Source organism: Xenopus laevis, chromosome 9_10S, assembly GCF_017654675.1.
Source record: "Xenopus laevis strain J_2021 chromosome 9_10S, Xenopus_laevis_v10.1, whole genome shotgun sequence".
Classification (NCBI taxonomy): domain Eukaryota; kingdom Metazoa; phylum Chordata; class Amphibia; order Anura; family Pipidae; genus Xenopus; species Xenopus laevis.
Genome location: NC_054388.1, coordinates 53,040,816 through 53,112,904, shown reverse-complemented (window position 1 = coordinate 53,112,904; position 72,089 = coordinate 53,040,816). Strand labels below are relative to the sequence as shown.

The following is a 72,089-nucleotide window of genomic DNA, read 5'->3' as shown; positions in this document are numbered from 1 at the left end:
TATTTTTTTCCTGCAGATTGCTAGAATGATGTTTGTTCTATATTATTGTTACCTAAACATATATGTTCATTGAGGTGTTTTCAGCAAAACAAACACTTCTGAAGATATTAGAGGTTCACATATGTCTTGGAATGTGTGAAAGCTAATTACATACAGGCTGCACTAATAAATATTCCATGCAGCACTACCTTCCTGCATGCAAACATATGCTTTATGCTCTCTGGGTACCATTAGCCTCCTTCCAAAAAGCTGTCTGCTTTTCTCCCTGCAACTTGATAAATGCTAATTCGTCCACATTAGTAGCTGTTTAACTAGGGGAGCAAGGCTGGTAATTTATGAAGTCTAGATTTTTGACCATAGTTTGAGTGAGCATTGTACCAAGCAGATTCAAAGCCTCTCAACTAGATCACTAGCTGCCCTATTCTAGGAGGTCTACTGACCTTGTATATGTGATGATGCATCATTTTTGCCAACCTTGTTCCTATAGTAGTATGTCTGTAATAGATGACATGGGTGTGTGATTTTCCTTGCTTGGTGACCCCCATTCAAATTCAGTTAAGTCATTTTATATCACACACGTGATTCTCCATTTATAATTAAAATAAAAACTCATTTATGTCACTTTATAAAAGCTAAAGTGAATTTCACTATATCAATTAATATATCCAGATTCCAGAATGAAAAGGTTGGAAGTTTTTAAGGGGCCATGCAGCATGGATAGAAAATTAATGATGATAATGGGAGAGAAAAACCCTGAAATGTGTATGTTGTATAATAAAGTCTGGAAGAAGGATACAATAAGTATGGGGGTATTTTAAGGATAGTCTGTACAACAGCCACACCCTCTGATGAAGCGTCCAATGGCGCGAAACGCGTCAGGAGGGAGTGGCTGACACCTGCTATGCAGACAGGGGGGGAGACACAGCCATAGTGTCGGACTGGCCCCTCTCCATATCTCCGCCTCGGCCCCCCAGTCCAACCCTGCACTGCCATGTGGTATGTTATGCATGAACACTTTTATATTGATTGTGCATATATGAGTATGCTGATTTGTTTTTGGTGAATTTGCACAAATAAATGTTTTGAAGTGAGGTTCTGTGCGAGTTTATAATTTTTGAATTTGTCACAATTGGATTCACGCACAGGGCCAACTAACGGATAGCAATAGTCCATAACAAGTTGAGAGAATAAGACTACTGCTCACGGTGAGGGACTGAAACCTCCCTGCAGATTTCAGCAGGCTGATTTCGGCCTCATCTGGCCCTAGCCTAAAGAAGCTAAAACACAATTTTTGCTATCCTTTATTCACAAACACAGCATATATGCAGCTCCTGGGAACTGTGGGGCCCCATTATGTGATCACTACTGCTTTGTTTAGTTATGATAGCTGAGAGCTTATGGGCTTCTTTCCACCCAATGCTGCCACTTGTGCTCTCAGCCACCTTAGGGTGTAGCAGCTCTCAGGAAGCAGAACTCGAACACATTCAAATTCCAGTGGAGAAATGCCTCAGAAACCTCAGGAACCAGAACATTAACTTGCTGCGAGGGGATTTAGAGCTCTTGTCTTAACTAGTACTGGTGTTTGTAAAAGTTATGACTCCTGAGAGCACACATTCCCTCTCTGCTAGCAATGTCATTCATCAGAGAGTGAGCTCATTCTCTACAGTCTCATGCATGCTTATCAGGGATATGACTCCTGAGAGCACCGAGTCCTTTCTGCAGCACAAATGCCTATCCATCACAGTGATTATTTAGAATGTAACGCTCCCTCAGCTATAGTACTGTCACTGTCCTCACAGATATGTCTCCTTTTCTCATTCCTTTCTGCCCGTTACCCGTCTGTGATTTCTTTTCCCATCATTTAATATCACGATTGCATAATTTCTTTGGAGCTCAGAAATACCAAATCTTGCTTCAAGTTGGAGTAGGGGGGCAGAGTGGATCAGCATTTACAGCCATGCATTAACTATGCTGCAAGACCCTTCTACACACAGCTGCCCTTTGATTTTAGATGGGGGATAAGATATTATGTAAATGTATAATATCTACTACCATATTGGCAACATTAGTTGCCCTCTTCTACACACTGCCCTCCTCCACTAATTATTCCTTATATTCAGTACCCATACTAGGATTAATTAGACCAGTGACACAGAGTCTATGACGGAAAGTGTGCAAGTTACAGAAATTCTGAAAGTGGAACTGCAGTCTATCAGTTTTGTATGTATTTTCATGTGTTTATGTAATATCACATAGGTCTGCCAGGTAGCTTAATAAATATTAGAATATATATATATATGGTACCACAAATACAGTGTGATACCACATGAAATACCTCAGACAAGAACACCTTTCCCTGTCTATGTTCAGCACTGGTTCAGCCAAAAGTCACTCCCAAGCCGTCTTCAGTTTCTCAGGCAACTTGTTCGAAATGAAGGATGGGAAATTCACGGTAGAGATCTGCACCTCCTGCACATTTATGAGATGTGTTACCATGGAAACAGCCACACTTAGAGGCTATTTAGCATATACATTGCAAAAGATGCATACTTTTGGCACTGGAATCCCCTGCATGAGCCTGCGCCCAGATCAATGCTGTGACTCCTGGCATAGGCACATAAAAAAACTGATAAAAGCATAGGGGCTGATTCTCGGCCTGCATTTATCCACAGGCTGAAAGTCTGCATGGGTTGGCAGAAGCCTAGCAGTTGTTCAAAGAGTTGCAATTTGGATTGTTTGTGATGCTGAATTAGTGCTGAATTTATTTAAGCACCCGATTAGGTGAGTGTCACACTGGGGCTGAAATCACCTGCTGAAATAGGCAGGCTGTAAATCAGCCCCAACACAGGCAGTAGCATCCTCTACAATTCAAATAAGGAGCAGCTGTGTAGACTCTGGCGCGAACGCACTTGGCTGATTTTCGTAAAGAAAATTGAGTCTTTGCATTTTCATGCCATTTTCATCAACTGAGAGTATTCGTTGTGGAGCCAACACAATGGTTCCTTATGTGAACAGAAGAGGTGGCTACTGCCTGCATAGGGGCTTATTTCAGCAGGCTTATTTCAGCCCCTGTGCGGCACTGGCCTGCAACCACAGAGAGACCATTTCATTCTCCTGCCCTAAAGTATGAATTGTATGGTGATAACACTGAGGTGTATATTTTATCAAGGTAATAGTTCCCATGGGATTTCATTGGGCATTTCTGCATCTTTTAGTTGTGTGGAGCACGTATTCAAATACAGGTATGGGATCCGTTATCTGGAAACCTGTTACGGAATTACGGAAAGGCCGTCTTCCAGAGACTCCAGTTTATCAAAATAATCCAAAATTGTAAAAATGATTTCCTTTTTTCTGTAATAATAAAACAGTAGCTGGTACTTGATCCCAACTAAGATATAATTAATCCTTATTGGAGGCAAAACCAGCCTATTGGGTTTATTTAATATTTACATGATTTTCTAGTAGACTTAAGGTATGAAGATCCAAATTACTGAAACTTTCGTCAACCCGGAAAACCCCAGGTCCCGAGCATTCTGGATAACAGGTCCCATACCTTTACTACAATTAAGGTGACCATAGACATTACATCTATGCAGTGTCGGACTGGGGGGCTCAGAGCCCCCACCGCCCCCCTACTGTTAAGAGCTGCTCGAGCCACACGCATGAATGTGCGCCCAGTGCGCATGCGCGAATGGCGGCACGCATATGCAGACGGTGCTTTTTTCTACCATTCCTATATTGGAAGAGGGGACTCGCCTGGCAGGGGCCCACCAGGTTTTTCCCTGGTTTCCCGCCAGGCCAGTCCGACACTGCATCTATGAACTTTCCTGAGAATATTGGTTCCTTTTCAATACAGACATGTTGGGTGTTATTTATCAAAGGTCAAATTTTAGAGTAATGTGAATTTTTTAAAATTCTAATAAATTAGAATAAATTGTTATTCACAATTCGAATGGTATGTTACTTATGAAAAAATTAGAAAGTCTAAAATTCGATCAAACAGTCCCTACCCGAAAACTCGAATGAATTCCAATTGAGTTTTCCTCCAAAAACCTTGACTTTTGAGGGCGCTTTCATGACCAAAGATGTACTGTTTTAATAAAAAGTATTTGACAGCAATAATGAGAAATATATATAAATAAAAGAAGAATATAGGGAAATTCTGGAAAGGCAACAAGCCTTTAAAGTGTTTAGGTGGCTTATATGCTGCTGTATAGAGTGTTGTAAAGGCAAAGAAAGTGCAATTCTATTTGAATGGATGGCAGTTATAGAGTTAACAATTATTTTACCATAGCCCCTCTTGATACATAACCTTAATGTGCTCATGCCAAACACTATAATATAGAACTTACTGTAAAGGAGCCCCAGGAGGGAAATGAAAATTCTGCTGCACACAGGTAGCTTTTACAGTTGAGATAAAACCTCATCTTATATATCAAAGGTTTTCCAAGGTAACATCAAACTTTTCTTTGATTTAGAAAAATTCTATTTATTTTTTTTACCAGACATTTGACCCTTTTTCCCATCTAACTGAAGCCATTTGATTGGCAAGATATTTTCCCAGTAGCAAATAAGTGTAATGAGAAATAAGTCTCCTCTTTGACAGCATTCAAGCATCTTTTAATAGACCTTTTCTGTTTTCTTTCTTAGGTTTTTGTGAAATATTTGACAGCAATTCTTTCTCTAGAATTTGATAATGAAACAATATTTATAAAATACATTTTATTTACATTTTTAGTTTAGAAAAACAATACAAATTTGACATAAAACATAATTATGCAGAAATGGATACAGTGGGACTAGAATTAAACAGCAGCCAGTCAAGGTTATATTTTTGGGTGGACTATTCAGAATTTTAAACTGTAAACTTGAGAGAGGCATCAAATTTAGGGAAACAATTCAAAAAAGTATACAAAATGACTACCATTTGAAAGATATTCTATAATATACTAAACATTAACTTAAAGGTCACCTGTTGGCTAAATATATTCTCCCCAACCAAAGGTGTAGGCTAATAGAGCTCAAACTCCGTTGAGGGTAACAGTAGTTTGTTTGTTTCTTTAATTGTCCCCCCTCCCCCGAGGGAGGAAGCTCCCGGTGCAAACGGCCATGTCAGTCAGAGCACCTGCGCAAATGCACTTCTGATGTCATGTGCTCAATGGGGGAAATTCACTAAAGGGCGAAAATTCACCAGCGCCGGCTTCGCCACACTTTGCCAGGCGTAACTCCTCACAGACAACGCTAATTCACTAAGTTGCGAAGTTTCCTCGCCGGCATTGAACGATTGCAAAAATTGTACTAGCATTATTACGGCAGGCATAGCGAAGTTGCGCTAACATTAGATACTTTGCATACGGCGGGAAGTTAAATTTCCATGGACGTATATGTATATGCAAATACATTACACTACACAAGTCCAGGGAACCTTAATAAAAGAAAATAGAGGTGTTATATTGCCCTACACATGAGCCCACTGTATAATTTATGTGCCATATGTAAGGAAATGTAGGGGGGAAGGAGGGTACCCAAAAAAAAAGTACAATCTTTTTCAACCTATCACCCTGTAAAAAGGAAAAGTCGCCAGCGTTTTTTGGGACTTAGAAAATTTTTCAACTAAATTTTGAGGAACTCCTATCTTCTCTATTGCACTTCGCCTGGTCTGAGGTGGCGAAGGCAAGTCTGGCGAAAGAGGTAACGTTAGTAAAAACAAAAACGTAGTGAATTTGCGTAGTAACGATCATTCGCCAGAGCGAAAATACGCCTGGCGTTAGAGTGCGAAGTTGCGCTAGAGTCTATCTCCTTTGCTAGCGTAATTACGCCAGCGCCCATTAGTAAATCGGCGAAGTGCCGAAATGATGTCACACTGGCGAATTTTTGCCAGCATTAGTCACTTTGCCCTTTAGTAAATTTGCCCGCATGAGCGAATGCTACAACTAGCTCCTTATGTGCATACGCGTGTGCCCCAACATGGCTCCTCGCACCCTATTGTTACTCCTAGCCAGAGTGGGGGCTCTATTTGAAAATTCAGCCATAAGACTGCGATAAGGCGAGTTGAACAAGCCTGTCCTATATAATGTTTTTACATTTTTATTGATTCAGTCAGTGCCATTTTTTCACTTTGAGCAAACAAAGATTGTGGTTTAACTCAGCTGGCATGACCTGCGTAATGCCATCAGTAAAAATGCTGTCGTTTCTGAAATCCCTTCTTTGGATGAAATGGAGTCTATGGGAGATGAGCATTCCATAATTTGGAGCTTTCTGGATAACGGGTTTCCAGATAACAGATCACATACCTATACATAGATATAGTACAAAAATATATGTTGGACAAATATTTGATTGTAGTTAGCAGAATTTAACTAGATGATACCAGTGTTAAGTTAATTCTTAGATGATCTCTCCAGCTCTTGGTCACCTTGATTATAGTAATATCACGGCACTCTCTTTTATACTAAAGTAACCTCAAATATGGTCATAGTAAATATAGGGGAAGAAGAATATACCGGTAGTATAGGGTTTGGCATCCTATGGGAAATGAGGCAGTATTTATCAGCTGCTGGGAAGAGGCTTTTAGTAATGTTCATAAATAAGGATGCGCTCAATGGAAACATATAGTACAGCACCAAAGTAGGTCAGTAGCAAGAGTCATTAATAAACCCTAGCATTCTTCACACCTGGAATAGTTAGCATATTTATTGTGCAAGGGCTGAAGAAATACTGCTTGGAAACCTCTGCCCCAAAATGACTTTCCTACTGTGCAAATATATAATATAAACCATATGTGTAATATGTGCCAAGGCATGTGTTACACTTCTGTTAGTTACAACCCCAGTAACATATGGAAGTTTGATTTTTCAATTCTACAATATTGATGGATAAAGGTGATATAACATTACAAATATCATATGCACCATTTACATTTTGTAGGCTGTTGTGTATGTTAAATGCAAATTTAGCATGTGGCAAAAGTAACTACACCCCTACATTTATCGCCATCTTAAATACCTACAGTATAGGTAGCAGCAGGTGTAAATGATTAGAACATAGTTAAGAGAGAATCTTGTAGGAACCGGTCTAATTTAAACCTGTTAGTTTGGGCTGTTATTTATTGTTAAAGTATATAGTATCCCATTGCCTCGATTGATTTTGCCTTTAACTCTGGGAATGTATTTATATCACCAAACAATTGGACAACACTAATTCCACTGTCCAGAAAATTATCTACAATTGTAAAATGGGGTCAACTTGCCCAGGTCGCAGTAATAATGAGCACTGCACCAAATAATCTAATCATTGTATTTAAAATATCTTGTGCATGTGGGTATAAATTTAAATACAGAATCTGCCAAACTATATTGTCATACAATCCCATTGTAATAATCCAAACAATTAGAGGCCTATTCATTATGCTGTGTAATATATAGGTTATTTATCAAAGTCCGAATTTATCTACATTTTTTTGGCATTTGGAGTTTAGTAAATAACCCCCTAACTGTAATGTTGCCCTAGCAACCAATCAGACCTTTGCTTTTGTTTTCTAACTTGTAGGTGACTGTTGAAAACAAATTGCTGATTGTTATGGGCAACATCACAGGTAATGTTTTATACTGTATGAAAAATAGGCCCCTTAGTCTCACAGCTCTGAGCAACCTTTGACAGTGGTGGAAATATTATGGTATGGGGCTGCTTTGCTGCATCAGGGGCTGGGCACCATTATAGAATCATCTATGAAATCTTCATTATACCAGAAGGTGAAGTCTGTCAGCAGATTGCAGCAGGTCTGGACTGGAAGCCAAAATAGGCCCTGGCATTCCAAGTACTCAGAGGCCCAAATAGTCCTCCACCAGCCCACTAAATAGTGACTATTTCGTCTATGGGACCTTAGGCATTTGCCAGAATCCACAGATTGCCAGTCTGGGCCTGGATTGTAGCTCAACTGAAAGTGGACTTTGAAACATAACAATAGCCCTAAATATTCCAGCAAAGCCATCAAGGAATGGCTGAACAAAAAAAAATGGAAGGTTCTGGATTGAGCAGATCAAAGCTCAGATCGAAATCCTTGATGTGAGGACATTTGAAACGGACTGTAAATGCTAGATATCCCACGGACAATGCACAATTGCATTGAAAAAAATGTCGATGTCAGAGACTGACCATTATTAAGAAGCTCCTACTTGAGTTTTTTGTGCCAAAGGGGGTAATACCAGGTATTGGAGCCAAGGGGGTACTTATTTTTTTCACAGTAGAAAAGATCATATCTCAGTGCAGTGGCGTAACTCCAGAGGAGGCAGACCCTGCGGCTGCTGGGAGGGGGGGCAGGAGGTAAAGGGGGCTCTATCAGGCCCTAATGATTGAACAAACAGGACAACCTTTGGATATGTTGGGGGCCCTAAAATTAATTTGCTGTGGGGCCCAATAAAATCAAGTTACACCACTCAAGGGGTGGTTCACCTATAAGTTAACTCTTAGTATGTTATAGCATGGCTAATTCTAAGCAACTTTTCAACTGATCTGCAATTCTTCATTATTTTTTTTTTATATATATAGTTTTTAAAGCATTTTCCTTTTTCTTCTAACTCTTTCCAGGTTTCAAATGGGGGGTCACTGGCCCTATCTGTAAGGCTCTGTTATGCTATGTATTATTCTTGCTACTTTTTATTAGCCCTCTCCTATTCATATTCCAGTCTCTTATTCAAATCAATGCATGGTTGCTAGGGTAATTTGGACCTTAGTAACCAGATTGCCGAAATTGCAAACTGGAGAGCTGCTGAATAAAAAGCTAAATAACTCAAAAAAACCCAGAAATAATAAAAAATGAAAACCAATTACAAATTTTCTCAGAATATCTTTCTATGTCATACTAAAAGTTACCTCAATGGTGAACAACCCCTTTACTTTTTGGTTAACTAAATGATTGCAGTGTTAATTTTTTTTTAAATATTTTTTATTCATTTATCAACGATATACATGCTATTTTAATGTATAAGTCCATATGTTAAGCAATATTTTTTTTTCACATGGCTGTATGTATGTGGGTATATATATATATATATATATATATATATATATATATATATATATATATATATATATTCCATATGAAGAGCTCTTCTTTACCATTTAGAATTCATCTGCTCATAGTTTGTTTTACACACTTGTTTTACACTCTGCTCATCATAGATATGATATGTAATAAATAACATGACTTGTATATTTAGGGGCAGATTTATCAAGGGTCGAATTTCGAGGTGATGGGTGGTTTTTTAAACTCCAATCAACTTGAAATTAGAATAAAAAAAGACCAACCGAAATTTATTAAAAAAATTTAAAAAATCAAATTCAGATCATATTCGATCTAATTCAATTTGAAGTATTTAAAAAGAAAAAACTTTAATTTTTCAGAGTCCACCAAATGACTCCAAATAGGAGGACCCCATAGCCTTAAACAGCAATTCGGCAGGTTTTAGATGGCGAATAGTCGAAGTTGAATTTTTAAAGAGACAGTACATGATAAATTTTGATATTCAGATTTTCTTCAAATTTGAATCGAATTTGGACTATTCCCTAGTGGAAGTACAATAAATTAGCTCGAAATTTGAATTTAAAAATTAGATTTTTCAATGCGACCCTTGATAAATCTGCCCCTTAGTATGATATATGTTAAACAGTGATCTTACAGAAATTTCCCCTTATTAATCATTCAATCTGCTGCTATCACAAGCGTTTCAGTTAAATGCTTTTACCAGTTTGCATATTTGATGTGGTGAAAAGACAATAAAGCGTTACGTGCAGGTGCATCCTCCTTCTATATCACGAGTGTAAGCAGGTGATGTTTTAAAGGGGAGCCCCACCCAAATGCTGTTTTTTTTTCTTTGCAAAATGAAAGAAAATATAATACTAAGTAATTTTCAATACACGAAAATTAAGCATTTTCCAATTTGTTTAAAAGTTATTTGTAGATTTAATTGCAATTGAAAATAGCACTTATCCCTTTCTGTTCTCTGTCACTAGCTACAAATTCTGCCTATAGAGGCTTTATGTTTTAATTCCTATTTTGAATTTGCTTTTATGCTGCACCGAATCCATTAAGATCTTATGCACATCACAAGCATGACTTTTCATTTCTTTTCTTATGTATATCCAATTAGTTCTTGGCAGTACTTTGTTACTAAAGACATGAACTTTTTTTAAAAAAATTATGCATTTTAAAGCATGGAGTTGTATCCTATGCCTGCCCAAGCTTTTTTACCTCCTTCACTCTTTGCCTGTTAATTAGTATTATTATTTAAATAGTGCAGTGATCAGAACAGCCCATTTCAGATAGGGCCTATACCCATTATGACAGAATGCTGTTTTACAAGGATAGCTAGAATCTCAGCCATAAAGCAGGGCAGAACTGCTAGTTACAATGGGTATCAGATAAGATATGTGCTACTGTGACAGAATGTTCTGTTATAAAGATAGCCAGAATCTCAGCCATAAAGCAAGGCAGTACTGCTGATTACATCAGGTATCAAATAGTACTTGTGTGACAGAGTGGTCTGATAGCACATGCTTTGTAACAGCTACACTTTGAGAGCAAAATCAATAAACATGTTAAAGGAGACATATTAAGTAAAAAACAAGAATGTGCCAGTGCATTTTATTGTTTTAAATATAGAAAAAATGTGCTTAAAAATGTTGTGTTTGGGGTTTATTTATTGAAAATTTTTGCAAAAACCCTGCTAGTCCTGCTCATCTGTTTCACTTCCTGCTTCCACTCAGCACACCAACCAACAGCATACTGACCTGATAGGGAACTGAAGTCCATCATTGCTTGTGTAATTGCAGACCACTGATTGGCTACCCCTCCTACTGTGCTCCCACCTAATTTGAACTAAGACAGTGGCTGTAGCCGATCTATAGGATTCTCTAATAAAAGGACCATTTTTAAAGATATTTATTTGCAGCCCAAGAACCATTATCATATAACATTCATTATTGCCTACAATATTAGGGAGTGGGGTTCACTTAACCTATATGTCTCCTTTAAGTTTGTGTTTCCTAAACCTCCCCCCTTTTTATTTGTAAACTGGAACACAACACATCTCATATTGGTCTATCGAGATTTCATTCCACCATGTTCTGTTCTGTTATATTAAAAATTGTGTTTGGGTTGAGAGGATTAGGTTGGAGGTCATGGTGCCACAATCTATTCCAATTTCTCTAAGGTGCTTGTGACCTATAATACAATTTCATTGTTCTATTTCATCCATGGTTATCACTTATAACTTCTTCTTTGGTTACCTTGGTATCTAGTGCCCTTGTACCAGCATCTAGGGGTATTGTGGGACCCATGACATTATTAGCCAGAAAAGAAATTGGAATTTAGCATCAAAGTTATTCTCCAGAACAAAGAATGCTAAATATTCTGTTGTGTCTGCTGTCATTGCCACAAATTGTACTCCAGCCAACCGTGTCGTCTTGTATAAATACAATCTGATGCTCTATACTGATCAGATGCTACAGCCCATTTAGGATTACAGGGGAAAGGAGTGCAACAGCTGTGTGTTGAGAGGCCTGTTGCTGCAGGGTGCTAATACATCTTTCTATCCATGTATCTTCTCATGCCAAGTCTCACTGTATTGCCTTTTTTTCTTCCTGTGTTCTGTTTAGTACAATGGCTCCACATTAACTCATCAACAGTGACCCATTTAAATCCCCTCAGGGTTTCTACTAAGTTGTTGAGCAAGCAAAAGACACAGAAAGCCTCAGAAACCCTTTAACTTACTGCAGAGCTTTTATTGAAGAAGAAGAAAACAGAAAATTCCCGTACCTTGAAAATGAAGGTCATCTTGAAATATGAACCAATATTGCCAGGTTATCAGAAAGCAGGAGTATAGGAGCCAAGTAAGCCCTCTCCTATCTGCAGCTTTATTACTAACTAGATCTAACAAATAATATTAGAGTTATTGAGAAGAGAACATCTATATTAGAAAATAAGGTGAGAAGGTTATAGGATGGAAGCAATGGACTTGTGAAGGTTAAACAAGGCTGGGCTGCATTGGTCTGATCCTTTGACTCATTTCTATAAATATATCTATCTTTATATATATATATGTTTCATATAGATACTTGCCATTTGTCAGTGTCATTGAGCTGGCGTACATCTGGCGTATGTATTTTTGCATTTCTCAATAGACTACAGCCTGTAGCTTTATTCATTTCAGATAATTAGATACAATATAGTGATGCCCAGAGTCTAGATAATATAACTGCATGGAAATTGATACCTCTTAGTTTCTTCTCCATATCAGAAAATACACGCAGAAATACTGCAGCTGTACAGTATTGCACTTAAAGGGTCAGTGTATGGCAAAATAAAATAGACCCTTCAAAAAAGCATGAGCTATTAGTTGTACCCCTGTGATATGCCCCATACAGTTGCAGTGTAGGAAATAAAGGAACCATGGCATTCTGTGATAAAGAATTATCTAATTTACTTCTCTACCCCTGTTTCAGATAATAGTTACCTGGGCTATCATAACTTATGTTTAGAGGGTACTGTAGTACCTGTGGTTGATGGAACCCTGAGATGGAAATGTTTGTTTTGAAGGTTGTCAAAGAGGTGGACAGGGTTTGGGTTATCTGACTTCTAAAAAAGTTGCATTTCTTCATGTTTAGTGATGGGCGCAAATTTGCAGCGAATTTCTGCGTTTCGCCGCCGGCTAATTCGCAAATTTGCCATGAAAATGCACAGGTGACGGAATCGGCGCCCATCAAATTGTCTCCGGCGTCAAAATCGGAGTTTCGAGAATTTTTTGAAATTCGCAGCGAAGTGAAACGGAACAAATTTGCCCATCACTACTCATGTTCATATTAACTCTTTCAATTTTCTTTTTAGCTCAAAACTGCAGTCCTATCTTACTTTATGGAGGAATTCTAACTGTACAATTAAGGACTGATTTATCAAATTAAATTGTTCTTGACTTAAAAATGGCCTCCTTTTACTGACTTCTTTTCTATTTATAAAATTTTCATACCAGCTACTTTTTACTGAAAAAACGCAGGAGCTCAAAGCTGCCAAGATCCATTCATCATTGTCTTTTTTAGAATTCACAAGAATTCACAAGTTGCTTTAACCTTGAACAATCTCTCCCCCAAAAAAAGTTTTGGTGTATTCACTTTGGAGAATATTAAAATGATAAATTCTTGAGAATGAATAACGTCCAGAATTTTTGCTAGTTTAGCAACATTTCTCATTTGCAAAAAAAACAACAAGAAAAATCAAAAAGGATTTTTTGATAGAACTCCCACTTTGGCCGGGAGAAAATCATTCTGGATCAGTTATAGTTTAAATACAGATATTTTCGAAATCTGTTAACACTTGGAGCCATTATATGGGGAGAGTTTCATGTCAAAATTGAGATTTTACAAACACCCTGAGAATAGCAAATAGGAACGTGAGTGGATCTACAGATGGGATTGTGTGTTGACATTTTCTAATAGTGCAAGCACAAAAGCACAATTGGGGCTTCTTCCTCTTTCAGAACAAATGAGAGACCATCTCTGCTGCTGTGACGCTCAATTGATTGTAGTCCCATGTGGCCTGGACTACTTGAGATGTACATTGTGCCTTGGCCTGTGTACCCTGGAAAGCTCCTTGTTGCTAGAAATAAATTGATTGATGAAAGAAAAATATTATTTCCTGATTAATTATTGTAACCTTTTGGCTGCGGTCCCTGCACCTGCCTGAAACAAATCAATATATATTATTCTCTCCAGCCGCAGCTATTATCTAGGTTGCTTTGCACTTGAGGCAGTCACACACACGTATCATTTTATGGCCATTGTGTCCCTCAGGAAACATAAAAAAATCACTGCTGCAGAATGACAGAAATTGTCTCAAATAACTTTCCATTTTAGTGCAGTTGACTTATGGCAAATGTGAACCTAAAAACATGGCTACTTTGCACTTAAATGGCAAAACAGTGAGAGTATAATACATCATTCTAAGATGGCCACGTCTGGTGACTTTTTATTGGCAGATAAATTGCAGTTCATAAGTAAGATTATCACCCAAGTTGTAAAATACCAGCCAAGGCAGCAGCCAGTATTACCAATTTACCTCAATGTATTTGCCGGTAATGAATTTGTAATCATTTGAGCCTCTGCCCTTTGTCCTGCCTCCATTCAACCTCTGATCCAGCCTAATCTGCCACCCAGCTCCCACAACAAGCAGCTCAGCCTATCTAATCTCCTCCGGATTTAAGGCAGAGACACACGCTCAGATTCAGGGAGATTAGTTGCCCATGACAAATCTTCTCTTCTTTGGGGTGACTAATCTCCCTGAACTGCCTCCCGCTGGCTAGGATGTCAATTGCTGGTTGGATGGCAATCAGTGCGTTTCATTTTCTGAAGTCGCCTGAAGTTGGCTCAACGTTATGCCTCTTCATGTCACACCCCTCCCTTTTATGTCACCTCCCTGCCAACTGAGTCACAGACCCATCTCTTCATGGACCGCCCCCTTCCCCTGCTGGTAAATTGCTGGTTAGCAAGGTGGCAACCCTATGTAGAAGGCACATGAGTGGCCAATATTTCAGGAGCTTGTATGCTTTCACTCCTCATCATGGTGTGCTCTGATTTAGGGACGATCTGGTACAATTTTGTAATTATCAAAGAGATATTATGAATAGTCTCACGATATTTTCATAATTGCGATGTAAACAATGAGGAGAATTGATATTGAGAGAGTTATTGTTTATTGTTTATTGTTCACAACGCAAAGCAATATTACAATGCTGGACGTTGTATGTGACATTCCACAGATTTAGAATGTATGATATGTATGATACAACCTTGTATTTGTGGTAACGAAAATAAAGCATCTTTTGGTTAATAATTGGGATGTAAAAGTTGGAAAGACATGATATCCAACTGTGGATGAGACAGATGATCATTTTCTAATGATCTTTCAATGTGTGTGTATTTTGTAGCATGGCTCTAAAGGGCATTTTCTGTCAGGTTATGGAATATTAGACTGCAGGTAGATCTCTTAAATCAATACAACGAGGAAACATCAATGTTTTTAAACTTGGTCATATTTATTTTGATGGGTTAATCGTCCTCTAAAAACAAAGGGATTGTGCTATCCCTTGCACACTGCTAATTTAATTCATTAATCCTACAGAAAATCCTATAGGATTTACGTAGTCTTAGACACCATGGCAATATCAGGTTGGATAGTCAAAACTGTAATACATGGATTATTGTTAATAATAATCCTGTTATTTGGTTCTTTGTAAACTGATGGCACAGGGGTGTTTGCAGGTATTTCATTCACAATCATGGTGTCAAATTGCCCAAATATTTGCATCCATCTACCCAAGAGAAAATCCACTGAAAGCCCCATAACCAGGACTTTTCAGGATTCTTTTCTGAAAATGCAACATACTCACTGCCATCTCCCACTTGCCCATACCTTTTACTCCATTGTGTGGACTGGGTCAAGGAGAGGCAGATTCACTGGCGTAGAGAGTGCAGTTGCACTGTCAACACTAAAGGAGATTAATTACACTAAAACTAAAAAACCTAGAAATTCGGTCTTAAACTTTCAAAGACTGCCATCGCTAAAATGGCACTGATAAAATCTGTTACAGCTTTGCCTTACTGTTTCTGCCTGTGAAAGTGTTAAACAACTAATTGGATTTTACTTTCCCCAAAAGATGTTGGTGCTGTAAGTTATTAGTTAGCTGGGGTCTCTAGGGCAGTTGCTGGCCTTTTCCCAGAGTTGATGTAAGGTCAGCAAACAACAGCTGGGTCTGCCGCATGGTACCTAGAAAAATAGATTTCTGCTCAGGAACAGACATAAAGCCTAGCTCTAATTGCCCCATTAAGAGTCGACTTTCCCATAGACAGCCCACATTTGCTCATTGTTAGGGAAAAAAAACAGAATCTTAAATGCCAGATGCAAAAGGAAATTGACATTTTATTATTTTTATTTTTTCCCTTTGCCAAAGTTGATGCCGCAGGCTAATATATCATCTTTTTGGACTTAATGGAAGGAGCTGAACTTCATGCCCTCCTTTTAGATTTCACTGTCTTGTTCTTTTCGCATATTGCAGTCACATCTAGCCTGTCCTCAATTGCTCAACTGTGGAACAAAGCCTTACACGAGCCAGTGCAGGCTTCCGCAAATGCTTAAAGGGATACTGTCATGATTTTTATGGTGTCATTTTTATTTCTAAATTACATTGTTTACACTGCAAATAATTCACTTTACCATATAAAATGTAATTCCTGAACCAAGAAGTATATATTTTTTTTACTTGCAATATTGGTGTGTAGGCAGTCATCTCAGATCAGGCAGGCTATTGTTCCTCCTACACAATGTAACTGAAGGAGTCACAGTGGGACTTTTTACTATTGAGTGTTGTTCTCAGATCTACCAGCGAGCTGTTATTTGGTTACCCTATCATTGTTCTATTGTTTGGCTGCTGGGGGGAAAAGGGAGGGTGGTGATATCACTCCAACTTGCAGTACAGCAGTAAAGAGTGATTGAAGTTTATCAGAGCACAAGTTACATGACTGGGAGCAGCTGGGAAACTGACAATATGTCTAGTCCTGTGCCAAATTTCAAAATTAAATAGAAAAAAAAATCTGTTTGCACTTTTAAAAAATGGATTTCAATGCAGAATTCTTCTGTAGCAGCACTATCAACTGATGTTTTTTTTAAAAAAAGACCCAATGATTTCCCAAGGCAGGAAAGTAAAGGAATTGTTCAGTGTAAAAATAAAAACTGGGTAAATAGTCTGTACAAAATAAAAAATGTTCCTAATATAGTTAGGTTTTGCAGCAGCACACCATGTTTCTCCTACTTTGAAGTTGACAGATCTGCACAGCTGGTGTTCATATGCTGGACCAATTGTGCCCCAATTGAGTCCCATGCCCACGTTCTTTGTCGGGGGACCCTGAAAGTTCCTCTGCAGGGGACCCCACTCTAGTTATTCCACTTTCTTTAATCACAATATATGCGATGTGCAAAAGCAATGTAGTTACACACCTTCTTTTTTCCCCTGCATCAGTATCTCCATTACTCAGTAAGGGATGCTATTCACATGGATATTGCATTATTATACAACTATAGACTGGAGAATTGTGGGTTCACCAGGACTGCAACCAAAAGGGCCCTCCTGACAGTTACCGAGGAGTTTCATGACCATATAAAAACACGAGGCCGAAGGCCGAGTGTTTTTATACAGGTCATGGAACTCCGAGGTAACTTCTAATATCCTCATATTTTGCAACTGGGGGTACTTTATGTATTATAATACACATGTTTCAGTGAGTCATGTGACAGAAATGACATCAGAACTCACCGTTTATAACTGATGACATCAGAACTCACCGTTTATAAGGATATAATTTATAAGATATTCATGGCTTTTGTGTATTATATATGGATAGTGTTGTACTTGATACTGTAAATTGTACGGACAATTAAAGCCATTGAAGCAGTCCTTATCATATCCATAAAATAATGTTGTCCTCAATTATCACCCGATTTATAACCACATGGTTAAAAAATGTATGGCAGCTTTGTTTTTATTTTAAGCTATTATTATTTAAACTAAAATTGCACTTCTAAAACCTATATTGGTGATGTAAACTCTTTTTCCTCAACTGGGTCTGAGTGATCAAGTGACATTGTCTCAGGCTCCATTTGTTTGTCACATTTGTTGCTGGAGTTTATGAGAGTGGTATTTGTTTTGTAAAGGAATAATGAATTTGAAAGTACAACCTCTAGCCCCACACCCCTTGTGATGTCATAGACTACTAGCACAGCCCCCATTCCCTCATCACTGGTGGGATGACAGAAAGAAAGCATGGTTAGCTTCTTGGATGGTCTTTACAGCACTGTTGTGACTAAGGGAAGTCTTTGAAATACTATTGAATTAAATACTCATTTGCTTGCTTTTATTAAAACTTGGGTCACTATTAGATGGGTTTTAAAAATAGAAACTGACAATAGTCAACTGACAAAAGGTAGGCAAGAACTAATACACGTATTTAAGTACATAAGGCTGCTGTATTTAAAGTAGTGGCATAGGCAAGCCAGGAGCTTTTAGTTCTACGTCACTGGGCAGCTGAATAACATTGGAAGTGGTGCAAAATAATTGTTTGTACATTTGAAAGGAAATCATTGTATTGATGTGGCAATTACAGCACAAGAGAAGAATTAGTCCTGTTATAATCCATCATTTTCTTTGTAACCCAATTGTGAATGAAAGTAGCTTTTCAGCATCACTTTTATAAAATGTTGAACCTTCATCCTTATCTTAACAGAATTTTGTGTATAATGAGATTTCAGTTTTAGGATTAGTTTGCTAATCTTTATGAAATATGGACCCCTGCTTAATTGACCCACTAGAATTGGTTAACATTTTCCCTCTCTGATTCTCTTTTCCTTTGTAATAAAAATAAAAAAAAAGTTCATTGGTGTTACATGAACATGTTTCTGTGTCTTGAAGTCAGTGTTCTTCAGTTGGCTTCATATTGTTCATCAGAAATAAACACTATTTCCAATTACTTACTATTTCCTATTTGTGACCGTTTTAATAATATGTGTAAAGTTAAATTCTCTCTTTAACTGTTCTAAATTAATACATTAAGTTGATAAATTTCTTATCTTTGCCCCTGAGAATCCCTGAGCTTCATTAATTATGGTGGCACATGGGGAGATTAGTCAGCAAGCGACACATTTTCTCTACTGCGGGCGACTAATGGTTTTTCGAAGTTGCCTCACAAGAAAACTTTGGCCGATTTCGGAAAACGAAACAATGCATATGCCATCCCACAGGCGATTCACATTATTGCCCATGGGAAGGCATTTGGGGAGATTAGTTGCCAGCAGTAGCAAAGATTTTTTGTTTGCCGACTAAACTCCCCTTGTGCCATCACCCTAAAAGCAGCTTTTAGAATTGATACAATAGTTGCAAATGTTCCACAGATACTGCTGGTGAATGTACCAACTAATTGTATCAACTAAATGTAGCAAATTGTAACAGTTCAGATGCTCCTGGATCATTGAGCTGCCAGATTGAAACACCACAGACAGGAACATTAAACTTTAAACTTTCATTTTGGGAAAACGGTAAAATATAAAAGATGGAAAGCAATTGAAAAAAAGTCTTTGTTTATGGTGAACTACCTGCAAACAACTGAAATGAAAAAAGTGTTTGGAAGGGGAACAGGAGGTCACAATCGAAGTGAAATCTGTTGATCAGCTGGTTTCTGTTACATTTTATCAAAAGTCAGAACCACCAATAATGAGGGCTAGACACTATTTACAATAGCGATTACAATTACAAATACCTTTAAAACCACTAAAAAATTATAATATAATTAATTTGTATTGTAAACTACTACTTTGGGACAGCAAATAAGGGGCCAGATTCAATTCAGTGAGAAAAAGGTTTATCACATGATAACTCATGGGCAAGATTCAATTTGAGATGCAATTCAGTTCAGAAAAACAGACAAAATCTCACAGTTTACCACGTGAAAACTCTATTGAAGTCTATAGGGGAAAATGGAACTGAATTTAGAGAAACGTTTTTTTCTCCTCAAATTGAATCTTGTCCATGAGTTTTTATCTGATAATGAATGAGAGAACTTTTTTCTCACTAAATTGAATCTTACCCAATGTAGAAATCCAGGCCTCCTAATCTCAATAGTTATAGCCTAAGACCTCTCTCTACCCTGTGTCTTTATATTTAGCATAAAGTTCAACCATTGTCAGTGGATATATTTAGTCATGTGTGAAATTATTTGTGGAAGGGCTGTAAGGTGTGTGTGTGAATATATATATATGTATATATGGGATCCATTATCTGGAAAGCTGTTATCCAGAAAGCTTCAAATTACAGAAAGACTCCATTATAATCAAATACTCCACATTTTTTAAAAAAACATCTTTTTCTCTGTAATAATAAAACAGTACCTTGTACTTGATCCCTTCATTATTGAAAGCAAACTAGATTATTGGGTTTATTTAATGTTTACATGATTTTCAATGTAAAGGGACCGCCATGGGTTTGAATGTTGCCCGTCCTTTGCTAACTTGTATATGGAACGGTTGCTACCGATGGGGGTAGCAACATCATTTTCTACAAGCGCTATATAGACGACCTCTTGCTAATTTGGTCTGGCACAGCAGATGAGCTTTTGATTTTGTGAGGCCCTTAATACACTGGACTCCCCTATCAGACTTACAATGACTTATGACCAACAAAATATCCATTATTTGAATTTGACAATTTACAGGGAAGGGGCAGCTCTAGGCACCACACTGTATAAAAAACCCACCGATAGGAACAGTTTGATACACTCCAGTTCACACCATCCCCCACACATGCCTCGAGGGGTCCTATACTCGCAGTTCCTTAGAGTCATCAGGAACAGTACTGATCACATTAAAGCTGAACTACAACTCTCTGAATTGGCTACACAGTTCCATTCCAGTGGTTATTCTACTCACATGATAGATGAATAATTAAAGAGAGCAAAAAAGTTTACCCAGGGTGAGCTGATTGCAAAAGCAAAAGAATGAGAGACTGCAGCCAGAATAGATTTTTACCACACAATGGACCATGGAGAGCACTCAGTTCAAGAGCGCCATTGAGGATAGATGGGAAATAATTAATACTGACACTCACCTTCCTTTTCTGGATAAAAAAAGACCCCTGCTAGCGTATCCACAAAACTGGAGTGATTTACTGGTTGTAAAGGATGTACTTCCTGAACCGAAAGGAGGAAAAACGTGGTTGGACAAACCACTGAAGAAGGGATGCTTCAAATGTTTGAACTGCTTGACTTGTAATGGTATGCTACAAGGAACACATTTCACACATCCCAGGACGGGACATAAATATACTATTAACCACAGATTAACTTGCACAAATGACCATGTGGTATATATGGCGTGGTGTCCTTGTGGCTTATATTATGTTGGGAAAACTACTACCACCTATCGGGAGAGAATGAATAACCACAGAAGTGCTATAAGGTTGGCTCGATCTACCCGCAAAGCTGATCAACCGGTACCGAAACACTGGTTGAAATATAGACACACTCTTCCACAGTTTCAGCACCACGCAGGGGAGGCAATAGGGATTTACTACTAATGCAAAAAGTGTCTATGTGAATTTATAAGTTGGACACACTAGCTCCAAAGGGCTTACATGAAACTCTCCCTATGTCCCCCTTTTTTGATGCTGATGATATATATATATATATATATAGAATCTGCATCAAGCGACAGCACTCCTAGGAAATTTAACAGCACAGCAAAAGTTTGAAGCAAAAGTGGAGGTTTAATAAACCCTACGGGAAACAAAGGTTCCGGTTAGGAACCGAAACGTAGGATTCATTAAACCTTCACTTTTGCTTCAAACTTTTGCTGTGCTGTTAAATTTTCTAGGAGTGCCGTCGCTTGATGCAGATTCTATTATAATATTGGACTGGCACCCAGGTTACATTTGGACATGTGGTTGTGCGGGCTTCATGATTATGTATATATATATATATATATATATATATATATATATATATATATATATATATATATATATATATATATATATATATATATATAGAACACACACACATATATATTGATTGTGTGTATGTATGTTTATATACTGTATGTCTGTATATGTTTGTGTGTGTACAGTAGTTGTGGAGAGGTTAATATGAATGTTCATTTTTATTTTTGCCTGTGTGTATAATAAAGCACGATGATGAAAATGCTAATTTCCGCCTATTATGTATGCACGATAGTGACTTGGTAATGTTTACAGAATATTTTTAGTAAACACATTTTTTTCATCAGTAAATGTTCCCTAATGCCTCATCTGAGCCGATGTTTAGCTTTAATTGAATGTTATAAATTTTAAATTTCAAGTCATGCCAGAAGAGTGATCTCTCTTATTGACAAAACATACTAAGCTGTGCGTTTATGGGACCCTGCTTTTAAGGTTAATGTGCAGTTTAGATATTCTCCCCATTCTTCCTCTGGAATAATTACCTTCCATATATATATATATATATATATATATATTCTTTTTTTAATATATATGTATTAAGATGTTTAAAAAACACAATCTTTCCAACTTATTTTTAAACTTCCATCCCTCCCCGGCTTACAGTGTAACCGAGGAGGGGTGACTATTGAGCCTTGGGAGATGAATATGTAATTACGGAGCAGCAGATCTGATTGGCTGTTTTGCCGGAATATTCTATGCTGCATTTTCTATATTTGGATTCATCCTGTCACTTCAGATGGAAAGATAATTATTGGCATTCAGTTGCTGCTGACACAATCTCCTCCAGGTTTAGGTGCTAAATGTAGGTATTTGAGTGACATAAGGAGGTTTTTTCAGTAAGGCTCCAGAGGAGAGGATACATTGTACAAGAATAATTTAGCTGAATTATGCTAAATAGTGGAATATATTGGAATGCCTTTTTTTTTTAAATTCATACATTTTTTTTGTCCGCAGTCCTGCAGGGTATTCACCTCACATTCTGTTATATCAGCACATAGTGTATTTAGCTAGCAGGGCTGTCTTTAGTTGCGGTTGTGCCTGGGGCAAATCAGAGGCCCATTCATTAAAATATAAACTAGGGCTGTCCTGCCTATGGCCTTTTAGCTGCTCTTGGACTACAACTTCCAGCACCCCCAAGTATCTTCAACTTGTTAGTGTATGCCGGGGAGCTTCAGCAGCTGTAGATATGGCATTTGTTACTGCCACCATCTTGCTGCTGTTTGTGTTGTCCCACGTCTTCTTTCTAACCAAAACTGTTGTTCTGCAGAGCCCCACTGTGCAATGGGTAGTCCCCCAAATTAGTACTGGGAATCTGATTCACAACCCCCTCCCCCCACACACATTAAAAAAGAGAAACATTAGATTAGAATTGATGTACATTATATTAATTACTATTGCCCATTGCTGCAGGATATTTACCCTATTAGAGGGGGTCACAGACCTCCATTTTAAACAGTCTAGGGACCTCATTTTGGAGACTGGGCCACATTTATTGGCTCATATGTTTGATTCCAGCCAGGGCACTATCTGCAAGGAGTGTGTATGTTTCAGTGGGTTTCCTACAGGTACCGTACTCTGGTTCCCCTCCACCCATGCTTGACAAAGGGGTTACGCCCGAAACGTTGCATCCGCAATAAATGAGCAAGGGATTTCCCTGCTAGAAGCAACCCATGCTGTTCCAGTGTTTTCTTGCTTTTCATGTGGATCTTGAGGTAGCCAAACGCCTCCTTCACTGAGCACCTGGGATTCGATTTGATTAGGAAGGGCAGGGTGTGCTAGGGCAATTTCTTTTCTGACTCCCCTCCACCCTCCAAAACATACATAATAAGATAATACTCTCTGGGTAATAGGATCTTAGATTGTAAGCTCCACTGAGATAGGGACCAGGACTGTATTAATTTGAATGTAGGCTCTCAAGGGCTTGTACCTAGGGCAATATATTTAGGAGGTGGCTCTATGGTACATTTTAAAAAAGAAATTTAACCAGACTGATGCTGGACATTCGTTGCTAAATCTGTTGGTGGAGCTGGGGAGTTGGGAAAAACCCAAACCAACCTGCACCTGGCCCTAACCTGTCTGCTCCCAACCCAAACCCTGCCTTATTATCTGCTGTATCACCATCATTTCTATAACAGCACCCAGCTATATCAGAGGTGGGCAGGGTAGGCAGGCACAAGTATATAAATATGCAGGGGGCTGCTGGGGCATTTTGGAACAAGTTAAAGATGTGGGTGGCAAACTAGGGCAGCACCAGACCTAAATATAGCCTGGCTGCAGGGACTGATGCATGTTACATCTAATCTCTGTAATGAGCTGCGGAATGTTTCTAAACTGTAGAAATAATGGACAGTAATAACAGCACTGCTAGCCAGTGCATAGACATTTAACATTGATTGATTGCCCCTCTTCTTTTAAAAGTGCCCCCTGCTTATTCTAGTTTTAAACTCTCTCCTTCCGAAGCTCACGCTCACACGCCAGTATTGCTCCGTGAAATTAACCCATGCCAGCATCCCAGGCACAGCAGTTTCCCGACCAACATTGAAGTAAGCTGCACATGTTGCCATGGATACTCCTGGCTTTGACTGTTGATAGTTAAAATGTTTCACTCCCTTCCCCCACATTAGACAGATATTTTTAACCTTCATATTGATCTGTTCTTCTGTAATCATATCAGTGGTGAGAAATTCCACTGGTGAAGCTGGTTCATTGGATTTTAGAGGAACACACTGGGTTCCAATAGAACTAGCCTGCACTCATAATCAAGAAAGATGCATTGTTAGTAATCTGATGGGGGTAAATTGACACTAGTTCTACAGCTTGTCAACTTGGTTTAGACATAAATATATATATATATATATATATATATATATATATATATATATATATGTATAAAATCCTTTTTCAGCAGCCTATAACATACTATTATTTGGAGTATAGACCCTATATATGAGAACCTTACTGAATCCTATTAATTCCCTGATTCCCAGATACCCTGACTGTAGATGTTATTCCCCTGTCTAAATCATTCTTATTACTCGTATCACTTCACAAGTGGTCCTTTAAGGCAGAGACAGACATGGAGATTCAGGGAGATTAGTTGCTCGGCGACAAATCACTTCTTCGTGGGGCGACTGATCCCCAGAACTGCCTTCCAGCCGGCTAGAATCTAAATCACGGGCGGGATGGCACTCGGATCGCTTCGTTTTCCGAAGTCACCCTAAGTTTTCTCATGAGTAGATTCTAGCCGGCGGGAAGGCAGTTTGGGGAGATTAGTCGCCCGAAGAAGAGGCAATTTGTGACTAAATCTCCCCGAATCTCCATGTGTGTCTCTGCCCTTAAACCTGGAGATTTGATCAGTCAGGGGGATGGGAAAATCTGAACTATCTGGGAGACAATGTATTAACTGCTTGCTGACTTTAGTTAACACACAATTAACAGAATTTGCATTTCTTTACCTTTTCATGGTGCTAGTAAAGATCAACTGGTTGTTGTTGCCTTTAGAATGGCTTGTGGGTCTGCAGCCAGTATAAAAATACAGATAAATACTATAAGAAATGATTTATTTATCTCTGGGTACAGCAAATTTGGAATGGAAACCTGGCCACTCATTGGCTGTTCATCTGATTTATAGGATCCTCATTCTGTCCCAAGAGTGAGAATAAATGAATAGGACAGTTGCACCTACAGAGAAAAATGTAATATTGGCAGGTGATCCGCTATCATCTCCTACCATAAGGCTAAGGGCACACTAGGCGATAGCGCCGCGATTTGACTCGCGGCGACTTTTCGCCGCGACTTTTAATCCGCAATCGCTGTGGAAACTTTGGCGCTGGCGTCTATGGGGAATCGCGTCAAATCGACAGCGTAAAAACACACGCGGCGATCTTTTTTCTATTGTCGCGACAATAGAAAAAAGATCGCCGCGTGTGTTTTTACGCTCGCGATTCCCCATAGACGCCAGCGCCAAAGTTTCCACAGCGATTGCGGATTAAAAGTCGCGGCGAAAAGTCGCCGCGAGTCAAATCGCGGCGCTATCGCCTAGTGTGCCCTTAGCCTAAAGCTACATGTGTCTGAATTGCCTCTCGTGGCCACTTATGTTTACATTAAATTCCATCTCTTAAATTTTTGTTTTATTTGTTCTTTTTAAGATGGCCCTCCAAGCCATAACAGTAGTGTATTACTATTGGAATGAGTGGCCCCTTTTAGCTATTTTCCCTTCATTTCTGAAGTACCCATGGATTGAAGAGATGGAAAAATGGAAGCTTTGTCCAGAAGCCATTACCATTGTAGAGAACAAGACTAATGTTGGGTAAATCTACAACTTCTTTTATTTCTTAAATTGAGCTGTAGTTCTGTGACTACATATAGAAATGATCTAGAGTGAGTAATTTTGTAGGTGATATTATAGTGAGCAGCGTTCTAGAGTATATTGATTGATGTAAAACTGTAGCAGACACAGTAGGACTAGAGATGAGCTTACCTATTAATATACCTTTAGCTCTTATAGCTCCCCTCGTATCTATGATCAGCTCCTAACTATTTACCTCCACCTACAGCTGCTCTTGATCACCCCATCTCTTAATTCTTCCCTTCAATGTTCTCATTCCTAACCCGCTCATTCAATAATTCCTGTCTCTTCTTTCCTTTTTTACCCACTCTTCATATTCCCCCTCCATCTCCATATTCTTTTTTAGCACTTCCCCATACATCATGACTTTTTTGCTGTCTTGACACACAATATCATCATTTTGTTCCTTTACCTTCCATCTTTTATTCCAACTTCTTCCTCTCCCTTTGGCTCCCACCCCCCCTCTCCCATTTAATTCTCCTGTCCTCCATCTGTTATTACCTTATCATTTCTATCGGTTTCTATCTCAAGTAATTTTCCTCCTCCCTTCTATAACTCCTCTGCTCTGGAACCTATCTCTTCCCCCTCCCTCTCCATCCCCTTTCACCTTCTCCTCTCACTTTGGCTCCTGTGGGTTTTTTACTCCTCTCCAACCTTCTGTTGCTTTGTTCTTGTCTTCTCCTAGTTTCATGTATCACATATGTAGAATAATTGACCCCCTGCTGTACTATCAGCTCATGAAACCTCACACACAGTTTTCTAGTGCACAAAGGAAAACCGTATCTACATAGACAGGGTTTTCTGGAAATATCTATTGCATCTGTTAGATTATGAAGGGTATGTGCAAATCTCCCTGCAGTCCCTGCAGGCTGTGCCCCTCAATAATGTCTTTCTTGCTGAATGGAAAAATGCAAATCCCTTTGCAGTTTTATAGGCTTATTGAATGGAAAGTGCAAATTGGTTCATCAAAAAATGCCAGAATCTTGCACTAAGCACACTTGCCTTGGCACATATGCAGAACAAATTGGCATTATGATCGCATCCAATATGTCTGAACTGTACATTCTTCCTGTGTATGCCTAAGATTCAAATATACAAATAGCACTGTATTTTAAGCTAACACAGGTCCCATTAACCCAAATCAGGATAAGTATGTTAAAAACTGTAAGTTTTGAGTTGCCAACAGATGTCACTACTGAGCTAAATTCACAAGCACAGTCTGCAGTGTGTTTTTATCACAAGTGGAAGGATTGCAGTAGTGTTTTTTTTAAAAGGTTTTTATTTATGCATTTATAACATAAAACAACAATAAAACAGTACAACAGTGGTTCTACAAACGTATTACATTCTTGTGTCTGAACCTCCAATAGACCTGTATTAATCATACAGTAACAGCCTATTCATTATGGTGTTTTGCAATCTTGTAGGGGGGAGGAGGACTTGGCTTCCTGGTGGATAGTTCTTAGACTTAAGAGGGTGAGCAAGTGGTATTAGTCTATAGCTTCAACCCATATTCCCCAAACTTTATCATATTTGTGCGGGCATCCTCTTACCATATAGGTAAGTAGTATCAGTGGTAGGTTTTGAGTTTTGTTTCAAGGCGGGTCAGAGTGGAGGGAAGAGGATTGCAGGTGTCCTCCAAAGTGGACATTCTGTTTTCTGTTTCCCGGACCCGCTCTTGCATGTTCTGCATATCTTCTCGCAGCAGCAAGAGGTCTGTTTTACCTCTTCCAGCTTAGTGCACAGTGATGTCTGGCAAGCTGTAATTGTGTCTGGCAATAGTTGAGTTGTAGCTTCAGGCTGGGGTGTTGGAGGGGAGGGAGGGTTACTCAGCTCAGTATGAATTCCGGAATGCAGTAGTTTTAATAAGTGGGGAAGCTCTCAGGGAAACCCTTTCAATATACTCATTTTTTCTCTGCTAAAAGTAGTATCTAGCATGCCACTAGCAAGTCCTTATTCCAATGGACCCTATTCCATGACTTCTATTGACCTCACCCCAAGACTCTTTACCTGCCCCTTCTGTATGGCAAGTTCACAGCACAATCCATCCATTAGTAGAAATATGAAGAACTAACATATCTACCCTGGTACTCCTCACCAAGAGGAAACCACCTGACATTATTATACCAAAATGTACCCTGTCTCACCAGGAGATAAATCGAATCAGTCTTCCAAACTTGCTTAAAGTTGCCTCAAGAGGAAACGTCAAGTGATGTTTGAAAGACTGAAGTGACAAATGAGGTTTACCACCAGTGATAAATATTAGGCCGTTACCCTTACACCCCTCTCCTTAAATAGCATATGGTTGTGATTCTTAGCATTTCAGTATCTGGACAATATATAGTTTAGCAATTTTGTTCTGCATAACAATCACCTGACTATGACCGCACCAGCAGGGACAGTCTATTGGCAAGTAAGTGACTCACTCAGGGTATTAGTATTTTGTTCAACTATACAAGGTGACAGTACTCTTGGGATCGCCATATGTGCCATTGCCCATAGGCTTCTCTCACCAAGCATTTTCAGCAGCATTTGGAGTGTAAACTTCTTTATAGCTGTACATTAATTCTTCTTACTTCTGTGTAATGATCGGTAAAGAGAATTTTTATACATTCACCGCACAGCAACAACTGTTTTAAAAGGCTAATTTACTAGGTTTACTAATCAAAATGACTTTCCGTTCTATTTCCAGGAGGATGTCAGCTTGTAAAGTGACAGTCTTGGGGTATGGCCTGTTAACCACTGATGCTCAGATGCTAATAGATGCCTTATACAAACAGCACTTCAGAGTGGTTTTAGTGGATGAATCTCACTACATGAAGTCTAGAAATGCATCTCGTAGCAAATTGCTGCTGCCAATAGTCCAGAAAGCCACAAGAGAACTTCTACTCACAAGGGTTTGTCGTTTGCCCCGGACTGTCACTTCAATGTTTTCAATACATTAATTGATGTTAACAGACTGGTAAGGAAATTGACTTTACGCAGACATTTTTTTGACAATTTTTCTGATAACTCAGAAACAATGGTTTTGGCTCCTGTTCAGAATGAAAATACCACTTCAGATTCTGACTATATAGAAGTGGAAAATAATATGATGGAATTGAGTCAGCATAATATAAATTTTTCTCACTTTTCTGATTTAACAGGTCTCCAAAATCTAGAGGACCTACTATTTGAAGGAAATGTTGTAGATAAGGATCCGATAAAACATATATCTTTAGGTCTCAAACCTAATAGTACATTCTACCCTATTAATTCCAGATGTCCTTCAATGGACGTTTTTCAGGATCTAATAGAACAAGATCTGTGGAAATTGTCTAAACATAAGAATAAAAATGAGTTGACTAATTTTAGTCTTCAGGACAATAAGGTTTTGAAACAACTTTTGGATAATTCAAATATTACTATACGCCAAGCGGACAAAGGTGGGGCCGTGGTAATATTGAATACAACTGATTATATTTCTGAGGCTGTACGTCAGCTCTCAGATTCAGAAACTTATCTAAAATTGGCAAATAACCCCATTAAACGCTTCCAAACTGAACTTGCGGATCTGATTAAATTTGGAGTGTCACTGGGAGTGGTTAATTCTAAAGATGTACCTTTTTTGATCCGTAAATTTCCCATCACTCCAATATTTCATCATTTACCAAAGATCCACAAATCCATGAGTAAACCCCAAGGCAGACCAATAGTCTCTAGCATTGGTTCTTTAAATGAAGGTCTTTCAATTTGGATTGACAAATGCTTTCAGCCTATTGTGAGAAATCTAAAATCTTACCTGAAAGATACTGGTCATTTGTTATCAATCCTTGGAGGCATAACCTGGCGTAATGATTACACATGGGTTACCATGGATGTTCAATCACTATATTCGTCAATTCCACATTCTAAAGGCTTAGAATGTATCAGCCACATGCTTAATAATTCGGAATTATATTCTCAAGATTGTATATTTTTTTTGAATTTGGCTTTGGAATTTCTCATTTCACACAATTATTTCTATTTTGACGGATCTTATTACCTCCAGAGACGTGGTGCAGCAATGGGTGCTGCTTTCTCACCTTCCTATGCGAATCTCTACATGGGTTGGTGGGAAAAAATCAACGTCTTTGGGGAGAATAACTCTTTTAGCGACCGCATTGTTTGGTACGGCCGCTACATAGATGATCTAATCAGGGCCGGACTGGGAGTAAAAAGCAGCCCGGGCAAAAAAATCAAAGCAGCCCACATGTAAACACACAATGGTTTTGTACTCATCCACACATATAATGTATAATGTACCCCAAAACTCATAACAGATGGCACAAAGGCATTTCCGAGTATAATACCCCAGAACTCATAGGAAGATGGCACAAAAACAATTCCGTGTATATCAGTCCTATTTTTTTGATAGTTAAAAATCAGAATGGCTATTTAAGGGAAGAAAAGGGTGAATGGTGTCACAGTCGGAAAACAGAGGAAAAGCCAGCCAAATCCTTGCAACAGTTTTGATAAGGGAATTTTGGGGAACTGAACATAGTAAAGTAAGAAATTAAGGGGGATTTGTATCCAGCATTCATCTGCACTGATTGTTGGGGGGGAGAAAGGGAATCTGCAAATTAGGGAAGTACCATCCTGCCTTTTGGTCTGTTACACAGTTAGATCAGGTTGAAAAAAGACAAAGTCCATCACGTCCAACCCCTCCAAATGAAAACCCAGCCCCATACACACACCCCTCCCTACTGTCACATAAATGATATATACCCATATCTATACTAACTAAAGAGTTTATTATCACAATAGCCTTTGATATTATGTCTGTCCAAAAAATCATCCAAGTCCCTCTTATAGTCATTAACTGAATCAGCATCACAACATCACCCGGCAGTGCATTCCACAACCTCACTGTCCTGACTGTGATGAACCCCCTACTCTGTTCCTTTAAATGAAACTTCTTTTCTTCTAGTCTAAAGGGGTGGCCTCTGGTACGTGATTCTCTTTATGGGTAAAAAGGTCCCCTGCTATTTGTCTATAATGTCCTCTAATGTACTTGTAAAGTCTAATCATGTCCCCTCGCAAGCGCCTTTTTTCCAGAGAAAACAACCCCAACCTTGTCAGTCTCCCCTCATAATTTAACTCTTCCCTTCCTCTAACCAGTTTAGCTGCACTTAGTCTCTGCACTCTCTCCAGCTCATTTATAAAACCCCGTACCCCCCACCCCACGAAGACCCCCCTCCCTCCAGGCTAATTGCCCCCCCGGGGAAATGCCCAATACTTTATACTTACCCCTCTGCACAGATTCAGGCAGTGGACTTCACAGCATCCATCTTCCATCTTCTAGCGATTCGGCAATTTCCGTTGAATTTGGCGCATGCGCAGTTGTCCAAACCGGCAAACAGCTCCAACTGCACATGGGCCTAAAATGCGGGTCTCCCAGTCAGCTTACAGAGGACCAGAAAGATGGATGCCATGAAGTCCGCTGCCAGAATCTGCACCGAGGGGTAAGTATAAAGTATGGGACATTTCCCCCGGGGGGGGGGAGTTAGCCTGGGGGGAGGAGGGAGGGAGGTCTACGTGGGGTGGGGTGGGGGGGTACGGGGTTTTTTGCAAATGGGTTGCATTATCCTTTAAGGACTGGAGTCCAAAACTGCCGTCATACTCCAGATGAGGCCTCACCAGGGACCTATAAAGAGACATAATTATGTTTTCATCCCTTGAGTTAATGCCCTTTTTTATACAAGACAGAACTTTATTTGCTTTAGTAGCCACAGAATGACACTGCCCAGAATTAGACAACTTGTTATATACAAAGACCACTAGATCCTTCTCATTAAAGGAAACTCCCAACACCCTGCCATTTAGTGTATAACTTGCATTTATATTATTTTTGCCAAAGTACATAACCTGCATTTATCAACATTGAACCTCATTTTCCAGTTTGCTGCCCAGTTTCCCAATTTAGACAAATCACTGTGCAAAGTGGCAGCATCCTGCATGGAACCTATAGTTCTGCCCAATTCCAAAACCCACCAGCACACCCTGGCCTCTCATGCCAAAATTGGTTCGGTGCTCAGTAAAAAAAAGGGAATTGGCACCCTCAGCAATACGTGATAAAAAGAAAATTACTGGCACTCAGGACTCCATGCAAGCGGGCCAGGCACTGCGTGCTTATTAAATGAATGTTTCAGGGGGCGTACCCCTTCGTCAGTCTAACAAATGGGTACGCCCCTGAAATGTTACGTTTAATAAACACGCAAGGCATGGCCCGCTTGCATGGAGTCCTGAGTGACGGTAATTTTCTTCTTATCAATTATAATGAACTTGTCCCTATCTCAAGTGACTCTAGACAGCACAGGTGACTGTCAAGTGAGTGACCTGGGAGGACAAGCAACCCCAAGACAGCTGGGGGGGAGAAGGGGTCAGACGACCCCCCCCCCTCATGACTGGCAATACCCCCCCCCCCAAACACACACAGAACAAAACTGGCAGTTGTAGAATAAGGAAACAGAAAAGGGCAGCCATGGAAGCAGACTAATAATCCTCAGCCCAGTCTATAACACACAAATGATACATTCCATCTGAAATCCCTGTAATTCTCATGAAGAGGTCAGTCCCCCCCACTTCATTCCCTGACCCCCCATATTCCTTCTGCCAGAACTGCCCTATTACCAACATCCAGACAAATGACAAACACCACATAACACAGGCAGGGGCCTTTGCATTTCATGATAGTCCACTCACTAAAACATTTTCTGCAGCTGTGCTGTCTCCTGTACTTCTCCTAACAATCGGCTCTCAGCTGACAGGCTGCAAACAGCATACGGATCAATGTGGTGCTCACTCTGCAATCCACTGATCATGTCTGCTGTTTGTACTGCAGCCTGCTAGCCGAGAGCCGATTGTTAGGAGACGCACAGGAGACAGCACAGCTGCAGAAAACTTTGCTCCACAAAGTCAGTACTAAGGGCTGGGGGAAGGGAACTTGGTCGGTTTTCTAAAAGTGCTGAGTTACAAGTCCCCGACAATAAGATCAGGAGCGGCCCATTAATAAAAAACAGAGCGGCCCCACGGGCATTTGCCCGTTTAGACAGGTTATCAGTCCGGGCCTGGATCTAATATTTATTTGGCGTGGATCTTCTATTGAGCTTAAAATGTTTTTGGATTATTTGAATACCAATTCCTTTAATTTGACATTCACTTTGAACAAAAATCCCACAAATATTGAATTTTTGGACACCATGCTAATTGGTTCTTCTGATACAGGAAAAATTGAATCGAAAGTTTATATTAAACCCACAGCAGGGAATACTATCCTGAGGGCAGATAGTTGTCACCCTCACCATACTAAGAAAAGTATTCCATTTAGCCAATTTCTGCGTTTCAGACGAAATTGTTCATCTTTGGAATTTTATGATGAACAATCTGTTATTCTGAAAAATAAACTTATAGATAGAGGATATTCCCCAGACTTGGTAGAATTAGCCTATCAACGGGCTAGGATAAGGGAGAGACATAATCTCCTATATAAAAACAAAGAAAGAATGTCTAATGATAAAAATAATTCACTAGCCAATCACAATGATAAAACTGTGATTTATTTCAGCACACAATACAGCAGGGAATTTAATGATATTTGCAAAATTGTACGTAGACATATTCCAGTTCTGTGTAATGATCCTACTATGAAAAAAATATTACAAGAAAGTGAACTAAAAACAATCTCAAGACGATCCCCTACTTTAGGAACTAAACTTTCGCCGAGTATGGTTTCCAGTCGAGGTTTATCGGCACCTGACACCTGGCTGGCAACAAAGGGCACCTATAAATGTGGAAAATTTCCTTGTAAAACATGTTCTGTTATTTCAATCAGTACTGATTTTAAATCAAATATTACAGGAAAAATATATAATAATCGTACATATAATAATTGTTGCAGCAGTAGAGTTGTATACTTATTAGAATGTAAATGCTGTCTAAAACAATATGTTGGACGTACAATTCGCCCCCTGAAAGATAGAATTAGAGAACATCTACTTGCAATAGAAAAAGGTGATATTAAATCCCCTATTGGCAAACATTTTAAATCCTGTAGTAAACTTGGCATTCAGGACTTAGGGGTTAAAATAATTGAAAAAGTATTTACCCCCATAAGGGGAGGTGATCCACTTATGTCTCTGAATAATCGTGAAGCTTTTTGGATTCTAACTTTACACACACGTAATCCGGATGGGTTAAATACCAGATTTGATATTTCACATTTTACTTGAAGTAACTAAATGGTTAATCATAATGTTTCAACTATTTGTTTAACTTGTGAAAATTTTGTATATTGTATCCTTTGGTTTTAACAATGATTGATTTGTATTTTGATACACTATGACAGGTAACTTTTTAAACATTGGCAATTTAAATAACTTTGTAATTAAATACCTATTTTTGACCATTGGAGGTCACTATAGGGATTAGCTATTTAAACTGTTACTCTTGCTATCCTTTTCTATGCTTATGATTAAGGGCAGCTGAGCCCGAAACGCGTCAAGCAACGTGTGTTTTAAACATGGTCGAATAAAGATGATGCTTTTTAACTGACAAACCGGTGTGCGGAATCAACTTTTTCTTATCCTTACTTGCATACGGCGTGGGACGCCGAAGTTCCTGCACCTGGACCTGACAAGCACTCTTGCCGGCTTTTGAAATTTACAGCATCTGCGGTGAGTCGGAGCGGTTACTTTATATTTTGTCCGTTTGATACTCACAGGGACACCAGCTCTTGGAAGGACTGAGGAGGTAATTTGTAGTTAAGTGCACAGCCCATGGGATATGGTGCACACTTCTGTAATACAAGTAAATTGCACAGGGACCCAACTACTGCTACACAAAAGAAACATATATAGGAAAATAAACACTATGCTATGTTTTATTAGTAAATTAAAAAGTACTAAGTAATTATCTGTGGAGTTAAACAGATTGAATATTCTAAGAACCACTCATGTATTATATGGTATAATGTACACATGACCAGGGGCAGCTGGGAAATTGAAAAAATGTCTAGCCCCATGTCAGATTTCAAAATTAAATATAAAATATATAAATATAAAAAAACATGTTTTCTCATGACAGTATCCCTTTAAAGAGGAAGAAATATTTTGATCAGTAGAATCAGGCTGTAGTAGATGGTGCAGGCTTGCACGTCCAACCCCTGCACCATCTCATCTACCTCTTTCAACACCTTGCTCCAGTTAGTTCCCCACTTTCAATCTGTTTTAGGGATGCCCTGAATCCAGTTTTTGGTTCGGCCTTTTTCAACAGGATTTGGATAAACCCAAATCCTTAAAATCACATGACTTTTAATCATACAAACAAGGAAATTGCAAACTGCATTCTTTTTAACCCTTGGGTTTGGTTTTAGATTTGGCCACATCCTTCATAAAAGATTTAGGATTCAGCCGAATCCCAAACTAATGAATTTAGTGCAACATTATTCTTTATAGAATTGTTATATCTTCATACTGTGTGAGTTTGTTTTTTGAAAGATAACTTCTATTTTAAGGTTGTTTTTCTTATTATATTTTTATTCTAATGGAACAATGAAACCTTATGTTTGTATGTGTATATTTTTGTACAGCTTAACATGCAAATTAATACTCTATTCCCGAAAAAATGTTTGGAACCTGGAGAGAATATGCCAAGAAGTACTGCAACGCACACATCAAGTATAATTATTATTATAATTTGAAATTAATAAGAACGTCTGCCTGCTATTAAAATGTTTTCTAGAATGGCCTAATAACTACCCAGTATTAGTGAATTTCATTTTGCTGCTATTACAGGGGCTAATGTTGAGCTGCAGCTTTATGTCATGCAGAGATAAAATAAGCATCAGCTTCAGCCCTTTACATTCCTGCCTTCCTTTGCCAGTAAGTGGATTAATGTTCTGCAATAGAGAGAGGTAACTCATATATACTAATCCTTATTCAATGCAAATTGTACACCTTCACCATCTCCTCAAAGAAATAAGAATTTCTATAATCCAAGTGTAGTACATTTTATAATACAATATTCAAAGTGTTTATTCTTCAGCTATTATAAGGGCTGTAGTAGTCCACCCTGAAACTAAAATTCATTATATTGGGCCCATACCAGATGGACATGTGATCCTGTCACTGTATAATATTACAGCTTTGCATTGTGGCGCCCCAAGAAATTATTTCACAAATAAGTATACAGTTTACAGGTACAAGTTAATAACCAACAGTTCTCTAGGAAGGTTCACAGGGCTGGTTTCTTTTTTCTGGTTCCTGGAAGGCAGTGAAGATGAGAAGAGAGAGATATTTTGATGCAAAAATAGCATAAGGTATAGTGATACCTCAGTGCAGCCTTGTTTATTTCCAATGGTTCATATGAAGTTATCCCTGAGTTATATATTAAATAGTGTCACTGTGCAGTTATTCCTGAGTTAAATATTCACTAGTGTCACTTTTTCTTATAGTCAACACTTTGGAATATGTTGGAGTTTTATTAATACATTATTATTATTATTATTATTATTATTATTATTATTAATAATAATAATAATAATCATCTATGCTTTGTGTTCTCCATAGTTCTAGAAAATGGGTTTCTCTCTATTATGTGAATGGCCTATCAGCAGGGCTCATCTTTGCAAAGCAGGTTCCTTTTAGGGTTGAGCGCACAGGGTTTATCATTGGCCTTTTTCCACCAGCAGTTTTTATGACTGCAGAGAAAAGCCGATGTACTCCCAGAAACACAAAATTATGAATTTTTGCTATATGTGCTCGCAGGCTGACCATGTGCCTGACAGTGCACCAAGAAAATCTGCATAAAAACTGCTGGACTAGAAAAGCCTCTAGTCATCCTTGTGTGCCACTAGCCTTGAACCTAATCACCACCCAAATGGATTGCTCAATGTGAAGCTCATAAACTGATAGTTTGAAAAATAAAGATAACATAAAAACTAAAGATTAGGGGAAGAAATTATAATCCAAGGGATGTCATTTTCCAGGAATTCATTTTTCTCATTAGTTTGTATTGAGTTTTACTGTACTGCACCTTGGTGGAAAGCAATAATTAGCTCACCTACTGTAAGCATGAGTGAAAAGAAAAGGTATATGTAGAAAATACCCATGCCAAAAAAAATTCCCTTTGCAATCTTTTTTTATCATTTCTATAAATCTTAATATTTACACCAATATTAACAAGGGCTTTTACATCAATTCATGAGAGCCTGCAGACACCATAGTAAACACACAATGATTACAGGATATCTGCTTCAAAGGAAATATTTTATATTTGTTAAATGCTTAAATGTAAACCCAAAAAACTAATTTTACAAAATAAACGTGAAGGACAATAAACAACTTTCCTATAAACGTTTTAAAACGATAAGTAAATGTAGCTACTGTTAAAAAGTTGCATACAATTATATTTTCTTTCCTTGGGCAAAATATACTGATGATATCCATTTTAAGGGAAATAACTGCTAAACCACTTCAGATACACAAACTTCTAGGCCAGTGCTGTCCAACTGGTGGCCCGGGACCCCCCTTGTTTAAAATTTAATAGGTATCACTACAGAGATTAACTGGCCCCTGCATTGTTTACACCTCAAACAACTCCTGCATTATTCACACATGTAATCCCCCTTGTGACACCTCTATTGTTCACACACCTAAAGCCCTGTACTGTTCACACTTGAGACCCAGAACAAAACTGTTCACCTTGTTCACCTGTTCACACCTCATACAAACTGCTGGAGGGTCACCAGCACTGTTCATTTTAGCGTGTCCCTGATAGTTTTTTCTATATTCTGCCTCATTCATATGCTCCCTGTGTGTGCCATACTCTGTCTGCCCTATGCTGCCAGTGTGTGCTATACTCTTTCTGCCCTATACTGTCCGTGTGTGCCATACTCTGCCTGCCCTATGCTCCCTGTGTGTGCCTTAACTGTCTGCCTTATGTTACCCATGAGACCCATGAGCCTGGTAGTGTTTGTTAGCATTTGTTGTTAGGGGCCCCTAAGTATTTCATCATATGCTGGGGGACCTATGCAGGGTCAGACTGGACTCTTTGGGGCCCAGCGGGTTCCATACCTCCGGGGGCCCCGCGGTGTCAGGCATGCGCGAACGCCAGTGCATGTGTGTATACGTGCATTGCCATGCAGGCCTGCAATTTGCCTTTTTTTAAGGGTCCAGTCAAACGGGGAGCACGTCTGGGCCGGCGGGGGCCCAGTCCAACCCTGTTTATGTATATGCAGACATCAGCTAAGCCATTTCTTTCAAAATCTATTTTAATTTTTAAAAGTTATATGTAACGTTCACCGACACTCTTTTTATGCTCCCAGAAGTACCCAATGCAAGCACCTTGATGTTATTAACACTAAAGTGCACCTTTTAATCATGAAAACATTCTCTGAATAATTATGTAACACTTTAGGTTAACAGTAACACTTTTGTTAAACAGCAGCATCCTTTTGTATAAAGTCATGCAACTGGATTTATATTTTAGGTGAGGCATGTAAAACAGATTGCAAATTTACAAGGAACAGATTAGTGCTTGAAGCCTGAAGTCTGATCAAAAGTGGAATTACATCTGGCATTCAGTAGCTGCATGTGCGCATTCACGAACGCCGGCATGCATGCAAAGACGCCAGCGCGTATGCATGCATGCACGAACGCCACCACGTATACGTGTGCAGCCACACAGGCCCACAATTTGTCTTTTTTTAAGGGCCCAGTCTAATGGGGAGCATAAGGATTTAAGGGTGTGTTTTAATATGACTTACATTTTTCACATATGAGTGAATACAATGCAATGAACTCAAACCATTTGGTTTTTATGTGCGCTTCCATCGTTAACGTGGACATGGTCTTTAAATTTATTTTTATAAATCGGGTGTGGTTTAAAACAGGGAGTGGTAAACACTGGCTTCCATTATTGGTCCTCCACTAAGTAGGCCAGAAAAATTCCTGCCCTTAGTACCAAAGAAGTTGGACAGCTTGGTTCTAGGCTAATGGTGGAGATGCTATTTCTAATATCTGCATGAGCATTAGGGAACTTTGTTGCCTTGTAGAGGTGGGTTCCGTCCCAGCTAAGTTATTACATGTTAGGAGTTTGTGTGTTTTCCCTGTGGGTTTCTGCTGGGCCCATGCTCCAAAACACACAGACAAGTTAATTGGTTTCTGATAAAACTGACATCAATGAATGTGAATATGCATTTAGGGGCCTGTCATCCACCTTTCACAAGTTGTGCTGGGCAGTTTCTATTTATGCATTTATGTTAATGAGATGCAACACTGATAAGTAACCGTTGTTAGACCACCGGCTGAAATAACGCTACGTGTTCCACATAAATATTCATACAGGTTGCATGCTTTTTTTTCTAAAAGTTTACATTGACTAAAGAATTTAAAAGCAATAACTGGGGTGTTTTTTAGCTGTACTTATTAGCTTAATAATGTAATCTCTTTCACCATATCTTCCTTTTTTTTCTGTTTTCAGTTACCCTCCATGCACTTTTGTTAAAGAATGAGAAAACCGCCTGAGGACTTGTGTCTCTCACAGCAGAACAGCTCCTATAAATGTATGTAACTGGGGCTCTGCATTAAATTGAAGCTAATGCCTTGCGTTGAATATCCAAGTCACTGCCTCTCACCAGACCCTGACTTTGCTAAAAACGCAATAAAATAGTAATTAAATTCTACCGGCTCCTTCTGATGATGCTGGCCTGTTTCTTAGCCTTGCAACCAGAGATCAAAGGGGCCTTTGGGAACTTAATCTTGTGTTCAACAACACAGATAGAGCTGCTGTTTATGAAATTTATTATAAGAGGTGGAACAGCCTGCACAGAATATTAATACTACTAAGTCTTGCTTCCAAGCCAGTGAGACCTACATCAGTAGCTCCTTAGCATGCATTAGGCCCCTCCAGTGCTGAGTGTTTAACATACCTTTTGAGATATTAAGAGTTTACAAGTGTTTTTTTATGTCTTTTGGCAATAGGACTCAATGGGATTACAGAGGTGCTTTCAATGTAGATGAATTACACCAGAGTTAAAACGACATCATGATCAGGCGGTTAAAGAATAAGGTTTTAACCCAACTGCCTCCTAAAATTAGACAGTAAATCCCTTTTGATTTGCCTAAGGATGTGGCTAAGGTACGCTGCTCTTCTGAAACAACCTCTGTCTGCTTTGCCCATTGAACCAAGAAATTTAAATTTTCAATAAAAATAACCTCATTTGAGAGTTACTTATTTTTTTAACGTTGCATCAAGAAGTTGTATAATTTCTACCATTTATTGTCTAAAAGAAATGCTCTCTGTACAGATATGAGCACAATTCCTGGGTTGTCCATACAAGGGCTTTTGCTATTACAGTCCAGTTTGCAGTCGGTTCTCTTAGTTCTGGCAGATAAGGTCCCCTGCTAGCGTCTCATGATGGAATTATAAATATAAATAAATATAAATATATTGAAGCGTGTCACCAGACATGACTATAACTATGAGCTGAGCCAGTAGGAAAAAGCTGTAGTTTTTCCATTAGAGAAATACAAAGGAAGAAGAAAAAAAAACACAATTGAAGTATCCCTTTAAGAAATTAAAGCTATTATAGTGAGTAGAGCCTCATTTTAGAAGTAACTTTTAGCATAAATAGATGCATTTTGTCTTCACTTTTGTGATTTTTGAATTACTGCCTATTTCGTTTGTTCTGTAGTTTTGTTAAAGGAACAGTAACAGCAAAAAATTAAAGTGTTTTAAAGGAATGAGTAGCTAATGTAGTGTTACTTTGCACTGGTAAAACTGGTGTATTTGCTTTAGAAAAACAACTGTATCTATCTATTGTGTAGCCATGGGGGCAGCCAATCAAGCACAAGATAGACAATAGATAACAGATACGTTCTGAAGAATTCTGTTGTACACTACAAAGCTTATATGTTATCTGCTGTGTATCCTGTGCCTTTTCTCCTTTTTAGATTTGAATGGCTGCCCCCATGACTACACAGCAGCTTGTTTATATAAACTATATTAGTGATTCTGAATCCAACACACCAGTTGTACCAGTGCAGTACAACATGACATTATATTTTCATTACTTTAAAAAACTTTTTTTTTTGGTGTTACTGTTCCATTAAGGATGTTACCTAATTGCATGGGACTCTGACCCTAGCAACCATTGCAGTGGTTTTGCAGTCAGCATGAAAGAGTAATGTTGAGTCTGAATAGAACAGCACAGCAAGGCAAGTGCAGCTACAGCCCCTTCCTTTCTTTCTTAGGAATGCTTTTCTGCTGATCAGGGTTTTTTTGCCAAATGAATTCTGTTTCTGTAGCAGAAGCTTGATATCTGCACAAATGGAAGGTATAGGTGGCAAGGAAAGGATAATAATTCCTTGCTATATAACAGACAGGTTTTGTTTGTTAGCAATGAAAGGGAGATGTGTGACTGTAATATATTCAGGATAAATCACTATATTCTGAGATAAGCAAGGCAATAGGTTAAAGGAACAGTAACACCAAAAAATGAAAATGTTTTAAAGTAATGAAAAGATTATGTAGTGTTGTCCTGCACTAGTAAAATTGCTGTGTTTGCTTCAGAAACATTACTATAGTTCATATAAACAAGCAAACAAAAGGTTATATAGCACAGGTTAAATAGTGGATAACAGATAACATTATATTCTACAGAGCTTATCTGCTATATGCTGTGTAACCTGAGCCTTTTCTCCTTTAAATGGCTGCCTCCATTGCTACACAGCAGCTTTTTTATATGAACAATAGTAGTGTTTCTGAAGCAAACACAGAAGTTTTACCAGTGCAGGGCAACACTGCATTATATTTGTATTACTTTAAAACACTTTCATTGTTTGATGTTACTGTTCCTTTAAGGAAAATCAGATCCTGACCCGTAACAGCATTTCCATTGATTGGCAAGCCTCTGTGCCCTTTGTCCAGCTGCAAATGATTTGTTCCTGTTTCTTGGCAAAATAACAACGCTGGAACTCTCTATTGTCTCCCTTAATTAAATGAGCCACACAGAGAACCTTGTAACTTTGAGCAAACTTAAGGTGGCAATGTATGGGCAGATTTCCTTTTGTGATTTTATCGTGATCCGATAAAACTGTCTATTTTTTGTTACATCGATGGGGTGTGAACGATCACATCATTCCAACAAAATTGTTCCAACAGCCGATTGGACAGGTTTCAAAATTTTCAGCACAAAACAATGAAATTGGTTAATGATCGTTAAATAATCATTCAGTGCACATTGCTTTATGCAAACAAAAGAATAGATAGCCATTGGTTAATATATGTTAGATCTTGTAGCCAACATCACAAACATACAACAGTCTGCTTAACCATGGATGGGTGAATTGTTTTTTAAAACAAGTGCATAGCCAGTAGGATCATTCACAGAGCACAACAAATTCTGCCCATGTATGACAATTTATAGTGACCTGTTCTTGCTGAATTGTGCTAAGTACAGGGGAATACCGATGCTGGTATGTTTTTACTGGTATCTCTCCATACAAGCTATGAGCAAAATTAAGGGGCTGTTTCTGCCCAATTGTGCTTAGTACTAGGAAATACCTACTGTATGCTGGTATGGTCTTTAAAAATCACAGTACACACTATAATTTGTTTTCCTGTTTTATTTTCCTTTTTTGTGATTGTTTAATGTAAGTATTAAGGATTGAGGTTTACAGTTTTTTGCATTTAGTTTTGTTTTGTTTTTAAAAAATAGTACAGTATTAGTGAGCCTCTTTGCTTTTTTAGGGCCTGTACATTTTCATGCTTGCTGCCGATCCCATAGTAAATGGATATTGGTTGGCATTGGTGGGCACCTAAGCACATACTAATAATGAAATTGAGTTTAGTATTGCCACCTTTAGGCTTGCCAGAATTGACATTATCCTTGAATTCTTTATCACCTGATTTAGCCCTCCTGTAGTATCATTATCCCCATAGTTATTTGGAGCATTTTTGGTAATTATGGCAATATGGTAACACTAACACATCATCAACAAAGTCAGCATAATTATTTTCCTGTACTAAGCAATGTCCTAGTTTTACTCATAGTCTGTACAGAAAGATATTATAAAATGGTGGTACTTTAACTTTGCCTATGAGTAAGTTTCCTCGGATACAAAACACGTAAGGATCGTTTGTTTTAGATGTTTTTGAATAAAGGCTTTTAACTACATAGGTTGGCTCTTGGAGTGCGTGCTTCTTCGCTATCTATTGATTGAATTACTCCCACAGCTACGGATTTGGGGTGCTGCACCCGGGCCACCTTACATCTTCTGTGAGTTTTCACTTACATAAGATTACTGTGAATATTTATCGTATGCTATATACTGGTTACAGCTACACCCGACCACGATAGACCCAGGGTTTGGACACCTGGGTCCTACTCTGCACTGGGTGAGCCACTAATTGTATAATATACATTTGGGGATTAAGCCGCTGTTCCTCCTTGTATATTGTAGGTACTTTAACTATCTATGTATACATACAGTTCAGCAGGAACAGCCCTTGAATATACTCATTTCCTTTTTCGATACCATCAATCTAGACACCCTACGCTTCCCTTGTACTAAACATATTCCAGGCAGAAGATCTTCATAGGTATGTTCTTAGCTTGTCCAGTAAGGTACCATAAATCTGTGACTGTGTATAAATTACTTTGCACGTAAAGAAACTGAGCAGGAGAATGTGCTCATTTTGCTTATAGCCTTTACTGAGAAGCAACATAAAACTATGCCAGCATGGGTATTCTCCATACTATGCACAATGGATCGTCCAATCAACAGACCGGAAGACAAATTCATTACCTGTCTGCTCATAGCCTGTTCAGAGAGATACCATATAATTATGGCAGCATAGGTGCTGCTTTACACTTAACACATTTCAGCAGGAACAGCCCCCCAAGTTTACTCCTAGCCTGTACAAAGATATATAAGCATGGGCACTAACAGTGGCATAACTAGATGTTACTGGGCCCCACAGCAAATCAATTTTAGTGCCCCCAACATATGCAGAGGCTGTCCCATTTTACTAATATATATTGAAAATGCTTTTTAATTTGGGTATCATGGGGCCCCCTATACCTCATGGGACCACATGCAGTCCCTGGGCCGTTAGCTCAATTGTGCTGGAAAAATTAAGCTACCAATAAAACTAGGGATGCACTGAATCCACTTTTTTGGATTCGGCCGAACCCCCGAATCCTTCGTGAAAGATTCGGCCGAATACCGAACCGAATCCGAACCCTAATTTACATATGCAAATTAGGGGTGGGAAGGGGAAAACATTTTTTACTTCCTTGTTTTCTGACAAAAAGTCATGCAATTTCCCTCCCGCCCCTAATTTGCATATGCAAATTAGGATTCGGATTCGGTTCGGCTGGGCAGAAGGATTCGGCCGAATCCGAATCCTGCTGAAAAAGGCCGAATCCTGGACGAATCCCGAACCGAATCCTGGATTCGGTGCATCCCTAAATAAAACTAAATCAATGGAAGCCTATACCATTAAGAAAGAGCAAGCTTGTGCATCTTGTACTGGGATTAATATTGTATCATATTGTAACATTTATGGGAGCCCTGTATGTCACACTTGGGGTTGCCACCTTTTTTGGTAAAAAATACCGGCCTTCCGATATATTTATCTTTTTTCCCTATTAATAACATTGGGATCAACCATAATTTTTACCGGCCAGGCCGGTAAAATACCGGCCAAATGGAAACCCTAGTTACACTTGACAAATGCAAGTGTTAAATACGGGACTTCATTGCAAAATTCAGTAAGTAATGGGTGCAAATGTTCCTCCTTCCCCTCCTGCAGCTCTTTGCTCTCCTTTTTTGCGTTTTGCCCCATTTTTTATAAATCAGTCCTTGAATGTGTTGTAGTGCTTTAAACACATAGCGAGATGCACAAACATAATACATGATGCTGAAAGAGCTCTCATCCCTCTGTGTATTACAGTATATTTATAGATGAGCATAGATACTTCCATATATTGACACGTTTTCACTTACATTGTGATTGCACCTGCATCTGATTGAGCGTGGGTGTTCCACAAATACGTTATTTGGCACAGGATCCCTGTTTTTGTAATGCCAGCAGAAATGGGTTTCTTTAAATAGATGGTTATTTTTGTGGTGTCATATTTAAGAAAACCAAAAAAAAAGTATAATTACAGTGGCAGTGATAAAAGGGGCTGTCAGAATGATCCATACAATAGATATATTTTTACAGCCTCTTTTGCCCCTTGGGTACAATGCAAGTTAAACAGTGAATCACAGCTTGCATCCCTATTTAGATTATATTAAAATTCCCTGCAAACCTCCGAGAGATATTTAAAAATGAGCTTGTTCAGAACGAGTTCTATGCAGTATGATCCCTGTAACTGGATTTGCACTGCATCTCCTTTTCTCCCAAAGTGTGCTAGGGAAGTGAGTGACCTCCTGCTTGTCAGATGTCTATCTTTGGTTGGAGCACATGACTAACCCACCTTTAATTTTTGATATTTTTTCACTGTCTGTTCACTCTTTTGGGCCTTGGGAATCAAAGCCTCCCCCTTTGTGTCACTAGAAGTCGTGTGCTTCTGCAGCCCTAATGTGGGACATGATTCACACTTGTATTGATTGCAGTGTCCTCTCTCACTCCAAACCCTTTCTCAACAGCAGCATTGAGGAGTGGGAAAAACTGATGAGATGTCCAGATGCTGTGGCCACAGAATCCAGCAAGCCCTTTACTCAGATCATGGGCCGGATCACCCGAATGTTTAAATAAACTGCACTTGCCGAGGTATCTCAGTACTTTTATCCTATTATCGTTTGTTTTCAGCAGCTAATCAGAATTTCCAGAGACATAGGAAATACTTTTCTCATCACATTGACCATTGTACACGGATCCATCAGGGGACACAGGTCTATTATTTGCCATGAAAATCAATATTTTGTGTGTTACTTAAGCCATAAATTTAGACATTTAGGCACAGTCCAATAACTTACCTTGCTAAACGGGGACAGGAGTTTGGAAGTTTGCCTAGTGGAATATTTTTTTTAACAGAGAACAAAAACTTGGGCTACAACTGATATAAATATGCTTTGGGCTGCTATACTGGCCTAACGCAATCACAGAGGTAAAGAACTGTGACCCAAAAATCCCCCCATTAGCTCCTCAACTGCTGATTCTCTGCACATGCTCTTGCCCAGTGTCGGCCTGGCCCACCGGGATACCAGGAAAACTCCCAGTGGGCCCAGGTGTCAGTGAGCCCTCATGCTGATAAACATTTGGCCTATTTCATGGATTTTCCCCATTTCTATGAGAACAAAGAGGCTAAATAAATGGAATAATAGATTATAGTATGTTAAGACAAGAGACTAGGAGAATAGAGGTTGGTTGAGGAGAGGAAGCATAATAGTACTGAGAGTGGGCCCCTGGTCTAATTTTTTTGGTCTAAGGTTTTTGGGTGGGCCCCTGGTGTCCCAGTCCGACACTGCTCCTGCCTGCTGTCATGTGAACTTAGGCATCAACTCACAATATACAGTATGCAGTACATCTGATATAAAAGTCACAATAGAAGGCTAATTAATAACTAATTCAGATTAAGATTCATTCAGTATCAGTATTTTATTATTAGCCCATTAGCATCTGTTTCTAATACAGATGTAGCTCATTTTATACTTAATGGTTGCTGACAACCCCTAAGCTTAGCATGTGCAGTGTCACTGACACTCAAAAGATGGCCTAACAAGATCCAAGATGGCGAGCTACAATGAACAACATTGAATGCACAGATCATTATTATGTTATGGGGCTGCTGATCCTGTACAGTAAGTTCAGTATATAATTTGTCAGCTATATTAATTTTTAGGCTTTCATTCAGCTTTATGATCGAAAACTTTCACCTTGTTTTTGTTCACATATTAGTTAACATTACTCTTGAGAACGTTTTGATTTTTTATATCGAAGTCATATCATTTGCTGTTTTAGTTTGCTTCATACCAGCTTTTAAATCAGGGTCACTGACTCCTGCAGTCAAGAAACTATTAGGGTAGTGGCAGATGGGGAAATTAGTCTCGCATCGACAAATCTACCCTACTGGTGGCGAGTAATCTCCACGCACTGCCTTACCGACGTATAGAATATGAATCGCCAGCGGGATCACAACAAGGCAACTTCAGAAATCCGAAGCGATCCCACCGGTGATTCATATTCTTGGCGCGGGAGATTACTCACTCCCATTTAGAGGAGATTTGTCGCAGGGCGACTAAAATCCCCGTCTGCCACCACCCTAAACGCTCTTACTTTTAATCCCTTATCTTTATGTTCTAGCCCTGTGCTATTCATCTTGTATTCATTTGAACCACTGCATTGTTGCTAGACTAAATTGTACCCTGGCAGCCAGAGCGGTTGTTGCATTTCAAACTGGAGAGGTGTTGAACAAAACTATAATTAAAAAAAATTAAAAAAATCAAATTGTCCCACTGTATGAGGTAAACTACCTCTAGGACAAACTGCACATTATCAAAAGGGGTTAAGGGAGCTTACCCTAAACAGCATGGGAATTCATATTTGGATTTGGGTTACCTATAGGTCCTTACCTCAAAGGGCACCCATCACCAAAATATTGTTTTCCCAGTTGAAAGAGTGGGCTTACAGAGCTTTCACTCTGGGTAGCGGGAAACAAATAATATTTTGTGAAGAATATTGATGTTTGAAGGGCTCCTTGCACTGGGAGCACACTTGTTGTGCAGGCAGCCATGCTTGTGTGCAGGCATGCATGAAATGAGCAAGTGTGCTAGCTCACACAGTATGTTTGTTGCCCAATTCTCCCGTCATACACATGCGCATATTGAGTGATTGAGGACACTGGCTTGTTCTTCTGTGTGACCCCCACATGCCCCTGTGAGAGGGCACAGCAGTGGATATTCTGGTAAAAAAATTCTGACAAAAAGGATGGAGAACCACATGCTTATTGGGAAGAGACAGGCATTGCTGTAAAAGAATAATAGAAGCTGACTCTGCTGTTTCAAGGCGAGTTGGGAGAATTTCCTCTTTTAATCTGCTGCGACTTTATTTCCTGCTGTCAGAGGAAGTTAAATGTGTTTGATTGTTACATTGCCGCTCTTTGAAATAAGTGTAATTTTTAACTTTTTAACAAGCTGCGAACATAGGGGGAATGTTGCCTGCTTGTTAGAAAATAAAAATGTCTTGTACTTGAAAGTGGCGCTGCTTGTAATATTCATATACTGTGACACGCAGCTCTGTCACTTGTGGTTAGGAAGAAAGCTTTGCACAAAGGAATTGATCTTGAGGCCTGCTCACAGACGCCATGGATTATCCCATACATCTTCAGACCTATCAAGGTACAGAGAGACTCTACCTGCATTGTAAGAAATATTATGTGCCATCTGGACTGCGTTATTTGTGTATATTCTTAAAGACACACAACAGTTTTTTCTTTGCTTTTGTATAGCGGATTGCTTTGAATCATCAAACTTTTTAAGACTTACCTCAGCTACCTTTGTATTGGACTGGACACAGCATTCCTTATTATTTAGCATAATCCTCGACTACTGAGGCCTGTGGACTGATTCGATCAAAGTCCCCTTTTGCGGCCCAATATTTGCCCAGGACTTCCTTTAGCCCATAAAGGTTACAAATATATTCCAAGCCTATTGTATCATTCATCCATAGCCCTAGCAATATCTAGGGTGTTAAGTCTTCAGCCAAATTATTGATCAAATTAATTCCAGTAGTATCTAGTTCAGAAGTAGGCATTTTACCTAGTTATTTCCCTAACTGGCCTGAGGCTTGCCCTCTCCAGCCAATGCTTCTACAACTTGGAAACCATTGCACTATGTATAATGCTCTCCTTACCAGAAGCAACTGGGAGTATAAACTTTTCGGAAGTGTTTAGATGGCATTTGGTGCCATAGTAGAGAGATACACTTAAACCATGGCAGCATAGATATTACCCTCTACTTAACACTATTTAAAAACATTGTTAGCATTCCGTTACTTGGAAAATATTACTTCATTATTATACTGATTTTTGAGAAAATATATATTGTTTATTTAACAAACACATTTCTTATGTTACCTTAAAGGGGTGGTTCACCTTTAAGTTAACTTTTGTTATAGAATGGCTAATTCGATGCAACTTTTCAAATGGGCTTAATTTTTTATTGAGTATAGTTTTTTAATTATTCACCTTCTTCTTCTGACTCTTTCCAGCTTTCAAATAGGGGTCACTGACCCCATCTAAAAAACAAATGCTCTGTAAGGCTACAAATGTATTGTTATTACTACTTTTTATTACTCGCCTTTCTATTCAGGCCCTCTCCTATTCATATTCAATTGATGTAAATCAATGCATGGTTGTTAGGGGAATTGGGACACTTGCAACCAGATTGCTGAAATTGAAAATTGGAGAGCTGCTGAATTAAAATATAGATAATGCAAAAACCACAAATAATAAAAAATGAAAACCATTTGCAAATTGCCTCAGAATATCACTCTCTACATCATATTAAAAGTTCAGTTCAAGGTGAAAAATCCCTTTAACATAATAAATATCTGAATGAAAAGAATGAAACAAGAGGGTAAATTAGTGAAGCTGTTTGTTGGCAGTGTCTTGAGATCTACTGATCATCAGCTAAATGTCTACTTGTAGATCCCGATCTACATTGTTTGCACCCCTGTTATATTCAGATAGTGCTTCCTCTTGACTGGCCAGTTGTGGGCTAAATATGTGATTAGTAATGCCACAATGCTGAGCACTCATGATTACTAGTGTGCCACCAACAGGGCCGCCAGTACAACAAAATTTTTGGGGCTCCCTGGGCCCCGCCCACCCTCATGCCCAAGCCCCACCCCATATCCCACCCACTCCACATCACATCAAAAAATTGGTTTAATTTAAAAAAAAAAAAACATTGGTGGCAGGGGCCCCCTTACAAGTTAAAAAATAATTGGGGCCCCAAAAAAAATGTAAAAACTTTTTAAAAGTTTTTTTTTTTAAAAAAAAACATTGGTGGCAAGGGCCCCTTACAAGTTAAAAAAAATTGGGGCCCCAAAAAAAATATTAAAAATTTTTTTTAATTGTTTTTTAAAAAAACATTGGTGGCAGGGGCCTATAGAATATTAAAATAATACATTGGTGGCCAGGGGATTAAAAAAAAAAACACAAACTGGTGTTCAGTAGAATTGAACTCAAGGCTTCAGGACTTCAACTTTGCCTCCTTTCGTGACTTTGGGTCTTTTCGCCACTTCAGGACTTTGATTTTGGCTCCTTTTGTGACTTCGGGTCTTTTTGCTGCCTCAGGACTTCAATTTCGGCTGTTTTCGTGTTTTCGTGTCTTTTCGCCACTTCGGGACTTCGGCTTCCGCTGTTTGGCTTTTCGGAACTTGCGCATTCTACAACCTGAGAAATGGCCCCACAGCTCGGGCGCTCGTAAGGGGGGCCCGACTCTTTCAAAAATGCAGCACTGCCAGGCCCCCCTTCAGGCCCGGGCCCGGGACACTTTTTCCCCCTGTCCCCCCCTGATGGCGGCCCTGGCCACCAACACCAAACACAAAGGCCTTCCCTTCAACATCTCAGTACAGGGCTATGTGCAGTTACTCACTCCTAATTTATTTAAATTTAGCACATACTAATAATCCCTGATTTAAAGTAACTGTAATGTTTTCATGTAGAGCACTTTTCCCTAACATGACTTTTAATATTTCCAGTTTCAGATAGAAACAATTTAATTGTTTTTCATTTTCTAAAAAAAATTACATTTTAAATGACATATGGTTGCAAAGAGCAGTGATCCCAGGATCCACCATTTTTGCTATTAGGTTTTATTATCTTTGCTTTCATTGGGAGCTGCTGAATCAGATGAATCCATAATAAATTAAAGATTTCAAGGATTACATTTGTATCTATTAAAAAAAAAACTATAACCCATTCACAATATTCTCTCCCACTATTCCAGTGTAATTTCCAACTCAAGGCAGAGTTGTGTTTGAAGAAATTGTGTCCCATGCATCAAAGATCCTAGAAATGCATTAAAGTTTTAAAACATATTGAACACAGTGGCCCTGAAAATGTCCAGCATGGCACCATCTCTAGTACTCACTGTCAAAATGACATTCTTTAGGCACAATCCTAAATCCTCAGGCTTCTGTGGGTTTCCCTGTCAACAGGCGCAGTTCATAACTGAATGTTTACACTGTATAAGGAAGCGCAAGGAGTGTCAAGTACCTTTAATGAATGGCGTCATTTTTGCATGATCACAGCTGCGGTTGTTGTGGCTAATGAGCCCAAGTTTCTTATTTCTATTGAAATTTGTATTTGTTTAGCTGTTTACATTCACTGCTCTTTTAGTTCTACCTCCTGAAACAATGTAGCAGGAGCCAACAACCAGAGCACACATAAGGGTAAACAAATTCTGATTTCAGTAGCAGTTATATTTTCCAAATAACGGTCATGGGAATAAATGGATATCGTTAAGTTGTTTAGAATGACACTTTCTTTCAAAAAACGGTTATTTGGTGATGTTTCCCTTTAACTTATAGCTATAAAACAGGACCACCATCAGGAATCAGCATCTTACAACTAATTTAGCAGGGCAATTATTAATGCATTGGTCCCCTGGGTAAAGGGCCTCCCCATACAAGCAGAATGGGGCCCCAATGGAGAAAAATGCATGTTAACTCCCTAGTCCAGGGGTCAGCAACCTTTACTATTATAAGAGCCATTTTGTCCCCTCTTCCAGTAAAGTAAAATAGTCTGGAGATGCAAAACATAACACAGCTCATAAACTTTTAAAAGTTTTAACCTTTTTTTAATTTAGCTGTTACAACAACAGAATACAACAAACAAAAGTGTAGTGTGTATGTGTTGGCCTACTTTGAAATAAATTAAAAACTGAATAGCCCTATTAAATTCTAGTGTTCTCATCTGTTTAAAGGCGAGGACTATAGACGTCTATAGCCCTCGCACCTGCTGCAGCTGGATTCTGGAGGCTTCTCTGAGTGTGTGACCGCGGTAAGGACTGTGATAAATCATCTTCTCGGAGTGTGCTTACCGTGGTCGTACACTCAAGAAGCCGCCAGCAGGTGCGAGGGCTGTATAGACGACGTGACAGGCAAAGCCGCAAGACCGAGAGAGGATGAAGAACCGCGGGTTGCCTACCCCTGCCCTAATCCATAGTATGCATACCCCTGTCATTACCCAAAAACCACGCCAATTCACTTGACCCACAACTCCGTGACCCACAAAATCACAGTTGTATGTCTTTTGGGGCCCTCTCTGTCATGGGGTCCTTAACGACAATACCCCACTGATGTTGGTCCTGATTAAAAAGCATAAAACTCCATATGCATGCTATAGTTAGTATATTTGGCATCTCCCTTTTTTTTACTGCCATGGATTATGTTGGTGCTTTAGAAATACTGGTTAAAGTAAAGGGCACCAGTTGGGCTAAAATGTTATCTCCAACCAATGGTGCGGGCTAATAGAGCCCACACTCCGGTTGGGGGTAACAGTAGTTTTTTTGTTTTTTTTAAAAAATTGCCCCCTGCCAGTGCTAGGTAACTCGCATCAGGAGGGAGCTTTGACTGCAATGAGACCTTTGACTGACATACGAGTGGCCATGTGCAAATGTGCTACTGACGTCACGCACAGGGGCGTAACTACAGAGGAAGCAAACCCTGCGGCTGCGGGGGCCCAGAAGGTATAGAGGCCCCAAAAAATGGCAATTTCAATATATGTTGGTAGAACAGGACAACCTCTGGATATGTTGGGGGCCCTAAAAATAATTTGCTGTGGGACCCAGTAATACTGTATCTAGTTACACCACTGGTCATTTGCATAATGAGCAGATTGCGGCACTCGCTCATTATGCGCATGCATGTGCCCCAACATGGACGCTCTTACTGGGGGCTCCCTCCCGGTGTGAGTGTCCTAGCGCTGGCGGTAGCAAATTTTTTAAAAAAAATTACTGTTACCCCCAACCGGAGTGCGGACTCTATTAGTCTACACCTTTGGTTGGGGATAACATTTTTGCCCAACAAGTGTCCTTTAATAATCACCCATGTAATCCCCCAGGTATTAATTCATTTTAACTTGAGTTATGATCTAGATCTAGAACGTTCTGTACATTGCTAAGAAGTTGAAGGGGCGGGGTTTCATGAGTATTTTGGACAAAAATCCAGGGATTTAATTAAATGAAAATATCAGGAGGCTCTTATTTTATCTCTCTCTCCTGCACTATATCATTATAATTCTGCCACCTCCGGTTCTTCTACTTTTTGCACTAAAAGAAAAAAAAACACTGTAAGATTAACCCTATAACATTACTGTTATTGTGCTCGAGGGTCTCCAAAGCAGCGCAGAATCACTTCCAGCAGCCAGAGGGTTAAAGATGTCTAAAATGTCTAAAAATGGTATTTAACATTCGAGGACTAAATACATTGTTTTTTGCATATGTTTCGCGCACAGTTTTTTCCGTTATAAATTTCTTTCAAAACAACAGCTTTCTGCCAAGCCAGATGCTGTTTCTTGAGGCAAAAAGACCCCAACACCCACCAAAGGTTTATGACTCATGGTTGCCATAGAAACTGTGCTCCTTCTAATAAAGGCATGTTGTACGTTAGTAGGCAACAATGTATCTATATGAGAAGGTGTCAGGGTATCAGCACCGCGGGGAGTCACGTCCCCCCCATTACCTGGAGACAAATCATTCATAACGATCACCGTTACTATTAAAATAGTTAGTGCTGCACAACACAAGTCAGTAATTGATTGAGCCTGTGCTCGAATTCAGGATTATTGGCAACCTGTTTTTGTTTTGTTTTTTGAGGCGGCTACACAATGCACAGGAAATACCTGTATATATATATATATATATATATATATATATATATATATATATATATTTATTTATATATATATACAGTATATAATATCTCAACTGACATTCCTTTACTCCTTGTCATCTTTGTACAGATCCATCAGATATGTCAAGTAGGTTCCAAGTAGATACAAATTTTAATCATCATTGTAACAATAGGAGAAGCAGACTCTGCAACTGCATGGTGTACACTAGGGTGTAGTGATCCTACTTCTATTTTTAATGTTGAAATCTTTTATAACTAAAAAGCCATAAAATATATTTAGATTTCACACTGAGTCATGTATTACAGAAAAGGGAAACCTGTTATCCAGAAAGCTTCCAATTACGGAATGGCCGTCTCCCATAGTCTCAATTTTATCCAAATAATCAAATTTTTTTTAGAAATGATTCCTTTTTCTCTGTAATGATAAAACAGTAGCTTGTACTTGACCCAAATTAAGAAATAATTAATCCTTATTGGAAACAAAACTAGCCTATTGGATTTATTTAATGTCTACATGATTTTGTAGTAGATTTAAGGCATGAAGATGAAGAAAATGAGTATTGCCCTCCTGCAGAACTTATCCAGATACAGAGCTCTGAACCTCTCCCAGAAACTGTGCCCAGTTTCATGCACTGGGATTTAAAGTTCTTGATCAGACAAATGCTGAAATACACATAGTAGACAATATCTGGAAAGACAAATATCCTCAGGTCACAATGGGATTTATATGTCATTATACCACAATGACAGGGCTATAAGCAAGTTTGTGATGAGCCATCCTAAGACAATGGGTTAAACTAGTCACTGATCCTGTAACACATTTATAGCAGCTTCAGAATATAAAGCAATAGGAAAATAATCATACATTCAGTTCTTGATATTCCCCTGAGAGCAAAACAAAGGTATTATTATTAACATTTATTTATATAGTGCCAGAATATTTCACAGCACTGTAAAGTAAATGTGTTTATACAACTAAATCACATGAATTACATAAATAGAACATATGGAGTTACATACATCACAACCAATATGGTACAAAAGGCGAGGAAGCCCTGTGCAAAAGAGCTTACAATCAAAAGGGAAGGGAATAATACACAAGGTGTGGGAGTGGGCAAGATCAGAATTTAGTGAGTGAGAGATGTAGTACTGTATGTGGTATTGCATTTGGTAGTTAAGCAGAGTGAGGGTAGGCTTCTCTAAAGAAGTGCGTTTTAAGAGATCTTTTGAAAGCAGAAAGGTTGGGAGAAAGTCAGACAGACCGTGGGAGAGTCTTCTAGAGGAGGGGTGCAGCCCTTGCAAAGTCTTGAATGCGAGCATGTGACGAGGTAATGAGAGAAGAGTTGAGTAGCAGGTCAGTAGAGGAGCATAGTAAGCGGTTGGGTGAGTATATAGAAATAAGATCAGAGATGTAGGGTGGGGCAGAGTTATGAAGTGCTTTGAATGTCAGGGTCATTAATTTGAATTTTATTCTGAAAGGTAGTGGGAGTCAGTGCAGGGATTGACAGAATGGCGAGGCAGAGGAGGAGCGGTTGCTGAGGTATATGAGCCTCGCAGCAGTGTTCATTATGGACTGGAGAGGTGACAGTCTCTGGCAGGGAAGGCCAATTAAAAGAGAGTTACAGTAGTCTAGACGTGATATGACGAGAGAGTGAATAAGAATTTTGGCAGCATCTTGGGTGATAAATGATCGTATTTTCGATATGTTCCTTATGTGGAAGTGACATGATTTAATAAGTGACATTATATGAGGAGTGAAGGACAGAGCAGAATCTAAGATAACCCCAAGGTACCGGGCCTGGGGAGATGGGGTGATAGTGGAATTGTTAGCTAGGATAGATACTTCTGGGATGTTAAATGTGTTAGCTGGAGGGAAGAGAACCATTTCCGTTTTAGAGAGGTTTCATTTAAGGTAGCGTTGCGACATCCAAGTAGAGATAGCGGACAGGCAGGAGGAGACCCGAGTTAGGAGTTCTGGGTTGAGATAAGGAGAGATACATCTGAGTATCATCAGCATAGCGGTGGTAGTGGAAACCATATGAGTTGATTAGTTTGCCGAGGGAGGAAGTATAGAGGGAGAATAATAGGTAAAATGAATAAATGAAGGTATAGTGGTCCTTTAAAGTATTTACAACACCAGAAATAATTACAGCATAGTTTTGGAAGCCTGAATCAGAAATGATCCCCATTATGCCCTTGTTCACATAAAATTCTCCTTAAGCCGTTATCTGATTGTTTCAGACACTTATAGACTTTGCTTCGTGAATAATTAATGAAAAGCCCAATTTCCCATATTTCTATTATTTATAAGCGACACATTGTTATCGCTGGGCGAAAATTATCATTAGAGCGAAAGAACAGCCATAAATTGCCTTAACAGTTATGGAAAGGACAACAGATGAATTGTTACAGATCTCAGGCGCTCACGTTCATAAGCGCACATGCTAAATATTTTATTAAAGCATTTATTCCTTTCTACATCTTTTTCATGCGGTTTCTCATATCACTGGTTAACTCCTTTGGTGCCAGACAAACCAGCAAACTCTTACGTTTTCTCATTTCTCACATCGCAGAGGTGAAGCTAAATTGGGTGCAGGATGGGGTACTACAATATATTACAATACAGATACATGGGGGGGGTCATTTACCCCAGACATACGTGCAGCCTTTAGTGCTTATTTTAATGCACCATGTGCAGAATAAAGAATACAGCATAGTATTCAGAGGGGGAGGGGTTCAAGGCAACCCTGACCTTACCATAGGGCAGCACAGGGTTCTATTGTAGCCTGTGTATTCGCTGTCTGAATGATTCACAATTTAGTGGTCGGGAGGGGACACCTATGTGCATCTCCCTCTCCCAATGCCAGATTGCATGTGTTGTTGCACTTTACACCCTGCCCTTCAAGGAATAAATGACCCCTTACTATGGTCAATTTTTTTAGGAGTCAATTTACCTACCCGCACAGGTATAGAATGTATTATCCAGAATACTTGGGACTTGGGGTTTTCCAGATAAGGGAACTTTCTGTAATTTGGATTACAATACTTTAGGCTGCTAAAAATCAGTAAAACATTGAATGAACCCAATAAAAGTGTTTTGCTCATAATATGAATTCATTATATCTTAGTTGAGATCAAGTGCAAGGAACCATTATTTCTTATTACAGAGAAAATGGAAATTATATATAAGCAAAATGTATTTGTTAATTACTTACTGTATGGGAGATGGCCTGCTCATAATTTGGAGCTTTCTGCGTTTCCGAATAAGGGGTCCCTTACTATTATGAGTTTGTTTTGTGGAAGGAAAGCCAAGTACCCTAAAGAAACCCAAGGAAACCCAGGGAGAAAATCCACACTCTTCTTAGTTAGTGCCCTGGCTGAAATAAAAGCTAGGACCCCAGGCTGTAAGGCATCTCTGTGCCACTGATTTGTACCAACAATTTATTTGTGATGTAGCAGAATCAACTTAAATCAGTTGTGTTGTAGTAAGAATATAGACCCCCTCGTAGACCTTTTTGCTGCCATTCACCCCCTTCTGCTATGTGAACTGCTTGTTGCTAGGCATTGCACAATTCCCGTTTTTTGGATTTTTTTTTTTTTATAACTTTTATTTGCTTTAATGCTAATCTGTTACATCTGTTCTCATGTGCATGTGAAAGAAGGGTCATTTTTCGGATTCTTTAACAAATGGGCGCAGAGAACCCCCAATACTAAGGAGACATTCATTCATATTTGGAAAACAGGGTGATAACCATGGCAGAATTCCATGATATGGACACTGTCATTCACCACCCCCAGCCCTTATTCCATTGTATGGATGGTCATTTGTAATCTAATTAAGAACAGTCATTTTGGTTGGTATAGCTTGTGTCTGTACAGGTATAGCTAATGTCTCTCTAGTCATAAGTGTTTGCTTGGGACTTATCACTCATCCTTTTTCCTGCACTGCATTATAATATTTGCCTTGCGAATATTTTTAGGTGCAGGGTTCTAAGTCTTCATTTATATTTTGCCTCTCTATAATACAGTGGTGTTTCACAGTGTGTATCTGTTATCTGCTATGTAACCTGTGCTACTGACCCTATTTTGGTTTGAATGGCTCCCATGAATACACAGCAGCCTTGTTTATATAAACTATAGTGTTTCTGAAGCAAACACACAACTCTTACCACTATATTATATTTGAATTACTTTGATACACTTTCATTTTTGGTGTTACTGGTCCTTTTACTGTATGATATTGAAATGAGTGATTTCAAGCTCTGTAAGTAGGGAGCAAAATGCCTAAAAGTGGTTGCCCACTTGTAGTTGCCCTGTCTGCCATCACTAGGGTTAAACTTAAAAATGCACAAAAATAGTAAAATATATGTAAATTAGCAAGTACCCTGAGATGGAGAAATAGCTAGACATGAGATATAACCATCATGTTCCTGCATAGATAAGCTCCCAGTTGTGCATTCTGTGTAGAACTCTATATGATAGGTAGGTATCAACCACCAATTTTACGTCCCCTGATTTTAAGTTTTCCCAGATTTTTTGACCAGTCCTCTTGTAAATTGGGGTTTGACTATAGATCGATGCCCTGGTAACCAGACAGGGTCAGACTGGTGCATTGGGGGAACACCGGGTTCCAAAATTCGGGGCCCCCCATGCGCATTATCGAACGCCAGTGAATTACGCTGCAAATATTTTTCTTTTATTTCCTGCTGATTGGGGGAGCGTGTCTGGCCCGGGGCCCACTGTGTTTTTTCCCGGTGTCCCGCAGGCCCAGTCTGACCCTGCAACCCGATAATTATTCAAATAATTCAAATAATTATTCAAACAAAATAATTTAAAAACCGATGGTCATATGATATGTAAACCAGATGCAAGCTTTTATAGAATACAACTGTCAAACGTTATGCTAAATATTCCAGATTGCAACAAAAATGGTTTCACTAGCGCTGTGAGTGCAGTATGCCATATTATTCCATCAAGGGTTGATGTCAATACATTTACTAGAAAACGGGTTATCACAAAGCTATTGTTTAACCCTTTTTACTCCCAGCAATTGGTGCTACTCCAGAGCTTTTCAAAATGTGTTTTTATTTTTGTCTTTAATTTGAATAAAATGTGAAAATTTAGTCTCTCACTTCCTTGCCAGGGGCAAAGATTCTGCATTGCTGCCGGTTATTGGGCTTAAATGAATATTAAAGTTAACCATAGTGATAGGGGATGTTGAAAACTTGAAAAAAATTATCACTGCATAAAAATCAGCGGCAAATCGAACATTTTACATTAGCAACTTTCAGAGCCAATGCTCCATAGTAGATGTACATGCAATTCAGAATTGTTACCCTGGGCAAATGAGATCAGCCCATTCACCACTGGCCACCAGGTTTATCTTTAAAGCTGATCTCATAGGACTGCTAGAAATTCTGGAGGCCTCATGACTGCAGACCTTTGACGTTGCCCAACTACCCACCTTGAATCTTGTTAGGCCATCTTTCGTGTGTTAGTGGCGCTGCACATGCCCAGTGTGTTCTGAGCTGCTGTTGGGAAGCTAAGTGTAGAGGTTGTCACAAAATAATCAATGAAAAAAAGAGGTTTATCTATTATAGAAGCTACAGGGCTGATTATTAGGGATCACAGTTGTCCTTAAAACATATGGGGCTACGTAATAAAAGTATTTTACACCATCGACTACAGATAATGTAGTGGAGGCTTATATTAAATTGGTACAGGGTGATATTGAAACTATGAAACAAAAAATCAAACGTAAACCTATGTTAAATAGTAAACCCAATCTGTCCTATCAAGAGAACAAATGTTTACAGGAATTGGTTAACAATGACAAGCTTATATTCAAACCTGCTGACAAAGGGGGCGCCCTGGTGATAATGAATAAGCAACAATATATGGATGAAATTATGTTACAACTTTCGGATACTATTGTTTATAACAAAGTTAACTCTGACCCACTAACATCTATGCAGCAATGCATCCTGGACAAAGTCCTTGACGCGAAGGAGACAGGTGTAATAGATGAAGAAATCAAACAGTTTCTCATCAAAGATAATCCTATTACCCCTGTCTTCTATATTTTGCCAAAAATTCACAAGGACCCTAAAAATCCACTAGGATGCCCTATTGTAGCAGGCACAGATTCGGTGTTATGCCCATTGGCCATTTTTTTGGATAAAATACTACAACCCCTGGTACAAGATACTAAATCTTATGTGAAAGATACTACACACCTTTTGAACATATTGGAACAAATTACATTACCTAATGATAACATTCTGTTAGTCAGTTTAGATGTATCTAGTCTGTACACTTCTATTAACCATGAGTCAGGGATTGCAGCGGTTAATTTCTTTTTGAACAAAACAGACTATTCATCTACACAAAAAAAGTTTTTTCTGGATTTGTTGGAAATAGTATTGCATCAAAATTATTTCCTTTTCGAAGACAATTTTTATATAAAGCAGAGGGGGACAGCCATGGGCAGTAATGTAGCCCCCGCTTACGCTAACTTATTTATGGCCCATGTGGAAGAATCTAATGTCTACAATAATCCTCTTTTTAAATCCCACTGTATCCTATATATTCAATATATCGATGATTTACTATTACTATGGGATGGGGATAGTGAGAGTCTTATGACCTTCTATCAATCTTTGAATAATATAGAGGAGACTCTAAAATTCACAATTAATTATGATTTGACTTATATTAATTTTTTGGATGTTAAAATAGCAAAAGATGCTAATCATCTCAAGACACGTTTATACAGAAAGATAACTGACAAGAATAATCTATTACATTACGATAGTTTCCATCCAAATTCCCTTAAGAATTCTCTTCCCATATCGCAATTTACGCGAGTTAAAAGGATAGTGAGTGATCCAGGGGAATGTGATAACTCTTTAAATGACATGATGTCACGATTTGACAAACGTGGGTACCCTCGAAAAACACTCACTAATTGTTTAGAACAAGTCCAACAACACAACAGACAAGCTTTATTAACCAAGAAACAGGATAGACGAGATGATAATAAGAGACTTGTATTTGTTAGCCGTTATAATACAGCTAGCAGACAGATTGGCACGATCATTCACAAACACTGGCATATTTTACAGTCTTGTCTTCCAGAAGTTCAAAGTTTCAGTCTACCACCAATGCTGGCCTATAAAAGGGCTAAAAATCTAAGGGATCTGCTGGTTAAGGCTGATGTGGGCAGTCGGAAGCCCCAGAGGGGACCTTTTCTACAAAATCCTAAATTTGGCACCTTTCCCTGCCTCCATTGCTGTCAGTGTAATTCAGTAATAAAAGGGAGCACATTCCATCACCCACACTCTGGCAAACAATACAATATTAAACATTATTTTACGTGTGAATCGTCCTTTGTGGTGTATTTATTAAAGTGCCCTTGTGGCCTATTGTATGTGGGGGAAACAACACAGAAAATTAAAGATCGTATATCTAAACATAAATCAACGATTCGTACAGGACAAACTGCCCTACCTGTACCCGCACATTTTCAAAAATCTGGCCACACAGTGAGTCAATTAAAATATCAGGTTATTGACACAGTCCCAATACCCAGAAGGGGAGGTAATAGATTACTGGCTTTACACAAACTAGAGATGCAATGGATTCATAGACTAGACACAGTGTGGCCACGGGGTCTAAATAAGGACTATACACCAGCAATGTTTATTTACCAGTAGGTATGCAGATTTCTTTGTACATAATTGTATCTTATTGAATATATCTATATTTATGATTACTAAAGATATTTTCTTTTTTTTTAAGGCCATTGAACAGAGAACAATCTGAAGGCCAGTACCAGCACATGATCTACAATGCTTTGAAAGAATGGGTATTTGATGCGGTAGAGGTACTAACCTTGAGTCTCAGATTGCTGTATTTTTAACAAAAAGTTTTCAATTTTTTCAAATTTTGTTTAAAATAATTCTCACATTTTGTAAAAAACATTTTCACTGATATTTTAATGTTTTATTAAGATACATGGATTTGCACAAGGTGTTTGTATGATGGACATTTTTTTTATATTTTAAAGATAAAAGTGGAACACATTGGATCTGCAAATGTTTAACAAATGTGGATGCAGTTTTACAAATTGTTAATTGGATAATTTTCTGGTCCCTCCCACTTGGTTGTCACACCAGCCCCTTCAATTGTCTATTTAACACAGCACTTTGAATGTAATTTTAGGCTTGAGAAAGGGCCCTGTGCGGCCCGAAACGTTGCCATGTTTTTGAAGTCTGCAATGAGCCAATAAAAGTCACTTTTTGCATTGACAAAACTGAATTGTGTGCTACAGCTACTTTGGACTTTGTTGCAATTGTACTGGCTCTTCGCAGGGGGCCTTGTATGCTGTTTAGCACCAGATACCTGAAAAGGCTGATGGAGTAACAGGTGAGCGCTCTAATTTTTGTGTGGGATTATTAGGGATGGGTGATTTTTTTAGGCTTGTTTCGCCGCAGAAATGACGCCCATAGACTTGTATGGCGTAATAAAAAAATACGTGCGTCAAAACATTTTTGACGCCTATAGACTTTAATGGGCATCGGCAAAATTCTGAATTTTTGGCGAAACAAAATGGGTCAAATTCGCCCAAGCCTACTGATTATTAATTGAGATGCAGAATCTGTTGTTTTTTGAGCAGCCATGTACAAATGGCAATTTAACCCCAGCGAAATTGCAGCAACATGCAAATAATATGTGCTTCCTTTCTAGTTACGCCCCTGGTTGTGTAATGTGAATTTGAACTAATTACTAAAGATGTTGTGACTTTTTTATATTCAGATCCCCCATCTCCCCAGACTAGTTATACAAAGCACTTGGTCGCTGTTTTCTTCCATATTCAGTATGTTCATAAGCATATAATCCATTGTAGAATTAGCTACAAAAGAAAATGTGTTGTGTTGTGTTGTGAGCAGCTAATATTAAAGAGTAGCATGTGAGATGCTGGCTTGATTCAATTAGTGGGGCACAGGTACTGATGCTGCTCAGCCTGTAGGTAAATTGGTGGTCTAAAATGTAGCTCACCTTAAACTAGCTCATGTATATCAGTTCAATAGTCTGAACTTAAAATGACGTACCCAAAACAGTAGAATTTAGCAGTGTCTTATGATAAGCTGAAATTCCTTGTGTGCCCACCTCTCCATGCTTCAAGCATGCACCAAGGCCGCCATAGAGAGCAAGGTAAATCAAGCGATCTCAGTGCAGCTCTGGCAGGCTTAAAGGATATACCTATTAGATTAACAACCACAGAAGTGCAAATGAAGGCAGGCACAGAGGTCTGTACGAGATTTCACCAGCCAGATGCTTGATAAAAGGGTTGGATCTTCTTCCACATCAAATAAATTAATAACGGTATTGTCTTTTATAGATTGTTTTTGTGAAGCACATAGACAACATTTAACATTTAAAGTTCTTTAATGGTACCTGGTCCTAGCAACTAATAGGTCTCAAGCTGCTTTATAATGTGTTGTGTGCTTCATTTTACATTTGCTTTTGCTTTTTGCCTGGAGGTATGTTATTAGTTGAGCTCCCAGCAGCCTCTAATATAGGGGGTCTCCAACCTACACGTGAGCTACATTCAAATGGAAAACGTTTTGTGGAGCAACACAAGCATGAGTTCTGGTGGTACCAAATAAGAGCTAAGACCAGTGTCGGACTGGCCCACCGGAATAACAGGAAAACTCCCGGTGGGCCCAGGTGTCAGTGGATCCTCATGCTGATAAAGATTTGGCCTATTTCATGGCCATTCCATATTTCTATGAGAACAAAGAGGCTAAATAGATGGAATAATAGATTGTAGTATGTAAAGAAAAGACACTAGGAGAATAAATGTTCAGTGAGGAGAGGAAGAATAATAGCACTCAGAGTGGGCCCCTGGTCTTAGGTTTTTGGGTGGGCCCCTGGTGTCCCAGTCCGACACTGGCTAAGACTGGCTATGTGGTAACCTTTACATGGACTGTCAGACTACATGAGGCTCTGTTTGGCAGTACATCTGGTTTTTATGCAACCAAAACTGGCCTCCAAGCCTGGAATTCTAATATCAGCACCTGCTTTGATGCCACTGGGAGCAACATCCAAGGGGTTGGTGAGCAACATGTTGCTCATGAGCCACTGGTTGGGGATCACTGCTCTAATAATATATACCTCTTTTAGGATGCTGAGAGTTTAGTTTGGCCATGATGGCATTCTTTCCTCGAAAAAAGTCAGACATTTCTGTCTGTCATCTCTGAGCACACATGCAAAATCTGCTCTGGGGGCTTTAGGGGCCCCTTGTTATTAACATTAAAGGAGAACTAAAGCCTAAAAATGAATAAGTCTAAAAATGTCATATTTTATATACTGAACTTATTGCACCAGCATAAAGTTTCAGCTTCTCAATAGCAGCAATGATCTAGGACTTCAAACCTGTCACAGGGGGTCACCATCTTGGACAGTGTCTGCGAAACTTACACGCTCCATGGGCTCTGAGTAGTTGTTGAGAAGCTAAACTCAGGGGTTGTCGCAAATTATAAAGCATAAAATGAGATTGGTCTGTAATATAAATGGATGGATGCTACAGGGCTGATTATTAAATTCTGATGATAGTTGCACTGGCCCCTGTGTTGCCATGTAGTAATTATCTGTATTAATTACTAATCAGCCTTATATTGTGACATTTCTATGTGTACTGTATATTGTGAGTCAGCCCCTAAGTTCAGTAAGTGACAGCAGCACAGAGCATGTGCAGTAAATCAGCAGAAAAGAAGATGGGGAGCTACTGGGGCATCTTTGGAGACACAGATCTTTACTGCTAAAGGGCCATGGTTACCTTAAGGCTGGTACAGAATCCCAAAACATAATGTACAACATTTCTACCTTCTTTCGTTATTTCTCCTTTGTAAGTGCTGAATATTGATGTACCATTTACACTACTATCATGGGGTATTTGTCTTTAGGACAAGATAAAATAAAGAAAGCATTACTATTTCACCCACAGCACAGATAAAACTCCTCTGCAAACTTTGTAAACTTTAACTTCTTTGTAAAAGTAAGACTTGCGCTTCCTGATGATTCCCCTACAGGCCCGGTACATTCAGATAGATGGCAATGTACCCTCCGCAGAAAGAATTCATTTAGTTCACCAGTTCCAAAATGACCCAGAAACCAGTGTGGCTATTCTCAGCATCCAAGCAGCTGGCCAGGCAGGGGTAAACTTTATATTAAAAAAATGTAAACAGAGACCTAAGGCACACACCATAGCCAAGGAGCAATTGCAGTAAAAAGTATTGCTATGGATAATTTTGTGGGTGATTAATTTAATTTCACAACAAGCTGATGAAATGTTTTACTGTGGCCGATCTGTTACCGTATATACTTGAGTATAAGCCGTCCCGAGTATAAGCCGAGGTACCTAATTTTACCTCCAAAAACTGGGAAAGCTTATTGACTCGAGTATAAGCCGAGGGTGAGAAATGCAGCAGCTTCTGGTAAGTTTCAATCAAAAAATTTAGGGTTTCTGCTCCCATTGGAGGTGCCGGCGTCTCGTTTTTGGATGCCGACGACCATTCTTGGACGCAGTCGAATATTCTTGGACACTATTCTTGGACGCCGGCGACGATTCTTGGACGCTGACGACTATTCTTAGACGCCGGCAACCGTTTTTGCGCTTGGCCCGGGTATAAGCCGAGGTAGAGTTTTTCAGCATATTTTGGGGGTTGAAAAACTCGGCTTATACTCGAGTATATACGGTATATTTCCTTTATTAATGGTCTGACATTCACCGCAGCTATTCATGTTGTTTTTGCTAAGCTTTACTGGGATCCTGGGCATATAAAGCAAGCAGAGAACTGAGCCCTTCGGATTGGGCAATGCAATCCTGTGCATATCCATTATTTAATTGCCAGAGGAACCATGGACACACTTATGGGGGGCATGCTGAATCGAGAGGAACATTATATTATTATAAATTATATATATTATATATAGTGTTTTTTAACAACTAAACTAATTTATGCTAATTTGAAATGATTGGTATTGTGTGATTACTCCTGGGATCACCTTTTCCCCTCTGACAGTATTTATGTTGCAGTTTTGCCCTATTGTTCTGAATGTGCCACAGTCCCTTCCAAGAGGCTGCTATCTCCTCTGCTACTATAGGTACCATCTCTCCCTACTATACCTGCTATCCCACAGTCACAGTCCCTTCCCAGAGACTATTATCACACGGTTACTATAGGTACCATCTCTCCCTACTATACCTGCTATCCCACAGTCACAGTCCCTTCCCAGAGACTATTATCACACTGTTACTATAGGTACCATCTCTCCCTACTATACCTGCTATCCCACAGTCACAGTCCCTTCCCAGAGTCTATTATCCCACTGTTACTATAGGTACCATCTCTCCCTACTATACCTGCTATCCCACAGCCACAGTTCCTTCCCAGAGACTATTATCCCCACTGTTACTATAGGCACACTCTCTCCCTACTATACCTGCTATCTCACAGCCACAATCACTTCCCAGAAACTAGTATCTGCTGCTATAACAATAACTCTCCCTATAATACCATAAGTACATAATTCCTCCTTAGAGCCAACAATTCTTTATGGCATACTAATACAAACTAATAGCTTGTGAGAACTATAGCATTTGCCCCCTTGGATTTTTGAACATACAGAGCAGGATTGGCCATTTGCTAATGACACTAGATTTTAACCTCTGATTTTAAGTTACGGATTTGTTTCTGAGACTGCTCCCAGACAATTTGTTCAAATGCAGGAATGCAGCAATTATTACAGAGATAGCAGAAGTAAACATTACTTTATTAAGCAGTGCCCCAACGCACACCTTATATATTGTCTTGTAAAATCATTATCTTATTCAAGATAAACCGATCACATCACATAAAATGTAATTATCTTCCCCTTGTCAAGTCCCTTTAAATGGATTAAAATAAAATACAGGGGGAAATAAAAAAAAGCTCTATTTTAATAAAGGCTGTGAATCAGTGTGAGTCAGACCAAAGATGTCATCTCTCCCTGATATCTCCTCTCCCCTTGCAGCTACACCCACTCCTGCTCCACTCACTGTTTCAATTAATTTGGTGGCTCTGTCATTCAGCAGAGAAGAGAGACAATGGAATATAGGGCCACTTGCAAGGAGAGCAAGACAATACTGCAGACAAATTGCTCAGTGTCTTCCCAACAGCTGCAGCAGGTGTCATGACTGATCACGGAGGAATTGGAGATTTTTGCACATCTTGTTATGTAACACTTGTGCCACTCAGCAATATATTAACTTGCTTTCACTTAAACAGCGGGGGGGGGGGGAGGCGATAGAGGGGTTTGGATGGGGTATGGGAAATCAGGTGATCCATCAGGAACGTTTTTCGATCCCAGAAAGTAGAGAGGGAAATATCTCTGCTTATGTTCATGTGTATGTGGAAGGCTTCAGGTATATGAATTGGCTCACTAGAGCTTGTAAATAATGGATAACCTGTGGTCCTCTTTCTATAGATGTATTACAGTTTTTACCATTCGCCAGTAGGTTAAAGGGAACTGTGACTCCTATAAAGATTGTTCCGCTTCATTGTGAAGTGGTGTCAGCGGTTAGCTTAGGGCTGTATACGCATCCCCCTGGGTGCTCAAACAGCTGCTACCAAGGACATTAAATGTCTCCTGCAACTGTCATATTCAAGTGAGCAACAGTGAGTGGGCTGCTCTATGATAGCATGTTCTTACCACTTCTCTGAACACCTGCCCCACTCCATTTGCTGGCCTAAGAGGCTTGTATGCTTGTAACCCAAGCATAGTTGACATTCAAGGAGCTAGTGTTGTCACATAACAGCCCTTTTTTTGCTGCTTACCTGAATCTGACAGCTGCAGGGGTTACATTTCCCAGATTGCAGCTTTTTCGGACACCCAAAAGGAATGTAAATGCAAGCCCAAGCTAATAGCTTCTTAGAAAATCACACCCCCATAGACTCCAATGGGAGGAAAAAAATGTTGCGCATCAAAAACAAGTTTTTTTTCTAGGGAAAACGCAATTCGAATTTGATTCGAGTTTTTGGGTCAGGACTTTTCAATCGAATATATTACAGTTTAAAAAAATTCACAATACTCTAAAATTCGACCTTTGAAATAACCCCCTTAGTGTTTGCAGACACTACAATTTTTTTAAGAACCTAATATTCCCTTTTCTTCACTTTCTGTAAAGGAATAACACAAATTTGATAAATATTTCTTCATGTTTCGATTTGGAATAGAATGCTCAGTGTTCCCAATGCATTTGTGTGTATGTAAATTAAAGCTATTACAAGGATTCTGTTTATTCGCTTTTATTATTCTGAACACAACTGTATACAGTATATGGAAACATTGTAGATGCTATATCTTGAGCACAGTGTTTGCTTGTACCTTTTTACTTGACAACTGGCACTTTGTACTCATTTAAACAATAATAACAATATTTATATAAAAAAATAGTTGAGGAGCATGAAAACAGCTGCTCTGCAGGGAAACGATCATACTTTCAAACGGCAGGGGAAACCCCCCTTACTTCCATGACCTTGAGCAGCTTTGTTTGTTTTCCTTTAAAGCAGTCGGCGACTGTGTAGAGATTTGTATCCGCAGACCCAGTGCAGTCTGCATATTCTGTTTATTAATCAGTCTTACTGTATAGGCTTCTGGCAGATATTATTTGACTTGTGCTGTTTTGATAATTTATGACGATCCCTAAGCTTAGCCTCCCTACTGAAACCCAGACCACACTGAGCATGTGCATGGTCTTGGTCTTGCAAAGATGTTTATCATAGTTACAAGATGACAGCTCCCTGCGGCCAACTATGAAAGCATAAATCATTAGTTTTATTAGGCGGTGCAGTAAGTTCGTGTTTTAGTATACATCTGGTGCAGTAAGTTCATGTTTAGTATACAAAATGCAGCATTGCTAGCATTATTCTATTTTAGACTTTAGTTCCCCTTTAAAGGAAAATCATAGTTCAGGAGGAGCTCTTAGGAAACACTCATAGGTTTCTCACCTATTAATTAGGGCCTGTTGTCAAAATTAAAGGTAAGACCCTAATTTGTCCTGTAGATGAGCATCCTCTAAAGGTGGGTGGGGGTTCACAGTACATGCTGAAGTTACTGAACCAAGAAGTCTCAAGCTGATTTGATGCATATTATCTGACCCTAATACAGTCTAAAGTAAGAAAACATATATTTCCATAGCAAAGGGTTAATGTGCCTGGAGAAATGATAACAGCCGTCAAAATCAAGAATTTCAGCTAGCATAACTCTCTTGAGTCTCTTGTAATATAGGAGATTATTGAATTTATTTTCTGGGACTTCTATCAGTCAGTCATATGCTGCAATATCTGCTCTAGCTGATTATTTCAACCTTATTAACCCATTAAACAGTTCTTGCACGAACAAAGAGTTTAATCATTAGGATCATCCGTGACTGTAGATGCCACACAAGACCGCAGTGCAGTTCCTAAGGTAACGCACCTTTTGTTTCCACAAGGTTATTTTTAGCTCCTGTGTTTTTCAATTATTCCGCTAAAGTATTTCAGTCAGGGTCACAGCGCCAGGCCTCAGGCTTAAAGAGAGATACTCAGAATTACCAACTCACTAATGACTTACCTGCATTCTGGGAGAGACATTTCAAAGATTTGGTTTGTTAAAACCCTTGAGGCCTGATCCGGACGCCATGGGGAGAGATATCACATATTAGAAAGTATTTCCATAATGAGATATAAATTATTCATGTTGGTTATGATGCAGTTGGTGAAGGAGAGAGCAAGTGTTATTAGCAAGTCAGCTGTTCCATAGGAAATCAAAATATTCTCCATTGTTGTTCAGCATGTAATGAGCTATAATCAAAAAGAAAGACACTATTGATACAAAGGAGTAAAACCTAAATTATGGATATGGATTATGAACGTGCCTTCTTTGTATATTTGCGTTTACAACCATGGGTGGATTAGTACAGTACAGAATAATGGTGTAGCTAATTGTCTGCCCAGTATATCCCTTCTGTATATTAGTAGTACAGGTATGGGATGCAGGCCCGGACTCAATCTGTGGGTTCTGGCAAATGCCAGAGGGGCTGCTATAAGATGCTATAGAAAGTGACTATTAAGTGAGCTGGTGGGGGCTGTTTGGGCCTATGTGTACTGGGAATGCCAGGGCCTATTTTGATTCCCAGTCCAGTCCATTATCCAGAAACCCGTTATCAAGAAAGCTCCGTATTACAGCAATGCTCTCACATAGACTCCATTTTATACAAATAACCCAAATTTGAAAACATTTTCTTTTTCTTTATAATAATAAAACAGTAGCTTGTACTGGATCCCAACCCAACTTTTTTTTTTTTAATGTTTACATGATTTTCTAGATTAAGGTATGAAGAGCCAAATTACGGAAAGATCCGTTATCTGGAAAGCTCCAGGTACATTCTGGATAACAGGTCCCATACCTGTATTACAATAGCTATCTAAATATTAGCATTACTGTTTTGCCAGAATGTCTTGGGTAATATTGAAGCTTTCCACTCTTATGTTTAAGCAGAGATGAACAAATTCCTTCTGAGGCGTTTTCATTTAAGGGAACAGTAACACCAAAAAAGGAAAGTGTCCTAAAGTAATGAAAATATAATGTACTGTTGTGATGCACTGGTAAAACTAGTGTGTTGGCTTCAGAAACACTACTATAGTTTATATAAACAAGCTGCTGTGTAGCCATGGGGGCAGCCATTCAAGCAGTGCACCAGAACATTATATTGGCTTTCCTTTAAAACCCTTTCATTTTTTGGTGTTACTGTTGCTTTAAGAGATAAATAAGAAGAATAATAAAAAAAAACATCTTGAGATCTACCACTAAGCATTTACGTCACTGGAAAGAGTGATGGGTGGTCAGACCATATGTCACAATCACAAAGGAGCAGGTTAGTTTGATTAATGGGGTAAAAAAAGAGAGATTTTCATAGTTTCTTGAAATGTCATATGCAAATCCACCACCCTGTCGTCTCTCCAGCTCGACTTTATTTTAGGCAAAGGAGATGGGTGCTTCATATGGCAAAGCACAATAGCTAAACTAATGGGGGTTAAAACATAGATAGGGGGCAGCGAACATTTTCAGGACTTTATAAAATACTCCATTGTTATGGCTGAACAGTAATTTTCACTCCCAGTGTCCTCTTCTGTAAAGACTAGACTTTAGCAAATAATAAGTGTCTTTGATGTAAATACTTGAAGGTCATTTTTCTTCTCTGGTGAACAGGATTGATTTATGCAGGTTTTCCTCTCTTCCGTGCAAGAGTAGGCTAGAAGACTTTCTTATGACCCACTTTGGTATGCAACACACCTTTTTATGTGCCTTGTTTAGAGGGAATTTATTTTGATCTGACGGCTCGTTGTTACAAGGTGATAACAGGCCTGTAGTAGAGCGATCAGTTTTGACACAAAAAGACAGGTCTCGGTCAGGACTTTTCAAGGTTCTGCCTTTTTTCTCTCCGTTGCCTTTGCTCACTTCTAATTTGACATGGCTACATCATTTGAATTGGCAATGGGATCCAGATATTCACAATGGGAAGCATGAGAGACTCTTTGCAATTCCATAGCATTTTGCACTTTGTGAGCTTTCTGCAACTTGACTTCTGAATTTTAACAGAATCGTATGTTGTATGTTGCCAAGTAGAACAAAGGGTGGGCTATATACGTTTTTATATTTTGTTTTTTTTTTCATTTGCAGTGGGGTAAAAAGATCATTAAAAAAAACATATAATTCAAATCAAAAGTTTGAATTTGTCATGTTTAATATTTAGTAGAACTGAGTTTATTTTATTAGTTCATTTTGTTGCACCTACTGTACATCCTTTATAGCTCTGCTCCGTGGCGGAACTACCGGGGGTGCGACTGCATCGGGGGTTCATGAGCAAATCGACCACAAAAATTGGTTTTGGACGGAGGCCCAGCTGCACGGCCTGCCTCCAGGAGTCAGGTTCATATACTATATAGCCAAAAGTGTGTAGACAACCTTTCTAATAATTGAAATCGACCATTTACATTACTACATCATTGCTGACACAGATGCCACTATATAATCAACTACATCCTTGACGATTCCCATTTCCTACCTTGTAGAACAGTTTGTTGGACTCTTTCTTGATATAGCACAATAATACCCCCATGCACAGTAAGGTCTATACAGAATTGGTTTGCTGAGATGGGACTTAAAGAACCTGA

General features: G+C 39.0%; 1 pseudogene; it reads left to right on the top strand.

Annotated features, from left to right (window-relative positions):
* The first annotated feature begins 20,957 nt into the window (after window positions 1–20,957).
* On the top strand, window positions 20,958–40,347 carry LOC108702253 (annotated as a pseudogene).
* The last annotated feature ends 31,742 nt before the right edge of the window (window positions 40,348–72,089 follow it).